At 56.4% G+C, this 60,948-nt stretch overlaps 2 protein-coding genes across 3 annotated transcripts; one reads left to right on the top strand and one right to left on the bottom strand.

Moving 5' to 3' along the window:
- Positions 1-1,690: 1,690 nt before the first annotated feature.
- Positions 1,691-11,723, bottom strand: SLC35B1 (solute carrier family 35 member B1). 2 transcript variants are annotated; one of them, XM_033079264.1, is made up of 10 exons: positions 11,562-11,702; positions 11,173-11,276; positions 10,615-10,667; positions 10,420-10,497; positions 9,092-9,122; positions 8,172-8,329; positions 7,196-7,322; positions 5,671-5,777; positions 4,468-4,621; positions 1,691-2,031 (listed from the first exon to the last, which is right to left on the bottom strand). In XM_033079264.1, the coding sequence occupies exons 1-10, from the start codon at positions 11,666-11,668 to the stop codon at positions 1,979-1,981; spliced, it is 972 nt and encodes a 323-aa protein (XP_032935155.1). In that variant the 5' UTR covers positions 11,669-11,702; the 3' UTR covers positions 1,691-1,978. The 2 variants fall into 2 exon arrangements, with proteins under 2 accessions (XP_032935155.1, XP_032935154.1); XM_033079263.1 differs by lacking the exon at positions 10,615-10,667 and having other exon boundaries at positions 10,420-10,550; positions 11,562-11,723.
- Positions 11,724-12,725: 1,002 nt separating this feature from the next.
- On the top strand, positions 12,726-32,336 carry KAT7 (lysine acetyltransferase 7). The gene is made up of 15 exons (XM_033079246.2): positions 12,726-12,908; positions 14,137-14,284; positions 16,475-16,651; positions 17,202-17,441; positions 18,771-18,853; positions 18,994-19,083; positions 19,865-19,963; positions 20,095-20,205; positions 22,660-22,851; positions 23,984-24,073; positions 24,850-24,990; positions 26,400-26,493; positions 27,138-27,284; positions 28,626-28,732; positions 32,155-32,336. Exons 1-15 carry the CDS (start codon positions 12,894-12,896, stop codon positions 32,254-32,256), a joined length of 1,836 nt encoding a protein of 611 aa, XP_032935137.1. The 5' UTR covers positions 12,726-12,893; the 3' UTR covers positions 32,257-32,336.
- The last annotated feature ends 28,612 nt before the right edge of the window (positions 32,337-60,948 follow it).

The raw sequence follows: 60,948 nt of genomic DNA, 5'->3' as shown, positions 1-60,948 counted from the left end.
GGAGGAAAAACGGGATGGGGCAGAGCTGCACTGAAAATAAAATATCCCAGGAATTCCCAGAACATTCCAGAGCCTCCCTCCTGCCCCAAAATTCCTGCTGGGAAAGATCTCCTTATCCCAAAGCTGCTCCCAGATCTTTGATTTACCTGGATTTGCATCCCATGAAGGGCAGAAGGTCTGGGGACAGAGCTGGGGACACCCTGGGCACTGGGATTTGTGCCTTGGGAATTCTGAGCTGCCTGCCACAGGAACCATGGAATGATCTGGAATCCCAGCCAGCAGGGAATAAACCCCAGCAGGAATTAAAAATCCCTTTTTTAAAATTCCCTGGATGTTCTGGCAGCTCTCTGTGCACCCCTGGCCCTTTTCTGGGGACTGGAGGAATTTCCTGATTTTTTCCCCCTCAATCCAAGCCTGGCTCAGGTTGGGAAAAAGGAGCAAAGCCCAAAAGCCACAGGACAGAATCTCCCAAAGGAGAGGAAAAAGCAGCAGAGGGTGGAAATTCCAGTGGGGTTTGGGGCTGGTTCTGCAGGAACATCCCAAAAGATTTTAGGGAAGGGCTTGGGAACCCCAGAGAGCTGCTCCAGTGCTGGGGAAAGCTCAGAGCTGCTCTGGGAATTCCTGCAGGGGGATGCCATGGGAGGGGAGAGGAGGGGATGGGAAATCAGGGGGGGTTCAGCCCCAAAACTGCCCCAAAATTTGGGAGATTTCTCATTTCCAGGGAGTCAGAACAGGGCTGGGACCCCAAACCTGCCCCAAATTTGGGAATTTCTCATTTCCAGGGAGTCAGAACAGGGCTGGGGCCCCAAAGCTGCCCCAAATTTGGGGATTTCTCATTTCCAGGGACAGGGCTGGGGCACATCCAGGGGGTTCAGCCCCAAAACTGCCCCAGATTTGGGGATTTCTCATTTCCAGGGCAGCCAGGATAGGGCTGGGACCCCAAATCTGCCCCAAATTTGGGGATTTCTCATTTCCAGGGAGCCAGGACAGGGCTGGGGCACATCCAGGGAATTCAACCCCAAATCTGCCCCAAATTTGGGAGATTTCTCATTTCCAGAGAGCCAGGATGGGGCTGGGGCTCCAGAGCTGCCCCAAATTTCGGGATTTCTCATTTTCCAGGGAGCCAGGACAGGGCTGGGACCCCAGAACTGCCTCAAATTTGGGAGATTTTTCATTTCCTGGGAGCCAGGATGGGGCTGGGGCCCCAGAGCTGCCCCAAATTTGGGGATTTCTCATTTTCCAGGGAGCCAGGACAGGCCTGGGGCACATCCAGGGGGTTCAGCCCCAGAACTACCCCAAATTTTGGGACTTCTCATTTCCTGGGAGCCAGGATAGGGATGGGACCCCAAAGCTGCTCCAAATTTGGGAGATTTCTCATTTCCTGGGACAGGGCTGGGGCACATCCAGGGGGTTCAACCCCAGAGCTGCCCCAAATTTTGGAATTTCTCAGTTCCAGGGAGCCAGGACAGGCCTGAGGCACATCCAGGATTTCCCAGCAGGAGAAAATCCAAGGGGCTGCTGCAGCCCTCAGGAAAACCCCACAGCTGGAAAAGGGGATCACAGCTGGAAAAGGGGATCACAGCTGGAAAAGGGGATCACAGCTGGAAAAGGGGATCACCCCAAATTTCTGGGATCATTCCTGTCCCCCCCAGCTCAGCCAGACCCCCAAAGCAAAGCCCAGAGAAGTGGCCACTGTCTGGTTTTCTTTAATAAAGATAGGAAGGATTTGTGTTCTCCTGTTAAGGCAAGGATCTGCTGCTGCTGCTCAGCCCTGGGGGCAGCTCTGATTACACAAAAAAAAGCTGAATTACACCTCAGACCAAAGGATTACATTGTAGAGACGATCTAGAATTAAAAAAACCAAACCAAAAATAAATCCCATGTGGTTTCCTTCTGATTCCCTGTCCTGAGTCCAGTTGCAGGCCAGATTCTGAGGTACAAGACAATAAATTAAAAGTTCATTCCAAGTGCAGGGATCTCAGTGTGTCGTTTTCTTCACCCCCTTCCCGAATTTGGCATCGAGTCCAAGGCCTGGGAGGAGACAAAACACAAAATTTGTGCTCTGAAAAGCAGCAGGGAGTTGGGAATTTTGGGGAAAATCAGCTATATTTATTATTTGTATTTTATTTTTATATTATTCCCTGTTATTGCCCTCCTGCTGAGAACACTGCCACCTGTGACTCTGCAGATGAAACCCCAGTGATGTGGGGGCTCATTTTTCACTTGGAGCTGCAACCTGTACAGAAACCCCAAGGATTCCCTCCAGACTCACCTGTACAAAAACTCCAGTGCTGGGAGTTCCACCCTGTACAAACCCCAGTGCTTGGAGTTCTATCCTGTACAAAAACCCCAAGGATTCCCTCCAGACTCCCCCTGCACAAAGCCCAGGACCCCCACACTCACCTGTACAAACCCCAGTGCTGGGTGAGTTCATTTTCCACCCTGTACAAACCCCAGGACTCTCCCCAGACTCACCTGTACAAACCCCAGAGATTTTGTGCCAGACTCACCTGTACAAACTCCAGAATTCCTTCCACACTCACCTGTACAAACCCCAGTGCTGTGAGTCCATTTTCCACCCTGTACAAACCCCAGAATTCCTTCCACACTCACCTGTACAAACCCCAGTGCTGAGTTCCACCCTGTACAAACCCCCAGGGATCCCCCAGACTCACTTGTACAAACCCAGACTCACCTGTACAAACCCCAGTGCTTTGAGTTCATTTTCCCCCTGCACAAACCCCAGGATCCCCCCAGACTCACCTGTACAAACCCCAGGGATTCTGTGCCAGACTCACCTGTACAAACCCCAGAATTCCTTCCAGACTCATCCTGTACAAACCCCAATGCTGTGAGTTCATTTTCCATTCTACACCCTGTACAAACCCCAGAGCTGTGAGTTCCATTTTCTACCCTGTACAAACCCCAGGATCCCCCACACTCACCTGTACAAACCCCAGAATTCCTTCCAGACTCACCTGTACAAACCCCAGGATTCTCTCCAGACTCTCCCTGTACAAACCCCAGTGCTGTGTGAGTTCATTTTCCATTCTACACCCTGTACAAACCCCAGAGCTGTGTGAGTTCTATCCTGTACAAACCCCAGGATCCTGTGCCAGACTCACCTGTACAAACCCCAGGACCCCCAGACTCACCTGTACAATCCCCAGAGATTCTGTGCCACACTCACCTGCACAAACCCCGGAATTCCTTCCACACTCACCTGCACAAAGCTCAGGATCCCCCAGACTCACCTGTACAATCCCCAGTGCTGTGAGTTCCATTTTCCCCCCGCACAAACCCCAGAATTCCCCCCAGATTCACCTGCACAAACCCCAGTGCTGTAAGTTCATTCTGCCCCCTGCACAAACCCCACAATTCCCCCCACACTCACCTGTACAAACCCCAGTACTTTGAGTTCCATTTTGCCCCCTGTACAAACCCCAGGATCCCCCCAGACTCACCTCTACAAACCCAGACTCACCTGTACAATCCCCAGTGCTCTGAGTCCATTTTCCACCCTGTACAAACCCCGAAATTCCTTCCAGACTCACCTGTACAAACCCCAGGATTCTCTCCAGACTCTCCCTGTACAAACCCCAATGCTGTGAGTTCATTTTCCATTCTACACCCTGTACAAACCCCAGTGCTGTGTGAGTTCTATCCTGTACAAACCCCCAGAATTCCCCCCAGACTCACCTGTACAAACCCCAGACTCACCTGTACAATCCCCAGTGCTGTGAGTTCATTTTCCCCCTGCACAAACCCCGGGATCCCCCAGACTCACCTGTACAAACCCCAGAGATTTTGTGCCAGACTCACCTGTACAAACCCCAGAATTCCTTCCACACTGACCTGTACAAACCCAGACTCACCTGTACAAACCCCAGGGATTTTGTGCCACACTCACCCTGTACAAACCCCAGTGCTGTGAGTCCATTTTCCACCCTGCACAAACCCCAGAATTCCTTCCACACTCACCTGTACAAACCCCAGTGCTGAGTTCCACCCTGTACAAACCCCCAGGGATCCCCCAGACTCACCTCTACAAACCCACACTCACCTGTACAATCTCCAGTGCTGTGAGTTCCATTTTCCACCCTGTACAAACCCCAGGACCCCCAGACTCACCTGTACAAACCCCAGGATCCCCAGACTCTCCCTGTACAAACCCCAGAGCTGTGAGTTTATTTTCCACTCTGCACCCTGTACAAACCCCAGGATTCTGTGCCACACTCACCTGTACAAACCCCAGAATTCCCCCCAGACTCACCTGTACAATCCCCAGTGCTGTGAGTTCCATTTTCCACCCTGTACAAACCCCAGAATTCTCCCCACACTCACCTGTACAATCCCCAGGGATTCTGTGCCAGACTCACCTGTACAATCCCCAGACTCACCTGTACAATCCCCAGTACTCTGAGTTCATTTCCCCCCTGCACAACCCCCAGGACCCCCCAGACTCACCCAGGAACACCAGCACCGTGCCCACCCACTGCAGGGGGCTGATGGGGTTGGCAAAGAGCACCACGGACGCCAGGATGGTGAAGAACTTGCGCGTGGTGGTGAGGATGGAGCAGGTCAGGGGCCCGAAGTACACCACGGTCATGAAGATGAAACTCTGCCCCAAAACCACGAGAGGCTGTCAGGGGCACTGCCAGGGAAATCCCAAATCCCCAAAACCCTAAAGCTCCAAACCCCTGAACCTCCAAAACCCCTAAATCTCAAAAATCCTAAATCCCCAAAACCCCTAAATCCTCAAACTCTTAAATCTCCAAACCCTTAAATCTCCAAACCCCCCTAAATCTCCAAAACCCCTAAATCCCCAAAATCCTAAATCCCCAAAACCCCCAAATCTCCAAAATCCTAAATCCCCAAAACCCTAAATCTCCCAGTCCCAAAATCTCCAAAACCCCTGAATGTCCAAAACTCCTGAATCTCCAAAACCCCCTAAATCTCCCAGTCCCTAAATGTCCAAAACCTCTAAATCTCCAAAATCCTAAATCCCCAAAACCCCTAAATGTCCAAACCCTCAAATCTCCCAACCCCCCTAAATCCTCAAACCCCTGAATCTCCCAAATCCCTGAATCTTCCCAGTCCCAAGATCTCCAAAACCCTTAAATCTCCCAGTCCCAAAATCTCCAAACCCCCTAAATCTCCAAAACCCCTAAATCTCCCCAGTCCCAAAAATCTCCAGACCCTGGGGTTTTAGAGTTAAAGTGGGTTTATGGAATACTGGGATGGGGCAGGCCCAGATCCCTTGGGAATTCCATCCCAGCCCCTCCCAGGGAAGGAAAATCCCAAATGGTATCACCTCAAATCCTGTTTTTGTGTGGGTTAAAGTGGGTTTGTGGAATCCTAGGATGGGCTGGAGGAGCCTTGGAGCTCATCCTGGAGTATCAGGGATGGGACAGGAACAGATTCTCTGGGAATTCCATCCCAGCCCCTCCCAGGGAAGGAAAATCCCAAAGAGCATCACTTGAAATCCTGTTTTTGTGTGGGTTAAAGTGGGTTTGTGAAATGCTGGGATGGGGCAGGGTCAGATCCCTTGGGAATTGCTTGCCAGCCCTTCCCAGGGAAGGAAACCCCAAATCCCAAACTCCAAATCCCAAACCCCTAAACCCCAAACTCCAAATCCCAAACCCCCAAATCCCAAATCCCTGCCCAGACCTGGCCCAGGGCGCTGGTGAGGCCGAACAGGAGGATGTTGGAGATGATGCTGGGGTAACGCTGCGTGAAACTCAGGAACTCCCAGAGCTCCCCTGTGAACAGGATCCCTGCAGAGCAGCCCTGGGTCAGCACCACAACCCCAAAACCCCAAAACCAGGGAGGGACCCACACACAAAGGGGGAAACAGCAGCACGAGCAGCAATCAACCTCGGGTTAATTAGTGAAAGGAGGATCATTAACCGGGATCAAATTCCAACAGAGCAGGCCCTGATTAATTAATCAGCAGAGCTATTGCCTAATCCTGCAATGGTTTGGGCTGGGAAGGACCTTGAAGTTCCTCCAGGGCCAGGGGCACCTCCCAGCCCTGGTTCTGATCCCTGGGGCTGCTCTGGCACCTCCCAGCCCTGGTTCTGATCCCCTGGGGCTGCTCTGAGAGCTCCCAGCCCTGGTTCTGATCCCCTGGGGCTGGCTCTGAGAGCTCCCAGCCCTCCCAGCCCTGGTTCTGCTCCCCTGGGAGCTCTCAGCCCTCCTGGGCTCTGGTTCTGCTCCCTTCTGGTTCTGCTCTGAGAGCTCCCAGCCCTGGTTCTGCTCTGGCTCTGATGCTCTGGAGCTGCTCTGGGAGCTCTCAGCCCTCCTGGGCTCTGTTCCTGATCCCCTGGGGATGCTTTAAGAGCTCCCAGCCCTGGTTCTGATCCCCTGGTTCTGCTCTGGGAGCTCCCAGCCCTGGTTCTGCTCTGGTTCTGCTCTGAGAGCTCCCAGCCCTGGTTCTGATCCCTGGGGCTGCTCTGGCACCTCCCAGCCCTGGTTCTGATCCCTGGGGCTGCTCTGGGAGCTCCCAGCCCTGGTTCTGATCTGGGTTCTGATCCTCTAGGGCTGCTCTGAGAGCTCCCAGCCCTCCTGGGCTCTGGTTCTGCTCCCACCTGGGACTGCTCTGTGAGCTCCCAGCCCTGGTTTTGCCCTGGTTCTGATCCCCTGGTTCTGCTCTGAGAGCTCCCAGCTCTGGTTCTGATCCCTGGGGCTGCTCTGAGAGCTCCCAGCCCTGGTCCTGATCCCCTGGAGCATCTCTGAGAGCTCCCAGCCCTGGTTCTGATCTGTTCCTGCTCTGAGAGCTCCCAGCCCTCCCAGCCCTGGTTTTGATCTGGCTCTGATGCTCTGGAGCTGCTCTGGGAGCTCTCAGCCCTCCTGGGCTCTGTTCCTGATCCTCTGGGGATGCTCTGGGAGCTCCCAGCCCTGGCTCTGCTCTGTTCCTGCTCCCTTCTGGTTCTGCTCTGGATTCTGATCCCCCAGTTCTGCTCTGTTCCTGCTCCAGGAGCTCCCAGCCCTGGTTCTGATCCAGGAGCTCCCAGCCCTCCTGGGCTCTGGTTTTTGCTCCCACCTGGAGCTGGAGCTGCTCTGGGAGCTCCAGGTGGGCCATGAACAAACAAACAAACAAACCAACCAAACCCCCAACAAAACTGAGCCCCAGGGTGTCCTAAAACACCCCAGGGTGCCCCAGAGAGCCCCAGGCCCAGCCCAGGCCCCTCACCTGCCCCCAGGAACAGCGTGGACCAGAGGTTGACGTTGAGCATCATGTGGTTGGAGCTGGTCTGGTAGTGAGCCCTCATGTGGTCCTGGGACACCCCTGTGAGCCCGTCCAGGGTCAGGGACAGCAGCTGGGGACAGGCAGGGGACACACAGGGGACACACAGGGGATGGACATACAGACACACAGACACTGTCAGGCCCAGGTTCTTCCCCCCAGGGAAAATGCCAATTCCCCCATTTTCATAGCAGGGGTTGTTAATTGGGGGGTTGTTAATTGGGGGTTGTTAATTGGGGTGTGCAGAGCACAGCAGGCTCCTCTCACCCCCACCTGTCCTGCCACAGCTCCAAGGCACACCTGAGTCCCAGGGTTAATCCCAGGTGTAAATCCCACCTGAATCCCAGGGTTAATCCCAGGTGTAAATCCCACCTGAGACCCAGGTTAATCCCAGGAGTAAATCCCACAGGAGTCCCAGGGTTAATCCCAGGAGTAAATCCCACCTGAATCCCAGGGTTAATCCCAGGTGTAAATCCCACCTGAAACCTGGCAATTTATCCCATCTGAGGAATAAATCCCACCTGAATCCCAGGGTTAATCCCAGGTGTAAATCCCACCTGAAACCCCAGAATTTATCCAGTTGAAGAATAAATCCCACCTGAGTCTCAGGTTAATCCCAGGACTAAATCCCACCTGAGTCCCAGGTTTATCCCAAGTGCAAATCCCACCTGAAACCCCAGAATTTATCCCATCTGAGGTGTAAATCCCACCTGAATCCCAGGGTTAATCCCAGCTGTAAATCCCACCTGAATCCCTGGAATTGATCCCAGGTGTGACCCCAAGCCCAGCCCTGTGGGGTCCCAGCATGTCCCAGTGTGTCCCCAGTGGATCCCAGCATGTCCCAGTGGATCCCAGCGTGTCCCAGCATGTCCCAGTGGATCCCTGGGGGTCCCAGTGGATCCCAGCGTGTCCCAGCCCTCACCAGCAGCAGCTCCCCGTAGCCAAAGACGTGCTCAGTGTCCCCTGTCCCCTTTTTGGGCTTGTAGAGGAACAGGGCCACACCAGCCACGATCAGCAGCACACACAGGTACTTGGCTGGGGGGTACTTCTTCTTCAGCAGGGTCACCCCCAGCAGCATCACTGGGGACAAAAAATACAGGGACAGCAGTTAAACCCTGACAGAATGTCCCTGGGGACAGCAGGGGACAAAAAATACAGGGACAGCAGTTAAACCCTGACAGAATAACCCTGGGGACAGCAGGGGACAAAAAATACAGGGACAGCAGTTAAACCCTTAGAGAGTGTCCCTGGGGACAGCAGGGGTCAGAAACTGCCCCCAAAATCCACCCACAGAAATTAAATCCCTGCAAAGTCACCCCCAGGAACATCACTGGGGACAAGGGACATTAAAAACTGCCCCCAAACCCACCCAGAGCAATGAAATCCCTACAAAATCATTCTAGGAATGTCCCTGGGCACAAGGGATATCAAAAACTGCCCCCAAAACCCACCCAGAGCAGTTAAACCCCTGCAGAGTCATCCCAGGAACAGCCCTGGGGACAAGGGACATCAGAAATTGTCCCCAGAATCCACCCACAGAAATTAAACCCCTACAAAATCATCTCCAGGAATATCACTGGGGACAAGGGACATCAAAAATTGTCCCCAGAATCCATCCACAACAATTAAACTCTTAAAAAAAATCACCCCAGGAACATCTCTGGGCAAAGGAGGGGTCCAAAACTGTCCCCAAAATCCAGGGCAATGAAATCCCTACAGAGTCACCCCAGGAACATCCCTGGGGACACTGAACCTCTCCCACCAACCCCAAATCCCCCCTGGGCCCAGCCCAGGCACAGAAATCCCCCAGACCCCAAAAACCCAAAACTGGGGATTCCTCACCTGGGATGGGCTTGCAGGACTTGCCCAGGACCTGGAAGGGAAGAGGGGAGTGAAGGAGGCACGGCCCAAAGGGGACCCCAAAAACGAGACCCCAAAATGAGACCCCAAAGTGGGACCCCAAAAACGAGACCCCAAAACGGGACCCCAAAATCTCCCCAGGGCAACAACAGTGAAAGTTCAGCACCTACCTGCAAGGGGATTCCCCAATTAATTAACAACCCCCCCAATCAATTAACAACCCCCAATTTATTAATTAACAATCCCCCAATTAATTACCAATCCCCCAATTAATTAAGAGCTGCCCCCTAATCCTGGGGGTCTCTCTCAGCCCCTCCCTGCGCCCCCGGTGACACCAAAGGGACCCCAAAAAAATGAGAGCTGGGGTTGGTGTCACAGCTGTGTCCCCTCAGTGTCCCCCAGCCATGTCCTGTGTCCCCTCAGTGTCACATCTGTGTTCCTTCAGTGTCACAGCCGTGTCCCTGCCCATGTCCCCTGTGTCCCCTCAGTGTCTCTCAGCTGTGTCCCTGAACTTTGTCCCTGTGCTCCCCAACTTTGTCCCCTCAGTGTCACACAGCCATGTCCCCTCAGTGTCCCTGCCACATCCCCATGTCTCAGCCCATGTCCCCAGCCGCGTCCCCTCACTGTCACGGCCGTGCCCCCGTGTCCCCTCAGTGTCCCCATGTCCCTAGCCCATGTCCCCTCAGTGTCCCAGCCCAAGTCTCCATGTTCCCAGCCCATGTCCCCTCAGTGTCCCCATGTACCCAGCTGTGTCCCCTGAGTTTCCCAGCCGTGTCCCCATGTCCCAGCCCACGTCCTCATGTCCCCAGCCCATGTCCCCATGTTCCCTCAGTGTCCCCTCAGTGTCCCAGCCATGTCCCCTTGGTTTCCCAGCCCATGTCCCCAGCCCATGTCCCCAGCCATGTCTCCTCAGTGTCCCACCCCATGTCCCCTGTGTCCCCTCAGTGTCCCTGCCCTGTCCCCATATCCCTTCAGTGTCCCAGCCCACATCTTCATGTCCCCGTGTCCCCTCAGTGTCCCCGTGTCCCCACCCCATGTCCCCTCAGTTTCCCAGCCATGTCCCCTCAGTGTCCCCATGTCCCCAACCATGTCCCCTCAGCGTCCCAGCCATGCCCCCGTGTCCCCTCAGTGTCCCCGTGTCCCCATGTTCCAAGCCCACGTCCCAGCCCATGTCCCCAGCCATGTCCCCTCAGTTTCCCAGCCCATGTCCCCATGTCCCCTCAGTGTCCCCGTGTCCCCAGCCCATGTCCCCTCAGTGTCCCCATGTCCCCGTGTCCCCAGCCCATGTCCCCTCAGTGTCCCCTCAGTACCTGTGTGGGGTAGCTGACGAACTGCAGCGCGGCGTTGCTGGACACCATGGCGCCCAGGTAGGACAGGGAGCAGGCGCCGTACAGCCAGCCCCGCGTGCGGTCTGGCCGAGCAGCGTCCAGGAACTGCAGCACTGAGGGACAGTGACAATGGGGACAGTGACAATGGGGACAGGACAGTGACAGGGAGCAGGCGCCGTACAGCCAGCCCCGCGTGCGGTCCGGCCGAGTGGGGTCCAGGAACTGCAGCACTGAGGGACAGGGACAGTGACAATGACAATGGGGACAGGGACTGTGACAGGGATAGTGACAGGGAGAGTGACAGGGAGAGTGACAGGGGGGATAGGGACAGCGACATGGATACTGACAGGGACAGTGGGAACAGGGCGGTGACAGCGGGGACAGGGACAGCGGGAACAGGGATATCAGGGGACAGGAGGGACAGGGGGACGGGGAGACAGGGCTCAGGAGGGACAGGGACAGCAGGGGACGGCGGGGGACAAGGACAGTGGGGACAGGGACAGCAGGGGACATCAGGGACAGGGACAGCAGGGGACAGGGACAGCAGGGGACAGGGACAGCAGGGGACAGGGACAGAGGGGACAGGGCTCAGGAGGGACGGGGACAGAGGGGACAGCAGAGGACAGCAGAGGACAGCAGGGACAAGGCTCAGGAGGGACAGGGACAGCAGGGGACAGGGACAGCAGGGGACATCAGGGACAGGGACAGCAGGGTTCCCGGGGGTCCCGCACTTACGGAGCTTGGCGAAGGCCGCGTTGATCACGCACTGGATGAACACCAAGCTCAGCGCGTACTTGAACTTCTCCTGCTTCGCTCCCTCCCCGTAACGGCCCCGGGTGCTGCGGGACGGACAGGGGACACAGCGGGACAGGCACCGGTGACACCGGGGACACAACGGGACGGGCACCGGTGACACAGCGGGACAGGCACCGGTGACACCGGGCACAGACCCCGGCCGGCTCCGGCTCTGCCCCGCTCCCTGCTCTGCAGGGCCCCCAGCCCCGCGTGTCCCCCAGCCCCGCGTGTCCCCCCGGCCCGTCCCGTGTCCCTCTGTCCCCGTCCCGGCTCCCCCCGTCCCGTGTGCCCCCAGCCCCGCCGCGGTGTCCCCGCGCGGTGTCCCTCACATGCTCTCCTGCAGGATGCCATAGTAGAAGTAGCAGGCGAACACGCCGAGGAAGCAGACGGGCAGGCGGAGGCGCTCGGGCAGCCCCGCGGCCGCGCTCGCTCCCATGGTGGCGGCGGGGCCGCTCAGCGCGGGCGGCAGCTCCAGCGCCACATCCCGCGGCGCCCCGGGCGGCCTCATCGGCCCCCGCCGCGCCCGCCCCCGCCCCGCGCCGCCCCGCGCGCTGCCGGATCCGCCGCGGAGGGAAAAACGGGAGAAGAGCGCTGGGGACAGCGCGGAGCCGGGCGCGGGCTCCGCGCTGCGATCTCCGAACTGTCCCCAGGGCTGCACTCGCCGCGGTTCGGCCGCGATGGGACCAGCGGGGCGCGGAGAGGGGCAGGCAGTGCTGGGACACCCCAGCTGCGGGGGCCTTCGCGGGTGCGCGGCGCGCGCAGAAGCGCGCCCCGATGTGGAGCGCGGTGATTGGGTGTCCTGAGGGGGCGGGGAGCAGAAACGGGCGCTGATTGGCGGAGAGGTTCCTCTTACTCCCGGCGACCCCGAGCGGGGCCTTCCGGGGTCCTTCTGCCGGCCGGGCCACGGCCCGAACTTGGCGGGCGGAGGGACCGCGTACCGGCCCGCCTGTCCTGAGGCCCCGTTCAGTCGCTCCCGCTGCTCCAAGCCGTGCCTCTGGGAGTTTCCCGGGCTCGGCGGGGCATTACAGCAGCGAGTCGTGAAAATTGTTTGGCTAGGGATGGACGAACCCCCTCCATAGTGCTTTGTCCTTCACAGTTCCTCTCATCCTTACGGGAACTCCATCACAATTTCCAATCCCTGGGCTGGCACATCCCATTTGCAGGGCACTGCTCCCCGCAGGCTCCGCGGAGGAGCTGCCGGTGCTGCAATTCGCGAGGCTTCACACCGCGAGGCAGCTCTGGAAGCTCCTCGGCCCTGCCCGCACCCACCACGGCGGCCTCGGGAACGGGCGCGCCGTTCCAACCCCATGCCCTTATCAAAGATGGCGGCCGCCACAGCCGCCCCTGCCCGGAGCGCGCGGCCCGAATCAATGATGGCGGCGCGCGGCTTCACTGCCGGCTCCGCCTGCCCGGCTCCAAGATGGCGGGCGATCACGTGACGGGGGGTGTGGGCCGCGTCCCGGCGGAAGCGTGAGGGACCGAGCAGGGACCAGCGGCTGGCGGCGGCGGGAGCGGGGCTGGCGCCGCCGGAGCAGACGTGCCGCAGGGCGGGGGACACGGCTGTCACCACGGAGTCCGCTAGCGCCAACACCGCGGCGGCCACCGCCGCTTCGCGGGCCGCGGGCACCGGAGACCAGGCAACCTCGCTGCCCCCGCCCAGGATGCAGCGCAGGAAGGTGAGCACGGCCGGGAACCGGGGAAGGTGGCCGGTGGGGGGATCGGCGGGCTCGGACCGCTGCTTTCTGCCCTTCGGTAGCCCCTCTGCTCCCTCTCCCGGGCCCAAAACTGGGGGGAAAATAGCGGCCTTGAGCCCCCAGCGCCCGCCCCCCACGCGCTCTGATTGGCTCGAGCACGAGCAAGCTGAGCGCTGATTGGCCACTCTCCCTGTCACTCATAACCCCCAACGGCTGCCGTTTACCCTCCCCCGCGCCAGCAGTGGGGCCCGCCCCTTGCCGTTTCTGATTGGACACGCGCGTGGAGAGCTGGCCGTCTATTGGACGGCTCTCCATGCCGGGCTGGCCGCTGATTGGCTCTTGCTGTTGTCCATCCCCGCCCCCAACGGTCACCTCCCCGCGCGAGTCTTGTTTTCCCCTTCCCCCATCGCTCCACGGGCCCCCCCGGTTGGCGTTGCCGTGGGAGCAAGCCTCGCGCTGATTGGCCGCCGCTCGCTGTCAATCACACGCGGCGGTGCCCGCCTTTTTGCTCCTCGAGCTGCGATTGGTGGGATTCCCCCTCGGCCCCGCCCACGCGCGCTGTGATTGGCTGGCGGCCGCGCGGCTCGGCTGGGTGCAAAACAAAGCGGCGCGGGGGCCGCGCTCCCGCCACCGGCGCGAGGCGGCCCCCCCCCCCCCCCCCCTCATGGCGGCCGCTCCTCCCCCGTTCCCCTCACGGCCGCCGCCATTGCCGCCCCCTCACGGCCCTGCCCGCCCCTCGGCCCCGACCGGCACCTGCTGCCACCCCCGCGGTCCCCTCAGCGTGTTACGGTTTAACCGCGCCTGCGGATTAAGCACAAGGAGGGAAATAAAAATAAATCTTGTAGGTGGAAGTGTGAACGGTTTAATAATGAGGAATGGAGTAAAGTGCTGTAATAGTGTTAAGTAGCTATGATAACGGAAAGGGAAAGGAGAAAAGGAGAAAAAGATCCCTTTCTGCCATTCAGATTGCTCGCCCTGCTTTGGGATAATTCCCAATAATTCCTCCAATTTCTGGGCTGGGAATGACTCCCCGGGAATGGGAATGTCCCTTTGACCAGGTGGGATCATCTGTCCTGGTTTCTTTCTGTAAAATCCTCACTGGCAGAGCAGGAGTCACAAAAAAAGGGGGGAAAAAAAAGCATTCCTGAGTTGGGATAACCCACATAAACCTGGTGAAAATGAACCATCCCCTGACGTTTTCGCGTTTCAGAGGAACGCGGGCAGCAGCTCGGATGGCACCGAGGACTCGGATTTCTCCACGGACCCCGAGCACACGGACAGCTCCGAGAGCGACGGCGCCTCGCGCAGATCCGCCCGCGTCACCCGCGCCTCGGCGCGCCTCAGCCAGAGCTCGCAGGGTGAGACGGGGTCTGGAACGGAGACAGGCTTCCAGAACCGGGGAGAGGCTCCTGGAACAGAGAGAGGCTTCCAGAACTGGGGAGAGGCTCCTGGAACGGAGACAGGCTTCCAGAACCGGGGAGAGGCTCCTGGAACCGGGGATGGGCTGCTGCAACGGAGAGAGGCTCCTCTTTAAACCAGGGAAAGGCTCCTGGAGCTGGGGAAAGGCTTCTGGAACCAGGGAGAGGCTCCTCTTTAAACCAGGGAAAGGCTCCTGGAGCTGGGGAGAGGCTCCTGGAGCCAGGAGAGGCTCTCCTGGAGCTGGGGAAAGGCTTCTGGAACCAGGGAGAGGCTCCTCTCTAAACCAGAGAAAGGCTTCCTTGAACCAGGGAAAGGCTCCTTGAATTGGGCAAGGTTCCTTCTTAAACCAGGGCAAAGGCTCCTCCTTAAACTGGACAAGGCTCCTGCTTAAACCAGGGCAAGGCTCCTATTTAAACCAGGAAAGGTTTCCTTAAACGAGGGAAAGGCTCCTGTTTAATCCAGAAAATACTTCCTTAAACCAGGGCAAAAGTTCCTATTTAAACTGGGGCAATGCTCCTGCTTAAACCAGGCAAAGGCTCCTCTTTAAACCAGGGAGAGACTCCTCCTTAAACTGGAGCAAGGCTCCTATTTAAACCCGGGTAAAGCTCCTCCTTAAACCAGGGAAAGGTTCTTAGTTAAACCCGGGTAAAACTCCCCCTTAAACCAAGGCAAGGCTCCTTAAACCAGGCTCTTCCCCCCAAAGCCCAGCTTTAGCTCCCCACCACAGCACTCCTGCTGTTCCCAGGGCTGTGAGTCCTTATCTAAACCCCGATGGTTCTTATCTAAACCAAGGGATCTTTACTGCCCTGATTGGAGCTGGGCCCTAATTAGGGTTTAATTAAGTTGTTAAAGCCGGTGTTAGTGCAGATTGCTGCAAGAGTCCTTGGGCTGTGCCGGGCAAGGCCACGGTGGGGTGGCACAGGTGACAGGGTGACACAGGTGACAGAGGTGGCACTGGCAGGGCAGAGCCTCAGGGTGCTGGGGGGTCCCTGGGGGTGTCCCCGTGTGTCCCTATGGTTCCTGGGGTGTCCCCACAATGTCCCCCTGGTGTCCCCATGGTGTAAATGTGGTGTCCTCTTGGTTCCTGGGTGTCCCCAAGGTCCCCCTGGTGTCCCTCCAGTGTAACTGTGGTGTCCCCACAATGTCCCCGTGTTGTCGCCATGGTGTAAATGTGGTGTCCCCATGGTGTAACCGTGGTGTCCCCCTGTGGCTCCTATGGTGTCCCTGTGGTTCCTGGGTGTCCCCATGGTCCCCCTGGTGTCCCTCCAGTGTAACTGTGGTGTCCCCATGGTGTCCCCTCGTGGCTTCTGTGGTGTCCCCGTGGTTCCTGGGTGTCCCCCCAGTGCAACTGTGATGTCCCCATGCTATATCCCCATGGTCCCTGGGTGTCCCTGTGGTGTCCCCGTGGTTCCTGTGGTGTCCCCATGCTGTCCCCACACTGTCCCCAACTCTAACCCTGTGTCCCCCCGATCAGACTCGAGCCCGGTGTGCACGGCTCCGTCCCTGGGCCCCGACGAGCCGGTGTAACTGTGTGTCCCCTGTGTGTCCCCATGGTCCCTGTGGTGTCCCCATGGTCCCTGTGGTGTCCCCATGGTCCCTGTGGTTCCTGGGTGTCCCTGTGGTGTCCCCATGGTTCCTGTGGTGTCCCCCACTCTAACCCTGTGTCCCTCCCGATCAGACTCGAGCCCGGTGCGCACGGCTCCGTCCCTGGGCCCGGACGAGCCCGTGTAACTGTGTGGCCCCTGTGTGTCCCCATGGTCCCTGTGGTGTCCCTGAGTGTCCCTGTGGTGTCCCCACACTGTCCCTCACTCTAACCCTGTGTCCCCCACCCCAATCAGACTCGAGCCCGGTGCGCACGGCACCGTCCCTGGGCCCTGACGAGCCGGTGTAACTGTGTGTCCCCTGTGTGTCCCCATGGTCCCTGTGGTGTCCCTGAGTGTCCCTGTGGTGTCCCCACACTGTCCCTCACTCTAACCCTGCGTCACTCCCGATCAGACTCGAGCCCGGTGCGCACGGCTCCGTCCCTGGGTCCCGACGAGCTGGTGTCCCTGTGTGTCCCCATGGTTCCTGTGTGTCCCTGTGGTGTCCCCACACTGTCCCTCACTCTAACCCTGTGTCCCCCCGATCAGACTCGAGCCCGGTGCGCACGGCGCCGTCCCTGGGTCCGGATGAACCGGTGTACTCCACGCGCAGGGTGACGCGCAGCCAGCAGCAGCCGGCTCCTGTCACCCCCAAGAAGTACCCGCTGCGCCAGACCCGCTCCTCGGGCTCCGAGACTGAGCAGGCCGTGGATTTCTCTGACAGAGGTGTGTGCAGGGGCTGGGAGCGGTCACTGAGGGGCTGGGAGCGGTCACTGAGGGGCTGGGAGGGATCAGTGAGGGGCTGGGAGCGGTCAGTGAGGGACAGGGATGGTCAGTGAGGGGCTGGGATGGTCACTGAGGGGCTGGGAGCGGTCACTGAGGGGCTGGGAGGGGTCAGTGAGGGGCTGGGATGGTCACTGAGGGGCTGGGAGCGGTCACTGAGGGGCTGGGAGGGGTCAGTGAGGGGCTGGGAGCGGTCGCTGAGGGGCTGGGAGCGGTCACTCAGGGGCTGGGAGCGGTCACTGAGGGTCAGGACTGGTCACTGAGGGGCTGGGAGCGGTCACTCAGGGGCAGTGAATGGCCACTCAGGGACAGGGAATGGTCACTCAGGACAGACAATTCCTGCTCCCAGGGGCTCCCCACCCCCCTGGGCTGCTCTCTCCCCTGAGCTGCTCTCTCCCCTGAGCTGCTCTCTCCCCTGAGCTGCTCTCTCCCCTGAGCTGCTCTCTCCCCTGAGCTGCTCTCTCCCCTGTTCTCTCCCCGTGCCCCTCCCCAGACACCAAGAACGCGGCGGACCAGGACGAGTCCCCCCCGCGCACCCCCACGGGCAACGCGCCCTCCTCCGAGTCCGACATCGACATCTCCAGCCCCAACGTGTCCCACGACGAGAGCCTGGCCAAGGACCTGTCCCTCAAGGACTCGGGCAGTGACCTGTCCCACCGGCCCAAGCGGCGCCGCTTCCACGAGAGCTACAACTTCAACATGAAGTGTCCCACCCCCGGCTGCAACTCGCTGGGTGAGGGCTGCTGTCACCCTGACCCCGGGACATTTCCCAGCTCTCTGGGATCATTTCTCAGGAGTTTTGTCCCCTGGGACACTCTCCCACCACTCTGGGATCATTTATCAGGAGTTCTGTTGTTTCCCTGACCCCTGGGACGCTTTCCCACCTCTCTGGGATCCTTTTCAGGGGTTTTGTCCCTTGGGACACTTTCCCACCTCCCTGGGATCCTTTCTCAGGGGTTTTGTCCCTTGGGACGCTTTCCCACCTTCCTGGGATCCTTTCTCAGGGGTTTTGTTTGTCACCCTGCCCCTCTGGGGACACTTTCCCACTTCTCTGGGAACCTTTCTGAGCAGTTTTGTTGTTGCTCTGATCCCTGGGACACTTTCCCACCTCTCTGGGATCATTTCTCAGGATTTTTTTTCCCTGGGACACCTTCCCACCTCTCTGGGATCCTTTCTCAGCACTTCTGCTTTCTCCCTGCCCCTCTGGGATGTTTTCCCACCTCTCTGAGATCCTTTCTCATCAGTTTTGTTGTTGCTCTGACCCTCTGTGACACTTTCCCACCTCTCTGGGATCTTTGTCACGAGTTTTTGTTGTCACCCTGACCCCTGGGACATTCCCAGCTCTCTGGGATCATTCCTCAGGGGTTTTGTCCCCTGGGACACTCTCCCACCTCTCTGGGATCATTTATCAGGAGTTCTGTTGTCACCCTGCCCCTCTGGGACACTTTCCCACCTCTCTGGGATCTTTGTCACAAGTTTTGTTGTCACCCTGACCCCTGGGACACTTTCCCACTTCTCTGGGAACCTTTCTGAGCAGTTTTGTTGTTGCTCTGATCTCTGGGACATTTCCCAGCTCTCTGGGATCATTCCTCAGGGGTTTTGTCCCCTGGGACACTCTCCCACCTCTCTGGGATCCTTTCTCAGCAGTTCTGTTGTCACCCTGCCCCTCTGGGACATTTTCCCACCTCTCTGGGATCATTTCTCAGGAGTTTTGTCCCCTGGGATGTTTTCCCAGCTCTCTGGGATCCTTTCTCAGGGTTTTTTTTCCCTGGGACACTTTCCCACATCTCTGGGATCATTTCTCAGCAGTTCTGTTGTTTCCCTACCCCGTGGGACATTTCCCATCTCTCTGGGATCATTTCTCAGGAGTTCTGTTGTCTCCCTGACCCCTGGGACACTTTCCCACCTCTCTGGGATCATTTCTCAGGGGTTTTGTCCCTTGGGACAATTTCCCAGCTCTCTGGGATCCTTTCTCATCTCTCCTGTTTCCCTGCCCCTCTGGGACGTTTTCCCCCTCTCTGGGGTCCCTTCTCATCTCTGCTGTCCCCCTGTCCCTCTGCAGGACACCTGACTGGCAAGCACGAGCGTCACTTCTCCATCTCGGGGTGTCCCCTGTACCACAACCTCTCAGCAGACGAGTGCAAGGTGAGCATCGATGCTTTCCCCTCCTGATTCCTCCTCCCAAGAGGCAGAGCCTTGTGAGGAGTGAGCAGAGTCACAGCTGGGAGGGGAGGGGAGGGGACAGGAGCTGCCTGCAGCCCTCACTGGGGAATTTTGGCCTCCAGGTGCGAGCTCAGAGCCGGGACAAGCAGATTGAGGAGAGGATGCTGGCCCACAGGCAGGATGACAACAACAGGCATGCCACCAGGCACCAGGTGAGGGGACAGCCCCAGCCCCTGCTGCCAGCACAGCCCCTGCTGCCAGCACAGCCTGGGCTCCCTTCCACACCCCTGAGGGGCTGCAGCTGCAATTCCAGCTGGGAAAGTCCTTGTGAACCCCCAGGGAGGGTGGGGCAGGCAGGGGGAGCAGAGCTGTGATCCTGGGGGATCCTGGAATTCCTGCAGAGCTGTGTTCTCAGGGTAATCCCTGAGTCTGGAGTTCCTGCAGAGCTGTGATCCTGGGGGATCCTGGAATTCCTGCAGAGCTGTGATCCTGGGTGATCCTGGAATTCCATGGGCTGGGGAGTGCAGGGGATGTTTTGAGGGGCTGGAGCCCCCCAAGGTCCCACCCTGGGCAGTGCAGGGGGTTTTTTGGAGGGGCTGGAGCCCCCCAAGGTCCCACTCTGTGAGTGCAGGGTTTTTTTTGGAGGGGCTGGAGCCCCTCAGGATCCAATTTTGGGAGTGCAGGGGATGTTTGGAGGGGCTGGAATCCCTCAAGGTGTCACTCTGGGAGTGCAGGGGATGTTTAGAGGGGCTGGAGCCCCTCAGGATCCAGTTTTGGGAGTGCAGGGGATGTTTGGAGGGGCTGGAGTCCCTCAGGGTCCAATTTTGGGAGTGCAGGGTTTTTTTGGAGGGGCTGGAGTCCCTCAGGATGTCACTCTGGGAGTGCAGGGTTTTTTTTGGAGGGGCTGGAATCCCTCAGGATGTCACTCTGGGAGTGCAGGGTTTTTTTTGGAGGGGATGGAATCCCTCAGGATCCCACCCTGGCTTTTTCCAGGCCCCCACAGAGAGGCAGCTGCGCTACAAGGAGAAGGTGGCCGAGCTCAGGAAGAAAAGGAACTCTGGGCTGAGCAAGGAGCAGAAGGAGAAGTACATGGTAAGAGCAGGGATTTTATCCTTCCATCCCCCCTGGGATGCAGTTTGCCTCCCCCCTGTCACCCTGCAGCCTTCCCAGCTGTTACAGCTGCAGGATCCAGCAGCACAGAGTGCTGTGCTCTGCTGTTCCAGGAGCACAGGCAGACCTATGGCAACACCAGGGAGCCTCTGCTGGAGAACCTGACCAGCGAGTACGACCTGGAGCTCTTCAGGAGGGCACAGGCACGAGCCTCTGAGGACCTGGTGAGGGCATCCCTGGGGCTGGGGGGGCAGGATGAGGGGCTGGGGGGGCAGGAACAGGAGCTGGGGGGGCAGGAACAGGAGCTGGGGGGGCAGGAACAGGAGCTGGGGGGACAGGAATAGGAGCTGGGGGGGCAGGAATAGGAGTTCAGGGGCAGGAACAGGAGCTGGGGGGCAGGAACAGGAGTTCAGGGCCAGGATGAGGAGCTGGGGGGCAGGAACAGGAGCTGGGGGGCAGGAACAGGAGCTGGGGGGGCAGGAACAGGAGCTGGGGGGCAGGAACAGGAGCTGGGGGGGCAGGAACAGGAGCTCAGGGGCAGGATGAGGAGCTGAGGGGCAGGAACAGGAGCTGGGGGGCAGGTACAGGAGCTGGGGGGCAGGAACAGGAGCTGGGGGGCAGGAACAGGAGCTGGGGGGCAGGATGAGGAGCTGGGGGCAGGAACAGGAGCTGGGGGGGCAGGATGAGAATCTGGGAGGGCAGGAACAGGAGCTGGGGGGCAGCTCCAGGCCAGCACTGTCTCCCAGGCTGGGGGATGAGTGCCAGCCATCCCCAGGCAGTGCTGCAGGAGCAGCTGGAGCTGTGTCCCCAGGAATGTGCAGTGACATTCCAGGAGTGCCACCAGGGGACAGTGACAGCCTCAGCTGAGGGCTGGTGACAACAACAGCCAGCTCAGCCTTAGCTAACCCTGAGCTCACAGCTGCTCTGGGGCTTCCCAAAGCCACATCCCATTGCAGGGAGGGATCAAAGGATCCTTTGTGGCTCCCCTGGCACAGCTGGGGTACCTGGGGCAGGGCCTGGGCTGTGTCACAGAGCCACAGGGTGAGCTGGAGTGCAGGAGCCTCTGAGGTCATCGAGTGCCACCGTCACCTGGCACCACCCTGGCACCCAGTGCCACCTCCAGGGGTGGGGACACCTCCCTGGGCAGCCCCTTCCAGTTCCCAATCCCTCTCTGTGGGCAGAAATTCCTGTTCCAGTGCAGCCTGAACCTGCCCTGGCACAGCTTGGGCTGTGCCCTGCTGGTCCCTGGGGACAGAGCCTGAGCCCCCCATGGCTGCACCCTCCTGTGGGGGCCAGGAGATCCCCCTGAGCCTTTTATCCAGGATAAACCCCCCTGTACAGCACTCCTGTCTTTGTGGGGAGCACTGAGATCCCCCTGAGCCTTTTATCCAGGATAAACCCCCCTGTACAGCACTCCTGGGTTCTGGGGGGAGCACTGAGATCCCCCTGAGCCTTTTTATCCAGGATAAACCCCCCTGTACAGCACTCCTGTCTTTGTGGGGAGCACTGAGATCCCCCTGAGCCTTTTATCCAGGATAAACCCCCCTGTACAGCACTCCTGGGTTCTGGGGGGAGCACTGAGATCCCCCTGAGCCTTTTATCCAGGATAAACACCGCTGTACAGAACTCCTGTCCTGTGTCAGGGTTCTGGGGGGGCCATGAGATCCCCCTGACCCTTTTATCCAGGATAAACACCCCTGTACAACACTCCTGTCTTTGTGGGGAGCACTGAGATCCCCCTGACCGTTTTTATCCAGAATAAACACCCTCAGCTGTTCCTCACATCACTCCTGGGTTCTGGGGAGCACTGAGACCCCCCTGACCCTTCTCCCCAGAACAAACCCCCCCTGTCCAGCACTCCTGGGTTCTGGGGATCATTGAGATCCCCCTGACCCTTTTTATCCAGAACAACCCCCCCTGCCCACCACTCCTGTCTTTGTGGGGAGCAGTGAGATCCCCCTGACCCTTTTTATCCAGAACAAACCCCCCTGTACAGCACTCTTGACTTTGTGGGGAGCACTGAGATCCCCCTGACCCTTCTCCCCAGGATAAACCCCCCTGTACAACACTCCTGGGCTGTGTCAGGGGTTCTGGGGAGCACTGAGATCCCCCTGACCCTTTTTATCCAGGATAAACACCCCTGTACAGCACTCCTGTCTTTGTGGGGAGCACTGAGATCCCCCTGACCCTTTTCTGGGGAGCACTGAGATCCCCCTGACCCTTCTCCCCAGACCAAACCCCCTCCCCACCCCTCCTGTCCTGTCTCAGGGGTTCTGGGGAGCACTGAGATCCCCCTGACTCTTTTCCCCAGACCGAACCCCCCTGTACAGCACTCCTGTCCTGTGTCAGGGGTTCTGGGGAGCACTGAGATCCCCCTGCTCCTTTTCTGGGGAGCACTGAGATCCCCCTGACCCTTTTTCTGGGGAGCACTGAGATCCCCCTGACCCTTCTCCCCAGACCAACCCCCCTCCCCACCCCTCCTGTCTTTGTGGGGAGCACTGAGATCCCCCTGACCCTTCTCCCAGACCAAACCCCCCTCCCCACCCCTCCCATCCAGAACAAGAACCACCCACAACACCAACTCCCCCAAAACCCCAATCCAGAACCCCCCAACCAGCAGGAAAGCACCCCCCCTTCCCCTGCAGCTGCCCTGAGCCTGTTTTCTGGGGCTGGGGCAGGAGAAGCTGAGGCTGCAGGGGCAGATCACCGAGGGCAGCAACATGATCAAGACGATCGCGTTCGGGCGCTACGAGCTGGACACGTGGTACCACTCGCCCTACCCCGAGGAGTACGCGCGCCTCGGCCGCCTCTACATGTGCGAGTTCTGCCTCAAGTACATGAAGAGCCAGACCATCCTGCGCAGGCACATGGTCAGGGAGGGATGGGCTGGGGGGCTGGAGGGGTGGGAACCTGCTGGGGGTGCTGCTGTGGGGCTGCTGAAGGGTTAATTCCTGCTAGGAGTGCTGCTGTGGGGCTGCTGAAGGGTTCAGTGTGCTGGGGGTGCTGCTGTGGGGATGGAGAGGGGTGGGATCCTGCTGGGGATTTGGCTCTGGGACTGCTGAGGGGTTAATTCCTGCTGGGGGTGCTGCTGTGGGGATGGAGAGGGGTGAATTCCTGCTGGGGGTTCAGCTCTGGGGCTGCTGAGGGGTGAATTCCTGCTGGGAGTGCTGCTGTGGGATTGCTGAGGGGTTAATTCCTGCTGGGGGTGCTGCTGTGGGGTTAATTCCTGCTGCTCTGGGGATGGAGGGGTGGGTTCCTGCTGGGGGTGCTGCTGTGGGACTGCTGAAGGGTTAATTCCTGCTGGGATGGGGATGGAGAGGGATTAATTCCAGCTGAGGGTTCAGCTCTGGGACTGCTGAGGGGGTTAATTCCTGCTGCTCTGGGACTGCTGAGGGGTGAATTCCTGCTGCTGTGGGGATGGAGAGGGGTTAATTCCTGCTAGGAGTGCTGCTGTGGGATTGCTGAAGGGTTAATTCCTACTGGGGTGATTTTCTGGGGCTGCTGAGGGGTTAATTCCTGCTGCTGTGGGGCTGCTCAGGGGTTCAGTGTGCTTGGGGTTCAGCTCTGGGAATGGGGAGGGGTTAATTCCTGCTGAGGGTTCAGCTCTGGGACTGCTGAAGGGTTAATTCCTGCTGCTGTGGGGCTGCTGAAGGGTTAATTCCTGCTGCTGTGGGGCTGCTGAAGGGTTAATTCCTGCTGCTCTGGGGATGGGACTGGGCTCATTCCCACTGGCAATCGTGCTCTGGGAACACTGAAGGGTTGATTCCTGCTGGGAACTCTGCTGTAGGACTGGCCCTGGGTGGCCCTGGGTGGCTCAGGGTGGCCCTGGGTGGCTGTGTGAGGCTCTAGGTGGCCCTTGGTAGCCCTGGGTGTCCCTGAGTGGCTCTAGATGTCCCTGGGTGTCCCTGGCTGGCCAGGTTGCCCTGTGCTGTCCCCCTTTAGCCCTGGCTGTCCCCAGCCCCGTGGTGCCAGCCCCTCTGTGTCCCCCTGTCCCTGTCACAGGCCAAGTGTGTGTGGAAACACCCCCCAGGTGACGAGATTTACCGCAAGGGCTCCATCTCTGTCTTCGAGGTGGACGGCAAGAAAAACAAGGTGAGGGGGACAGGGGGGACAGGGGGGACAGCAGGGGGACAGGGGGGACAGCAGGGGGGACAGCAGGGGGACAGCAGGGGGACAGGGGGGACAGCAGGGACAGGGGGGACAGCAGGGGGACAGGGGGGCCCTGCTGAGACAATTCTGGATTTTTTGTTGTCCTTTCCCACCTGGTTTTGAGGTATCCTACCAGAATAAACACCTGCATCTCTATTTTAATTTTTTTAAATTTTTATTTTATTTTTTATTTTTCTATTTTTAATTTTTATTTTTTATTTTTGTTTACTTTTATTTTAATTTTATTTTTATTTTTTTATTTTATTTTTATATTTTATTTTTATTTTCTATTTTTATTTTTTATTTTTGTTTATTTTAATTTAAATTTAAATTTTTATTGCTTATTATTATTTTTATTTTTTAATTTTAGTTTTTATTTTAAGTTTATTTTTATTTTTATTATTTTTATATTTTATTTTTGTATTTTATTTTTGTATTTTATTTTTGTATTTTATTTTTGTATTTTATTTTTATTTTTGTTTTAAATTTCTTTTTATTTTTGTTTTTGTTTACTTTTAATTTTAATTTTTATTATTTATTATTATTTTATTTTCATTATTTCTTTTTATTCTATTTTTATTTTATTTTTAATTTTTATTTTAAATTTATTCTTATTTTATCTTTATTTTTATATTTTATTTTTGTATTTGATTTTTATATTTTATTTTATTTGAATTTTTATTTTTATATTTTATTTTTAACTTTTTTTTTGTGCCCAGATTTACTGCCAGAACCTGTGCCTGCTGGCCAAGCTGTTCCTGGACCACAAAACTCTTTATTACGACGTGGAGCCGTTCCTGTTCTACGTGATGACAGAGGCCGACAACACCGGCTGCCACCTGATCGGGTACTTCTCCAAGGTCTGCAAAAACTGACAGGGATGGGCACAAAAATGCATTAAAATAAATATTCACCACCAGATTGGATTGGGTTTAACATTCAAATAAATATTCAGCACCAGGTTTGGTTGGTTTTTAAATAAAACAGTTTAAAAAATTAAAATTTTCTGAATTCTGCCCCTCCTCTCTGCTCTTGTTGCCAGGAGAATTCCTTCCTGAGCTACTTTAGTGAGGAAAAAAACTGGGAAGGACTGGGCAGAAAAATGCATTAAAATAAATATTCAGCACCAGATTTGATTGGTTTTTAAGTAAAACAGTTTTTAAAAAATTCTGATTTCTGCCCCTACTCTCTGCTCTTGTTGCCAGAATTCCTTCCTGAATTACAGCGTGTCCTCATTAGTGAGAAAAAAACTGGGAAGGACTGGGCAGAAAAATGCATTAAAATAAATATTCAGCACCAGATTTGATTGGTTTTTAAATAAAATAATTTTTAAAAATTCTGATTTCTGCCCCTCGTCTCAGCTCTTGTTGCCAGGAGAATTCCTTCCTAAACTGCATTAGGGAGAAAAAAACTGGGAAGGACTGGGCAGAAAAATGCATTAAAATAAATATTCAGCACCAGATTTGATTGGGTTTAACATTCAAATAAATATTCAGCACTAGATTTGATTGGTTTTTAAGTAAAACTTTTTAAAAAATTCTGATTTCTGCCCCTCCTCTCAGCTCTTGTTGCCAGGAGAATTCCCTCCTAAACTGCATTAAGGAGAAAAAAACTGGGAAGGACTGGGCAGAAAAATACATTAAAATAAATATTCAGCACCAGATTTGATTGGTTTTTAAATAAAACAGTTTTTTAAAAATTCTGATTTCTGCCCCTACTCTCTGCTCTTGTTGCCAGAATTCCTTCCTGAATTACAACGTGTCCTCATTAGTGAGAAAAAAACTGGGAAAGACTGGGCAGAAAAACACATTCAGATAAATATTCAGCACCAGATCTGATTGGTTTTTAAATAAAATAATTTTTAAAAATTCTGATTTCTGCCCCTCCTCTCAGCTCTTGTTGCCAGGAGAATTCCTTTCTAAACTGCATTAGGGAGAAAAAAAACTGGGAAGGACTGGGCAGAAAAATGCATTAAAATAAATATTCAGCACCAGATTTGATTTGGTTTAACATTCAAATAAATATTCAGCACCAGATTTGATTGGTTTTTAAGTAAAACTTTTTAAAAAATTCTGATTTCTGCCACTCCTCTCTGCTCTTGTTGCCAGGAGAATTCCTTCCTAAACTAAATTAGTGAGAAAAAAACTGGGAAGGAATGTGCAGAAAAATGCATCCAGATAAATATTAATCACCATAATTTATTTTTTAAAAAATAAAGCAGTTAAAGGAATGAAAATTCTGATTTCTGCCCCTATGTTCTTGTTGCCAGGAGAAGAATTCCTTCCTGAACTACAACGTGTCCTGCATCCTGACCATGCCCCAGTACATGAGACAAGGCTATGGCAAAATGCTCATTGACTTCAGTGAGTGTGGAGGGGGAATTCCAGGGGAAAATTCCAGTGAAAAATTCCAGGGAATCCCCTGGAAATTCCTGGGGAAAATTCCAGATAATCCCCTGGAAATTCCGGGGAAAAATTCCAGGGAATCCCCTGGAAACTGCAGGGGAAAATTCCAGGGAAAAATTCCTGGGAATCCCTTGGAAATTCAGGGAAAAATTCCTGGGAAAAATTCCAGGGGAAAATTCCTGAGAATCCCCTGGAAATGCCAGGGAAAAATTCCTGGGAATGCCCTGGAAATTCCAGGTGAAAATTCCAGAGAATCCCTTGGAAATTCAGGGGAAAATTCCTGGGAATCTCCTGGAAATTCCTGGGGAAAATTCTAGGGAATGCCCTGAAAACTGCAGGGAAAAATTCCTAAGAATCCCCTGGAAATTCCAGGTGAAAATTCCAGAGAATCCCCTGGAAATTCCAGGGAAAAATTCCAGGGGAAAATTCCTGGGAACTCTCGAGCCCCCTGGAAATTCAGGGGAAAATTCCAGGGAAAAATTCCTGGGAATCCCGTGGAAATTCCAGGGTGAATCCCTCCATCTGCAGCAGGAAATCCCACCTGGATCAGCTCTCCCTGCCTCATTCCCGAGCAGTTCCAATGGTTTATTTGGATTTTGCAGGCTACCTGCTGTCCAAGGTGGAGGAGAAGGTGGGCTCCCCCGAGCGGCCCCTGTCCGACCTGGGGCTCATCAGCTACAGGAGCTACTGGAAGGAGGTGCTGCTGCGCTACCTGCACAACTTCCAGGGCAAGGAGATCTCCATCAAAGGTCAGGGGGCTCTGGGGGGCCTTTCCTGGGGGGTTCCTGGGGGGTTCCTGGGGGGTTCCTGGGGCTGGGGGCGCCTCCTTCCTTTGGGAAGGGTGGGCTGGCTGCTCTGGGGGGAAATAAAAGGAATTTTAGAAAGATTCAGCAAAAAAAAAAAAAGCCTTGTACAACTGTGTTAGGATTAATTTTGTTGTTAGGATTAGCTTGGTCCAGCTGTGTTAGACTTAACTTGTTCCAACTGTGTTAGACTTAACTTGGCCCAGCTCTCTTAGACTTAACTTTATCCAGCTGTGTTAGACTTAACTTGGTCCAGCTCAGTTAGAATTAACCTGTCCAGCTGTGTTAGAATTGACTTTGTCCAGATATGTTAGTATTAACCTGTCCAGCTCTGTCAGGCTTAACTTGGTCCAGCTCTGTTAGACTTAACTTGGTCCAACTGTGTTAGGATTAATTTGGTCCAGCTGTGTTAGAATTAATTTTGTTGTTAGGATTAACTTGGTCCAGCTGTGTTAGATTTGACTTGGTCCAGCTGTGTTAGGATTAACTTTATCCAGCTGTGTTAGGATTAACCTGGTCCAGCTGTGTTAGACTCAACTTGGCCCAGCTGTGTTACACTTAACTTGTCCAGCTGTGTTAGCATTAATTTTGTTGTTAGGATTAACTTGGGCCAGCTCTGTTAGACTCAACTTGGTCCAGCTGTGTTAGAATTAATTTTGTCCAGCTGTGTGTTAAAATTAACCTGTCCAGCTGTGTTAGGATTAACTTTATCCAGCTGTGTTAGACTTAACTTGGCCCAGTTTAACTTTGTCCAGCTGTGTTAGGGTTAATTTGATCCAGCTGTGTTAGACTTAACTTGGCCCAGTTTAACTTTGTCCAGCTGTGTTAGAATTAATTTGGTCCAGCTGTGTTAGACTTAACCTGGTCGAGCTGTTAGGATTAACTTGGTGGATCCCAGGGGGTTTAGGCCTGTCCTAGGCTCTCTGGGGTTCTGAGCCAGGCTCTGTTGCAGAGATCAGCCAGGAGACCTCTGTGACCCCAGTGCTGAGGGGTTTAGGCCTGTCCCAGGGGGTTTAGGCCTGTCCCAAACTCTCTGGATGAATTCTAAGCCAGGTTGTGTTGCAGAGATCAGCCAGGAGACCTCTGTGACCCCAGTGCTGAGGGGTTTGGGGCTGTCCCAGGGGGTTTAGGCCTGTCCCAGGGGTTTGGGGTTCTGAGCCAGGTTGTGTTGCAGAGATCAGCCAGGAGACCGCCGTGACCCCATTCCTGAGGGGATTTGGGGTTGTCCCAGGGGTTTAGGCCTGTCCCAAACTCTCTGGATGGGTTCTGAGCCAGGCTGTGTTGCAGAGATCAGCCAGGAGACCGCCGTGAACCCCGTGGACATTGTGAGCACCCTGCAGGCCCTGCAGATGCTCAAGTACTGGAAGGGCAAACACCTGGTGCTCAAGAGACAGGTGAGCCTGGGGAGCCTCCTCCTCCTCCTCCTCCTCCTCCTGCTGCCTTCTGGAATCCAGACATTCCCAGGCTCCTCCTGCTCCTCTCCAGGTAGAACAGGAGCTGGGATCCCCCTCCCTGTGCAGGGCTGACCCCAAATCCCCTCCCTGTGCAGGGCTGACCCCAAATCCCCCCTCCCTGTGCAGGGCTGAGCTCTCCTGACCCCAAATCCCCCTCCCTGTGCAGGGCTGAGCTCTCCTGACCCCAAATCCCCCTCCCTGTGCAGGGCTGAGCTCTCCTAACCCCAAATCCCCCCTCCCTGTGCAGGGCTGACCCCAAATCCCCTCCCTGTGCAGGGCTGACCCCAAATCCCCCTCCCTGTGCAGGGCTGAGCTCTCCTCACCCCAAATCCCCTCCCTGTGCAGGGCTGACCCCAAATCCCCCTCCCTGTGCAGGGCTGAGCTCCCCTGACCCCAAATCCCCCCTCCCTGTGCAGGGCTGAGCTCTCCTGACCCCAAATCCCCCCCTGGGCACCCCTGGCAGTGCAGCCCTGGGGCTGTGCCCATTCCCTGCAGGAGAATTCCCTGAAATCCAGCCCAGAGCTCCCTGAGTGCTGGGAATGGCGCTGATGGGGCTCCTACTTGTCCCTGATTGATCCCTGATTGGTCTGTGATCAATCCCTGATCAATCTGTGATCAATCCGTGATCAGTCCTTGAGCAATCCCTGATTGGTCCCTGATCAATCTGTGATAAATCCGTGATCAATCTCTGATCAATCCCTGAGCAATCTGTGATCAGTCCCTGATCAATGTGTGATCAATATGTGATCAGTATGTGATCAATCCCTGAGCAACCTGTGATCAATCCTTGAGCAATCCCTGATCAATGTGTGATCAGTCCCTGAGCAATCTGTGATCAATCCATGATCAATCTCTGATCAATCTGTGATCAGTCCCTGATCAATCCCTGAGCAACCTGTGATCAGTTCCTGATCAGACCATGATCAATCTGTGATCAGTCCTTGATCAGTCTTGAGCAATCTGTGATCAATCTCTGATCAATCTGTGATCAGTCCCTGATCAATCCCTGAGCAACCTGTGATCAGTTCCTGATCAGACCATGATCAATCTGTGATCAGTCCTTGATCAGTCTTGAGCAATCTGTGATCAATCCCTGATCAATCCCAGATCAGTCCCTGATCAATCCCTGATCAATCCCTGTTGTTTTGGTTCTGGTTTGGTTTTCTTTTGCCTTTCTCTGGGAAATTTTGGGGCCATTTTTGGGGAATTTGGGGGAGAATTTGGGGGAGAATTTGGGGGCTTTTCTGGGGAGTTTTGGGGGAGATGTGGGCAGGGTTTGGGTCCATTTTTGAGGCTGATTTGGGGGATTTTGGGTCCATTTTTGAGGCCGTTTTGGGGGATTTTGGGGCCGTTTTGGAACTGACATCACAGCGACTTTTTTGGGGTGTGGGAGGGGCTTGTTTGGGGGTGGGGGAGAGACCCCAAAAAATCCAAAAATCCACCCAAAAAATTCCCTCCTTAAATCTCTTTAAAATTAAAAAAAAAATCCCAAAAATCCACAAAAAAATCCCCCATAAATCTCCTTTAAATTGTCCAAATTCCACCCAAAAATCCCTCGAGTTCTTCCTGAAATCCCTCAAAAATCCCTCCTGAATCCTCCTTAAAATCCTCAGGAAATTCCCCAAATTCCACGAAAATCCCTCCTGCGTCCTCCCTGAAATCCCAAAAAATCCCTCAAAAATCCCCCCAAAATCCTCCCTCAAATCCCAGAGAAACCCTCTAAAATCCTCCCCGAATCCTCCCTTAAATCCCAAAAAAATTCCCAAAATCCACCCCAAAAAATCCCCCTTAAACCTCCTTTAAATCCCCCCAAAATCCAAAATTCCCCCCAAAATCTTCCTTAAATTCTCAAAAAATCCCCCTAAAATCTCTCAAAAATTCCCCAAAAAACCCAAAAATCGCCCCAAAATTCCCAAAAAAGTCACCCCAAAAATCCCCCAAATCTCCCAAAATCACCAAAAAGGAAAAAAATCATCAAAAATTGCCCCAAAATCGCCCTAAAAATCCCCCGAGCCCGCCCGGTGACGTCACGTGGCCCCGCCTCCAGGTACACGTGACCTGGGGTGACGTCACGTGGCCCCGCCTCCCGGTACACGTGACCTGGCCGGTGACGTCACGTGGCCCCGCCTCCCAGTACACGTGACCCGGGCTGGTGACGTCACGTGGCCCCGCCTCCCAGTACACGTGACCTGGGGTGACGTCACGTGGCCCCGCCTCCCGGTACACGTGACCAGGCAGGTGACGTCACGTGGCCCCGCCCCCAAGTACACGTGACCTGCGGTGACGTCACGTGGCCCCGCCTCCCGGTACACGTGACCTGGCCGGTGACGTCACGTGGCCCCGCCTCCCGGTACACGTGACCTGGGTGGGGTCACGTGGCCCCGCCTCCCGGTACACGTGACCTGGGGTGACGTCACGTGGCCCCGCCTCCCGGTACACGTGACCCGGGTTGGGGGTCACGTGGCCCCGCCTCCCGGTACACGTGACCTGGGTGACGTCACGTGGCCCCGCCTCCCGGTACACGTGACCCGGGTTGGGGGTCACGTGGCCCCGCCTCCCGGTACACGTGACATGGGGTGACGTCACGTGGCCCCGCCTCCCGGTACACGTGACCCCCCGGTGACGTCACGTGGCCCCGCCTCCCGGTACACGTGACCCCAGTGACGTCACGTGGCCCCGCCCCCATGCCACGTGACCCCGGGGGCGGTTTTTTTTTACTCTTTTGAGGATTTTGGGGCCGTTTTGGGAGATTTTTGGATTAAATTTTGGGGTTTTTTTGAGGATTTTTTGGGGCAATTTTGGGCCGTTTTGGGGCTTTTTTGGGGCTTTTTTGAGGCAATTTTAGGCGGATTTTGGGGCTGTTTTGGGGTTCAATGGGGGCATTTAGGGACAGTTTTAATGGAATTTTGGGACTTTTTTCGGGGAATTTTGGAGATTTTTGAGGACATTTTTGGGGATATTTTGGGGACATTTAAGGGGAATTTGGGACCATTTTTGCAGGATTTTGGGGCCATTTTGGGGGGAATTTTAGGGCGATTTGTGGCCATTTTTGGGGAATAGGGGGAGAATTTTGGGGCTTTCTTGGAGAAATTTTGGGGGGATTTTGGGTCTGTTGTGGCAAATTTTTGGGGTTTTTTGGGGGAAATTTTGGGGGATTTTGGGGCTTTCTTGGAGGAATTTTCGGGGGATTTGTGGCCATTTTGGGGGGATTTTGGGTCCATTTTTAGGGGATTTGAGGGAAGATTTTGGGCCTTTTTTGGGGGAATTTTAGGGCAATTTGGGAAGGATTTTGGGACCTCGATGGGGACATTTGGGGACATTCCTGAGGGGATTTTGGAGCTTTTCTCCCTCCCCTGTGCCAGGACCTGATTGACGAGTGGATCGCCAAGGAGGCCAAGAGATCCAACAGCAACAAGACCATGGACCCCAGCTGCCTCAAGTGGACCCCGCCCAAGGGCACCTAGGTGTGCCCAGAGTGTCCCCACGGTGTCCCCAGGGCAGCCCCCTGTCCCCACAGTGTCCCCACGGTGTCCCCAGCACAGGAGCACCATGGGAACACGTGTCACACTGCAGTGTCCCCAGGGCAGGGCAACCCTGTTGTCCCCACAGTGTCCCCACAGTGTCCCCAAGGCAGGGCAGCCCCATGTCCCCATGGTGTCCCCACAGTGTCCCCAGCACAGGAGCACTGTGTCACGCTGCAGTGTCCCCAGGGCAGGGCAACCCTGTGTCCCCACAGTGTCCCCACAGTGTCCCCAGACTGTCCCCACGGCAGCCCTGTGTCCCCAGGGCAACCTCCTGTCCCCACAGTGTCCTCAGAGTGTCCCCAGTACAGGAGCACCATGGGGACACATGTCACACTGCAGTGTCCCCAGGGCAGGGCAACCCTGTTGTCCCCACAGTGTCCCCAGGGCAGCCCTGTGTCCCCAGGGTGTCCCCACAGTGTCCCTACAGTGTCCCTAGGGCAGGCTGTGTCCCCACAGTGTCCCCAAGGCAGGACAGCCCTGTGTCCCCACAGTGTCCCCAGGACAACCCCCTGTCCCCACGGTGTCCCCACAGTGTCCCCAAAATATCCCCAAGGACAGGTCAGCCCCCTGTCCCCACGGTGTCCCTACAGTGTCTCCAGGGCAGGCTGTGTCCCCACATTGTCCCCACAGTGTCCCCAAGAACAGGGCAGCCCTGTGTCCCCATGGTGTCCCCACGGTGTCCCTACAGTGTCTCCAGGGCAGGCTGTGTCCCCCACATTGTCCCCAGACTGTCCCCAAGGCAGAGCAGCCCAGTGTCCCCACATTGTCCCCACAGTGTCCCCTGCTGTCCCCTGTGTCCCCTCGGTTCTGAGGAACTCGGATGTCTCGGCCTCAGTGAGGCCGCCAGGACTGGAAGTGTTGGAGCCCCCAGAGCTGGGGGGCTCTGATTGCTGGGCCTGTCCCCTGTCCCTGCAGTGTCCCCTGTCCCCTCAGTGTCCCTGCAGTGTCCCTGTGTCCCCTCTGTGTCCCTCAGCTCTGTGGGGCACTGGGGCTGCTCCTGTCCCCTCCTGTCACAGCTTCAGTGGGGTCACCCCCTGCAGATCTTCACTCCATCCCCATGGCACAGCCCCAGTGTCCCCTGGGTGTCCCCTGGGTGTCCCCTGGGTGTCCCCTGGGTGTCCCTGGGTGTCCCCTGGGTGTCCCTGCCCCTCTGGGTGACAATTCCCATTTTTCCTGCTGTGGATCTCGTGGAATTGCTGATTCCTGTACATAAACAACCTGCTGAGTGTGTTCCCCTGCAGATTTTTTTTTTTCCCAGAGCAGCCTTCCTGCAATTGCAACTCCCTTTTTATTTTTATTTTTGGGTTTTTTTGTGGAGTTTGTTTTGTTTTCCAGGCTGAAGGAATCCAAACTTTGGCCCCAGGAGCTCCCAGCACCAATCCCAGGAGTTTGGGGATGCTGGGGGCTCCAGGAAGGGGGAGATTCCATGAAAGATTTAAAAAAAAAAAAGTAAAATAAAAGCTTTGATTCCTCCCTTCCATCAGCAGAAATATCCTGGAATGGCCTCCAGTAAAAGCAGTAAAAGCAGTAAAAGGGCTGTGCTCGTGTCACTGGCAGAGGGGACAGCGCTGGGAGGGGGCTGGGGGCAGCCCAGGGCTGATTTCAGGGATTGCAGAGATCCCAGGGCTGATTTCAGGGATCCCTGTGATGGTTTCAGTGATCCCTGTGATGGTTTCAGGGATTTCAGTGATCCCAGCCCTGATTCCCTGATCCCAGGGCTGATTTCAGGGATTTCAGAGATCCCTGTGATGGTTTCAGAGATCCCAGGGCTGATTTCAGGGATCCCAGTGATGGTTTCAGTGATCCCTGTGATGGTTTCAGTGATCCCACAGCTGATTTCAGGGATTTCAGTGATCCCAGCCCTGATTCCCTGATCCCAGTGCTGATTTCAGGGATCCCAGGGCTGATTTCAGGGATTTCAGTGATCCCAGAGCTGATTTCCTCAATCCCAGCTCTGATTCCCTGATCCCAGAGCTGATTTCAGGGATTTCAGGAATTTCATTGATGGTTTCAATGATCCCTGTGATGGTGTCAGTGATCCCAGAGCTGATTTCAGAGATCCCAGTGATGGTTTCAGTGATTTCCTCAATCCCAGGGCTGATTTCAGTGATTTCAGAGATCCCAAAGCTGATTTCAGTGATCCCAGGGCTGATTTCAGGGATTTCAGGGATCCCAGGGCTGATTCCCTGATCCCAGGGCTGATTTCAGGGATTTCAGTGATCCCAGGGCTGATTTCCTCAATCTTAGTGGTGGTTTTCCTGATCCCAGAGTTGATTTCCCTGATCCCAGCTCTGATTCCCTGATCCCAGAGCTGATTTCAGAGATCCCAGAGCTGGTTTCCCTGATCCCAGAGTTGATTTCCCTGGTCCCAGAGATCCCAGATCTGATTTCAATGATCCCAGAGCTGATTTCAGAGATCTCAGAGCTGATTTCAGAGATCCCAGCCCTGATTTCCTCAATCCCAGAGCTGGTTTCCCTGATACCAGAATTGATTTCCTTCATCCATCCCTGATTCCCTGATCCCAGAGCTGATTTCAGTAATCCTGGCACTGATTTCAGAGATCCCAAATCTGATTTCCTCAATCCCAGTGCTGGTTTCCCTGATCCCAGAGTTGATTTCCCTGATTCCCTGATCCTAGAGCTGATTCCAGAGATCCTAGCATTGATTTCAGAGATCCCAGGGCTGATTTCAGGGATTTCAGTGATCCCAGAGCTGATCTCAGTGATCCTAGCACTGATTTCAGAGATCCCAGCTCTGATTACCTCAATCCCAGCTGTGATTCCCTGATCCCAGGGCTGATTTCAGGGATTTCAGTGATGGTTTCAGTGATCCCAGAGCTGATTTCAGTGATCCCAGATCTGATTTCCTCAATCCCAGTGCTGGTTTCCCTGATCCCAGAGTTGATTTCCCTGACCCCAGCCCTGATTCCCTGATCCCAGAGCTGATTTCAGAGATCCCAGGGCTGATTTCCTCAATCCCAGCCCTGATCCTGGATGTCCCAAAATGTCCCAGAGATGTCCCAGGATGTCCCAGGGATCTCCATCCTCTGGCACAAGCTGTTATAGGAATTAAAAAAAAAGAGTTTTCCCTTTTCCATGAATGACTTTCCCCCTGATATCCATCCCAAACTTCTTCTGGCACAACCAGGAATTGTTATAGGAATAAAAAAGCATTTTCCCTCTTTTTCCATGGGGGGTTTTCTCCCTGACATCCATCCCAAACTCCCCTGGCACAACCTGGAATTGTCATAGGAATAAAAAAGATTTTCCCTTTTTCATGAAGGAATTTCCCCGATATCCATCCCAAACTTCCCCTGGCATAACCAGGAATTGTTATAGGAATAAAAAAGAATTTTCCCTCTTTTCCATGGGGGGATTTCTCACTGACATCCATCCCAAACCTCCCTTGGCACAACCTGGAGTTGTTATAGGAACATAAAAGAGTTTTCCCCCCTTTCCATGAATGATTTTCCCTCTGATATCCATCCCAAACTCCCTTGACACAACCAGGAATTGTTATAGGAATTTAAAAAAAAAAAGAATTTTCCCTCTTTTCCATGGGGGGATTTCTCACTGATATCCATCCCAAACCTCCCTTGACACAACCTGGAATTGTTACAGGAATAAAAAAGAGTTTTCCCTTTTCCATGAATTATTTTCCCACTGATATCCATCCCAAACCTCCCTTGACACAACCTGGAATTGTTACAGAAATAAAAATTTTTTTCCCCAGGCTGAGGGGAAGCTGCTGAAGGAAGGAAAATTCCCCGAATTTCCAGGAGCTGCTCTGTGCCTGCTGCTCCTTCTCCCCCTGGAATTCCTGCTCCTTTTTGCCTCTGTGCTGCCCAGGGAAGCTCAGCTCTATTCCTGGGCTCTTCCCTGTCATTATCCCGGCCCTTCCTGCCCTCCCCAGCCCGGCCCACGCGGCCCCAAAACCACCGGAGGTGCAGGGAAAAAATAAAATAAAAATAAAATAAAAAACTCGGGAGCCAGGAGAGGGAAAAGAAAACATCCCCAGGAAACCACGGGAGCCAAAGCTGCTGCGGCTTCCCTGCCCCCAGAGCTGGAGCTGGAGCACTCCTGAATTTGGGAATCCCAGATCCCAAATCCTCCTGGGATGGTTTGGGATCTGAAATCCCAGCTCCTGGAACCTTCCTGAATTTGGGAATCCCAAATCCTTCTGGGATGGTTTGGGATCTGAAATCCCAGTCCCTGGAACATTCCTGAATTTGGGAATCCCAAATCCTTATGGGATGGTTTGGGATCTGAAATCCCAGCTCCTGGCACCTTCCTGAATTTGGGAATCCCAAATCCTTATGGGATGGTTTGGGATCTGAAATCCCAGCTCCTGGCACCTTCCTGAATTTGGCAATCCCAAATCCTTATGGGATGCTTTGGGGTGGAGGGGTCTGAAATCCTAGCCATTCCCAGGGCAGGGATCCCAATCCCACAAACCATTCCATGGCTCTGTGATCTCTGGGATCCCAATCCCACAAACCATTCCATGGATCTGTGATCTCTGGGATCCCAATCCCACAAACCGTTCCAGGCTCCTCTGCACAGACCCCAAATCCAGGATTATTTTGGCACACCAGGGCTGGGTTGGACTCTCACAGATCCCAAACCCGGGATTATTTTGGCACACCAGGGCTGGGCTGGGCTCTCACAGATCCCAAATCCAGGATTGTTTTGGCACACCAGGGCTGGGCTGGGCTCTGGGGCTCTCCAGGTCAGTTCTCCCCGCGGATCCGGCTGGAGCTGGAAGTTCAGGAAGTTTTCCCGGTGATTCAGCGGGAGCTGCTGCTCCCTGTGAGTCACTGGGGAGGGAGGGAGGGAGCAGGGAGGGATCCATGGAGCAGGGAGAGAGCAGGGATGGATCCTGGATGGATCCTGGATAGATCATGGATGGATCCATGGAGCAGGAAGAGAGCAGGGATGGATCCTGGATGGATCCATGAATGGATCATGGAGCAGGGATGGATCCATGGATCATGGAGAGAAGGGTGGATCCATGGATGGATCATGGATGGATCATGGATGGATCCTTGATGGATCATGGATCATGGATGGATCATGGATGGATCATGGATGGATCATGGATCATGGATGAATGATGGATGGATCCATGGAGCAGGGAGGGAGCAGGGAGGGATCCATGGAGCAGGGAGGGAAGGATGGATCCTGGATGGATCATGGATCATGGATGGATCCTGGATGGATCATGGATGGATCCTGGATGGATCATGGATCATGGATGGATCATGGATGGATCATGGATGGATCCTGGATGGATCATGGATCATGGATGGATCATGGATGGATCATGGATGGATCATGGATGGATCATGGATCATGGATGAATGATGGATGGATCCATGGAGCAGGGAGGGAAGGATGGATCCTGGACGGATCATGGATCATGGATGGAACATGAATGGAGGGAGGGATCATGGATGGATCCATGGATCATGAAAGGAGGGAGGGATCAGGGATTGATCCTGGATGGATCATGGATGGATCCTGGAGCATGGATGGATCCTGGAAGGATCCTGGATGGAGGGATCCATGGATCATGGATGGAGGGATGGATGTATGGATGGAGGGATGGATCCTGGATGGATTCATGGATGGATCATGGATGGAGGGAGGGATCCTCATCCCAAACTGACAACTGCAATCTCTGCTGTGGCTCCTGGGCTCCATCCCAAGCAGGAGAAGGAAGGAATGGGAATTTGCAGAAAGAAAAACCTCGGGATGAGTTTTTTCCACCAAAAAAGAACATCCCAGGACAGGCTGGGACACCCCAGGACACCTCAGGACAGACTGGGACATCCCAGGACAGACTGGAACACCCCAGGGACACCCCAGGACACCTCAGGACACCCCAGGACAGGCCAGGACACCCCAGGACACCTCAGGACACCCCAGGACACCCCAGGAATTTTGGCTCTCCGGGGCTCTCCCCCTTTTCCTGACCCCCCCAGAGCTCCTGCCGGGATTCCGGGGCTCAGGGCATAGCGGATCTTTCCCGAACGTTCCTCCCCGGCCGTTCCCGAGCGGCAGAGCCCGGAGCTGTCCCAGCCCCTCTGTAATTACGGGATATTTTTGGTGTCCCTTCCTGTCCCTGTTCCGGCCCCGCGGCCCCCGCAGGACGAGCCGGGGAAGGTGCCGGGCTCGGGAAGGGACAAATCCCGGCTTGGCACGGCCCGGGAGGGGCGGGAGCGGCCGGGCTGGGCTGGGCTGGGCTGGCAGCGAGCCCCGGGCCAGCCGCGACCGCAGCGCTCCCAGTGCTCCCAGTGCCATTCCCAGTGCTCCCAGTGCTCCCAGTGCCATTCCCAGTGCTCCCAGTGCTCCCAGTGCCATTCCCAGTGATCCCAGTGCCATTCCCAGTGCTCCCAGTGCTCCCAGTGCCATTCCCAGTGCTCCCAGTGCCCCCAGTGCTCCCAGTGCTCCCAGTGCTCCCAGAGCCCCCAGTGCTCCCAGTGCTCCCAGTGCTCCCAGTGCTCCCAGTGCTCCCAGTGCTCCCAGTGCCATTCCCAGTGCTCCCAGTGCTCCCAGTGCTCCCAGTGCTCCCAGTGCTCCCAGTGCCATTCCCAGTGCTCCCAGTGCCATTCCCAGTGCTCCCAGTGCCATTCCCAGTGTCCCAGTGCTCCCAGTGCCATTCCCAGTGCTCCCAGTGCCATTCCCAGTGCTCCCAGTGCTCCCAGTGCCATTCCCAGTGCTCCCAGTGCTCCCAGTGCCATTCCCAGTGCTCCCAGTGTCCCAGTGTTCCCAGTGATCCCAATGCTCCCAGTGCTCCCAGTATTCCCAGTGCTCCCAGTGTTCCCAGCGCTCCCAGCGCCGCCGGGCTGGGCAGGGGTTTGGGGAGAGGGACACGGGGACACAGGGACACGGGGACAGAGGGACAGGGGGACAGAGGGACAGAGGGACAGAGGGACAGTGGGACAGAGGGACAGAGGGACACGGGAACAGAGGGACACGGGGACAGAGGGACACAGGGACACGGGGACACGGGGACAGCGGGACACGGGGACACGGGGACAGGGGGACACGGGGACAGGGGGACACGGGGACACAGCGACACAGGATCAATCCCAATCCCGCAGGATCCATCCCAGTCCCGGTCGGGCCGTGCAGAGCTGGACTCGATGATCCCAAATCCCAAATTTGGGGCGGGGGGGCACCAGTGACCCCTCCTGTCCCTCGGGGGGGGTTCGGGGGCTGCGCCACCCGCGGCGAGCGGCGTCACCCGGGATCCCAGGGCACAATTCCAAGGAATCCGGGGCTGGCCGCGCTCCCGGTGCCCGCTCCCCTCTGCAGGCAGGAGCAGGCTCGGACTGGAACGAGCCCAGGATCCCAGATCCCAAATCCCAAACCCCGGCGTGGCTCATCCGCTTCCCCCCAGCCCCCAAGGGTCGGAGCTGGAGCTCTCCGCCCCGCCAGCGGCAGGAATTGGGAATTCTGCGGGAATCCGAGCTGAGAAGGGGAACGGGGCCGGGATGGAGCCTGGGGTGCGGGATCTGAGTGAACAAAGCACAAAAGGGGCGAAGGGGCTGGCCCGGGGCCGGAGAGGGAGCCAGGAAATCCCAGGCAGCCCCATCCAGCTGTTCCCGACATCTGGAGCGGAGGGAGCAGCCCCGGGGGCGCAGCCCTGACCCGGATTCGCCCCTTTTGGTTCCTGCCCGGAGCCACCCCCGGCTCCCAATTCCCCTCGGAGCCCGTCGGGACGATCCCCAGCCGTTCCCAAGCTGTTTCCCAGCCGTCCTGGCCGCCGTTCAAAGCCGGGCAGCGCAGAAACATCTCCAGGCTCATTCCCATCCCCTGGGCGCTCCCGGAGCCCGAGAGGAGCCCGGCACCGGCTCCTGCGGGATCGCGGCCCGTGCCAGGCTCGGGCTCCGCTTTCATCCCTGCCCTGCTCTCCTTTGATTGCGCCGGGAGGAGGCTGGAGCGGGGAGCGGGGAGCGGGGAGCGCGGCCCCTCCCGAGCGGCGCAGACGGAGCGGGACATCAAAGCCCGGCGCCTTTCCGGGGCTGGAATGCGGCGGGCCGGGAGCTGCGGCCAATTCCAGCGGCGGTTCCTGTCCCTGAGCCCAGCCCAGAGCCCCCGGGGCGTCCCCGGCGCTGACAGGTGACACTGGAGCCGCTCCGGGCGGGACAAGTCTGACTCTGCAGAGCGCGGAGCTTTTCCGGCACGATTTGGAGGCTGCGGTCGGGACGGGGATGAGCTCGGCTTGGAAAGGACTCGCCTGGATGGGATTAACCCTTTCCAGAGCGCCGCGAATCTTCCCTGCTCAATTCCTCTCGGTGCCATTTGGGAGCAGCTTTTTGATTTTTTAAAATTTAATTTTATTTTATTTTATTTTTTTGTGCCGTTCCCACCGCCCGGATCTCCGCTTTCCGCGCTCCTCAGGTCGCTGCGGTGGCACCACCACGAGGAAGAAGCTCCAGCCGGGATTTTCCTCCATGGAAAATCGCTCCAACCTTTCCCACAGCAGCGGGAGGCTCCAGGATTCACCTTGGAAAAGTTCCTGACCTCGGGTGGGGGGCGATAAATCCCGATAAATCCCGATAAATCCCTGGGAGAAGCGCCCGGGATCCCCTCTGGAATCACTCCCAGGCTCTGGGATTTCTCCCAGCCCAGCTCCAGGGATCCTTCAGGAGTGAGGATGGGATTCCCAAAACCCCGGGGCTGAGTCGGGGTCTCCGTTCCCGGCGGGGAATCCCGGGAAGTGCCAGGAAAACTCCGGGAAGGATTTTGCTCCGAGGGATTTCATGGAAAAGAGCTCGGGGTGGGGAGGACGGGAATTCTCAGGGGAGCAATCCTGGAATTTGGGATGTTGGGGGTGTTTTTCTTGGATTGCTGGGATCAACCTGGGATGTTCCCTCTCCCCCCGGGATCCCCGGGGCGTGTTTGGGTCCGGGAGCTCCTGAGACAGGAAAAAAATCGCTCTGGTGGGATCATCCCAGAATTTGCTCCAAGACCGGAGCTGTGGGCACATCCCGAGCCCGGCAGGGGGACACGGGAATAAAATGATGGAATGTGAGTGCGGGAATGAGCTCTGGTCCCAAAGAAACCTCCGGGATGCTCCAGCCCCGCAGATTTTCCTGCAGAGGGGAACCTGAGATCCGGAGCAGAATTCCAGGGAATTCTCCCAAGGGCTGGAGCCAAACCCCGACCCCAGCCCGGGGGTTCAAAGGGCTCCACAAACCAAGGAGGGATTTGAATTCCTCCTCATCCCGGGGAGGGCAGGAAACCCCTCCCCAAATTCAGCCCCAAGCCAGGGAATGCCCCGGGATCCCGCGGGATCGGGATTGGGGAGCAGGAATTCGGGACGAGCTTTGGGAAAATCCTTTTTTCCCCTCTGGGGACAGGATTAAACCCGGCTGCTCCAAAGCCGGGCCTGGATCCTGCCCAGTCCCAGCTCCAACATTTCCCTCTCCATCCCGGGGATTCCTCCCTGCAAGGGCAGCGCGGGGCGGAAATGGGAAATTCCCACGGAATTTTGGGAATTTTGTCCCAGAGGAGAGGATGGAGCCCGCCAGGAATTCCAGCCCCGTCAGGGTTTTCCCAGCCCGGCATCCACAGAATTCCAAGGGACTCCGGCCAGCCCCAAAGTGCCACCAGGGCGAGGTGACAGAGGCGGGGACAGCACGGGTGGCAGTGCCAGGGCCGGGAAATGCTCTCCCGGAGTTTATTCCAGGCTTTTCCCAGCCTGGCAGCCGGGAAAGGGGATCTGGGGGGGCAGCAGAGCCCGCTGTGAGCTCCGGGAAATTTCCAGGATCCCGTGGTGCCAATTCCCGAGCCAGGAATTGGAGGGAGATCCCTGGGGATCCCAGACTGGGGGTGGGGTGAGATAAGGATCGGGGGTGAGATAAGGATCGGGGGTGAGATAAAGGGTCGGGGGTGAGATAAAGGATCGGGGGTGAGATAAAGGCTCGGGGGTGAGAAAAGGATCGGGGGTGAGATAAGGATCGGGGGTGAGATAAAGGGTCGGGGGTGAGATAAAGGATCGGGGGTGAGATAAAGGATCGGGGGTGAGATAAGGATCGGGGGTGAGATAAAGGGTCGGGGGTGAGATAAAGGATCGGGGGTGAGATAAAGGATCGGGGGTGAGATAAAGGATCGGGGGTGAGATAAGGATCGAGGGTGAGATAAAGGGTCGGGGGTGAGATAAAGGGTCAGGGATGTGATAAAGGGTCGGGGATGTGATAAAGGGTCGGGGATGTGATAAAGGGTCGGGGATGCAATGAAGGCTCGGGGGTGAGATAAAGGATCGGGGGTGAGATAAGCGCTCGGGGATGTGATAAAGGTTTGGGGATGTGATAAACTCTTGGGGATGTGATAGAAGGTCGGAGATGAAGGCTCGGGGATGAGATAAAGGCTCGGGGATGTGATAAAGGCTCCGGGGGTGAGACAAAGGCTCTGGGATCCATCCCAGGCCCGCAGGATCCTTCCCAATCCCGGTCCCGCAGGGATGAGATGAAGGCTCGGGGATGAAGGCTCAGGGATGCGATCAGGGCTCGGGGATGAAGGCTCGGGGATGAAGGCTCGGGGATGCCATCAGGACCCAGAGATGCCATCAGGGCTCAGGGATGCCCTCAGGACTCAGAGATGCCATCAGGGCCCGGCGATGCCCTCAGGGCTCCGGGAGCTGCCGGCGCACTCTGGAGCTCTGTTTTCCCTCCCCTCTGGAGAACGGGAGCGCTCCAAGGGTGGCCTGGCTGGGAGCGCGGTGGTGCCTGAGCGAACAATTCCATGGGGAGAGGAGCCGGGGCCAATTCCCTGGCGGCTGCGGGTTGAACCCTCATTAACAGGCGGCGCTAATTGCGCTCCCTGCTCGGGCCGGGCCGTGCCCGCCTCCCCAGCGCCGAGCTGGCAGGAAAAGCTGCGGGCTCGGATCCCTGCGCAGATCCACATCCCCGATAAGGATCCACAGTCCCGATAAGGAACTGATTTACCCCCTGCACAGATCCACAGTCCCGATAAGGATCCACATCCCCGATAAGGAGCTGATTTATCCCCTGCACAGATCCACAGTCCCGATAAGGAGCTGATTTACCCCCTGCACAGATCCACAGTCCCGATAAGGAGCTGATTTACCCCCTGCACAGATCCACAGTCCCGATAAGGAGCTGATTTACCCCCTGCACAGATCCACAGTCCCGATAAGGAGCTGATTTATCCCCTGCACAGATCCACAGTCCCGATAAGGATCCACAGTCCCGATAAGGAGCTGATTTATCCCCTGCGCTTCCTTCCTCGTGGGCACGGACACATCCCGGGGAGGCCTCGGCTCCTGGCTGAGCTCCTGGGGCTCGGGACTGACCTGGGATGGGTTCGGGGCTGGCCCGGGATGGGGTTCGGGGCTGGCCCGGGATGGGTTCGGGGCTGTCCCGGGATGGGTTCGGGGTTGGCCCGGGATGGGGCTCGGGGCTGACCCGGGATGGGTTCGGGGCTGGCCCGGGATGGGTTCGGGGCTCGGGGCTGGCCCGGGATGGGGTTCGGGGCTGGCCCGGGATGGGTTCGGGGCTGGCCCGGGATGGGTTCGGGGTTCGGAACTGGCCCGGGATGGGGTTCGGGGTTCGGGGCTGGCCCGGGATGGGTTCGGGGTTCGGAACTGGCCCGGGATGGGGTTCGGGGTTCGGGGCTGGCCCGGGATGGGTTCGGGGTTCAGGACTGGCCCGGGATGGGTTCGGGGCTGGCCCGGGATGGGGTTCGGGGTTCGGGGCTGGCCCGGGATGGGTTCGGGGTTCGGAACTGGCCCGGGATGGGGTTCGGGGTTCGGGGCTGGCCCGGGATGGGTTCGGGGTTCAGGACTGGCCCGGGATGGGTTCGGGGCTGGCCCGGGATGGGTTCGGGGCTGGCCCGGGATGGGTTCGGGCTCCGATCCGAGCTGCGGTTCCGGGATTTGAGGCGTTGGAGCCACGGGGATGAGCTCACCCTGCTCTGATCCCGGCTGAGCTCATGGAAAAGCTCCCGGGACTTTATCCGGCTCTGCGTGTGCTTCCCGGGCAGAGGGGAACCCGGGAATCAGGGAATTCGGGATCGGGAATTCGGGAATCCGGGAATTCGAGAATTCGGGAATTCGGGAATTCGGGAATCTGGGAATCTGGGAATTCGGGAATTCGGGAATCCAACAATATGGGAATATGGAAATTCAGAAAGTTGGAAAGCCGGAAATTCGGAAATTCGGGGATCTGGGAATCCGAGAAACTGGGAAATTGGTAATTTGGGAATCTAGGAATTCGGGAATCCGGGAATCTGGGAATCCAAGAATCCGGAAATTCGGGAATTCAGGAATCCAACAATATGGAAATTCGGAAAGTCGGAAAGTAGGAAAGTCGGAAACTCGGAAATTCGGGAATCTGGGAATCCGGGAATTTGGGAATCCGAGAATTTGGGAATTTGGGAATCTGGGAATCCTGCTGCTCTTCCCAAGCCACGGAGCTGGGACAGAGGAGCTCCTGGAGCTCCGCTCAGGAAGTCGCGGCAGGTTCGGATCTTTGGGAATTCTGCTCCACTTGGAAAACCTCCCGTGACCTTCCCGGAGCCTCTCCGGGCCGGGAATAACAAAATTCCCGGAGTGGGGAAGGGAGCCCCGCCCCGAGGGACTCCGGGAGGAGCCGAGGTGACACCGAGGTGACACCCCCGGGTCCCCCCCGCTCCCCTCCCCTCTTTCCCAACCCCGTCCGGGTTCTTCCCCGACCTGTTCTTCCAAAGTTCTCCCAACCCACAGCTCCGGGATTGAGGAGCGGCCTGGCCCGGGGCATTCCCACTTCACAGGGCACCTCTGGAATGCGGCGGGTCCGGAACGTTCCGAGCCGGGCCGGGCCGTGCCGGGGGCAGGAGAGACCCCAAAACAGGGACTGGGGGGGGACCGGACCCTGTCCGGGTCATTTCCAGTTTTGGGGGTCCTGGCCTGGTGCTCAGCAGAGCAATTCCAGCCAAAATTCCAGAACCCGCATTCCCGTCACTGCTCCCAAACTGACACGGGGCTGTCTCGGGTTCAGGTGACACCGGGCTCAGGGGACACCGGGCTCAGGGGACACCCGGCTCAGGGGACACCCGGCTCAGGGGACACCTGGCTCAGGGGACACTGGGATGGATTCGCTGCTCCCCGCAGGAATTCCCGGCTGCTGATGCAAGGCCAGGCCATGGAAAGCCGCGGGATTCATCCCGCTGGAATGAGGAGCAGCAGGACGGGTCCCCCCGGGCAGGGCGGGCACGGCTCGGGAGGGATGGACACGGGAGGGATGGACACGGGAGGGATGGACACGGGAGGGATGGACACGGGAGGGATGGACACGGGGGTGATGGACAGGGGAGGGATGGACACGGGAGGGATGGACACGATGGACACGGGGGTGATGGACACGGGGGGGATGGACACGGGGGGGATGGACACGGGGGGGATGGACACGGGAGGGATGGACACGGGAGGGATGGACACGATGGACACGGGAGGGATGGACACGGGAGGGATGGACACGGGGTGATGGACACGATGGACACGGGGGGGATGGACACGGGGGTGATGGACACGATGGACACGGGGGGTGATGGACACTGGAGTGATGGACACGGGGAGGATGGACACGGGAGGGATGGACACGATGGACACGGGGTGATGGACACGGGGGTGATGGACACGGGAGGTTTCTCGGGACTTTCAAAGAGCTCCTGCCCTGACCCAGACTCGGGGCTCCCGGGATGTTCCCGGTCCCGAATTCCCGGGATGTTTCTGATCCCGAATTCCCGGGATGTTCCCCGCCCCGCACTCCCGGGATGTTCCCGGCCCCGCTGCTGAGCGGCGTTATCCCTGTAGATGGCATCCCAGGATCTCCGCTGGGATGCTCCCGGATCCCCGTGCTGCCGATCCCGGCTGATCCCGGCTGATCCCGGCTGATCCCGGCCGATCCCGACATCCCGAGGGATCCCCAGTCCCGGATCCTGGATCCCGGTCCAGCCCGGATTTACCCTGCAGAGGGAGTTAAGCCCGGGCTCGGTCCCAGGCCGGATTTACCCTGCAGAGGGAGTTAAGCCCGGGCTCGGTCCCAGCCCGGATTTACCCTGCAGAGGGGGTTAAGCCCGGACTCGGTCCCAGCCCGGCTCCCGGATCCCGGTGGGATTTGGGGGGGGTTTCAGTCCCGCCCGGGGCTGGGTTCGTGTCCCCGGGCACATCCAGGGAAGTTGATCCCGTTCCCTTGGAAACGGGGGAATTAAACCACATTAAAGGCGTTTATTGGGAACGAGCCCCGCTTTGATGTGGTCGGGTTTAACTCACCCCGGAGTGCCGAACTCGATGGAATTAAACCCGGTTTAAACCCGGACTGAACCGGGAACCCAACGGGCTCTGACCAAAACCCCAAACTCGGACTTTGAATTAAACTGCGGGATCTGCTGGGTCTGTGGGGTCTGTGGGGTCTGTGGAATCTCTGGGATCTGTGGGATCTGCGGGGTCTGTGGGATCTGTGGAATCTGTGGGATCTGCAGGATCTCTGTTATCTCTGGGATCTGTGTGATTTGTGGGATCTCTGTTATCTCTGGGGTCTGTGGGATCGCTTTCCCTGTCCCTGTAGGGTCTGTGGGATCTCTGGGATCTACAGGATCGGTGGGGTTTGCGGGGTCTGTGGGATCTCTGAGATCTCTGGGATCGTTTTCCCTGTCCCTGTAGGGTTTGTGGGATCTCTGGTATCTCTGGGATCGTTTTCCCTGTCCCTGTAGGGTCTGTGGGATCTCTGGGATCTCTGGGATCGCTTTCCCTGTCCCAGAACCAGCCAGGATGCTCCAGGGATGGGTCAGGGGGATTTGGAGGGTTCTGGATCGGGAGCAGCAGCTGCAGCCCCGGGCCGGCCCTGGGGCAGCAAACCCCAAAGCCCTGGGGCAGCAAACCCCAAAGCCCTGGGGCAGCAAACCCCAAAGTCCTGGGGCAGCAAACCCCAAAGCCCTGGAGCAGCAAACCCCAAAGCCCTCGAGCAGCAAACCCCAAAGCCCTGGGGCAGCAAACCCCAAAGCCCTGGGGCAGCAAACCCCAAAGTCCTGGGGCAGCAAACCCCAAAGCCCTGGAGCAGCAAACCCCAAAGCCCTGGGGCAGCAAACCCCAAAGCCCTGGGGCAGCAAACCCCAAAGCCCTGGGGCAGCAAACCCCAAAGCCCTGGGGCAGCAAACCCCAAAGCCCTGGAGCATCTCCCGGCCGCAGCTTTGGGGTTTTTGGATCTCCCCCAGGAAATATTTCAGGCAGCGCCGCCCTCTGCTCCCGGCGTGGGCAGGAGCGCGGCCGGAGCCGCTGGCAGCGCGTTTTGGGAACTCTCCGGGGCTGTTTTTAACTCGCTGGCCCTAAATGCGGAGCGCCCGTCCCACTCTGCGGCCTCGGCTCGAGGCTCGGCCACCGCCGCGTGTCCCCTGTGCCACATCCCAGGGTGGCACCGCGTAAACAGCGAAATGTCCCCGGATTGCGACATCGCAGTCCCGGAATCCAGGTCAGGGACGTGGGCAGGGACAGGACAGGGATGGGGACAGGGACAGGAGGGGACAGGGATGGGGACAGGGATGGGGACAGGGACGGGGACAGGGACAGGAGGGGACAGGGATGGGGACAGGGACAGGGACAGGGACATGGACATGGACGGGGATGGGACAGGGACAGGGACAGCAGGGACAGGGACAGGGACAGGGATGGGGACAGGGACAGGGACAGGGATGGGGATGGGGATGGGGATGGGGATGGGGATGGGACAGGGACAGGGACAGGGAGGGACAGGGACAGCAGAGACAGGGATGGGACAAGGACAAGGACAATGACAAGGACAAGGTCAGGGACAGGAAGGGACAAGGACAAGGACAATGACAAGGACAAGGACAAGGTCAGGGACAGCAGGGACAGGGACGGGGACGGGACAGGGACAGGGACAGGGATGGGACAGGGACAGGGACAGGGATGGGGACAGGGACAGGGACAGGGAAAAGGACAATGACAAGGACAAGGTCAGGGACAGGAAGGGACAAGGACAAGGACAAGGACACAAGCCCTGGCCCCGCTCCCTCCCTGGGCACTGCGGGGTTCCCAATCCCCAGAGGGAAACAAGGCCGGGTGCCCATTACAGGAATTAATTAACGAACATTTAATTAATATCTGATCAGTCCTGGGGGTTTGCACAGCCCCGATAAACCCGCGGGGATCCTCCCACCCCACATCCAGCACCGGGGGAATCCTGCCGGGGTTTAGTCTGGGTTTATTTTGGGTTTGATCGGGGTTTGGTCTGGGCTTGATCGAGGTTTGGTCTGGGTTTATTTTGGGTTTGTCCCGGATTTGATCTGGGATTGATCTGGGTTTGATCTGGACTTAATCTGGGTTTGATCTGGGTTTGATCTGGGTTTGATTTGGGTTTGATCTGGGTTTGATTTGGGTTTGTTCTGGGTTTGTTCTGGGTTTGATCTGGGTTTGGTCTGGGTTTGATCTGGGTTTGGTCTGGGTTTATTTTGGGTTTGTCCCGGATTTGATCTGGATTTGATCTGGGTTTGATCTGGGTTTTATCTGAGTTTGATCGGGGTTTGATCGGGGTTTGATCTGGGTTTGTTCTGGGTTTGTCCCAGATTTTATCAAACAAATCCCAAAAATCTCAATTTATTCATTGTCCAAATTCCTCCCGGGAGGACAAAACCTTTCCAGACAGGAAATGTTCCTAAATCTGTCCTAAACCCCGGGAAATGTTCCTAAATCTCTCCCAAACCCCGGGAAATGTTCCTAAATCCCTCCTAAACCCCGGGAAATGTTCCCAAATCCCTCCCAAACCCCAGGAAATGTTCCCAAATCCCTCCCAAACCCCAGGAAATGTTCCTAAATCCTTCCCAAACCCCAGGAAATGTTCCTAAATCCTTCCCAAACCCCGGGAAATGTTCCTAAATCCCTCCCAGACCCCGGGAAATGTTCCTAAATCCCTCCCAAACCCCAAACCCTGCCGGCAATCCCAGATAAACATTTAATGGCAATAATTGAACAATGTCAGATAAACATTTAATGGCAATAATTAATTGAACAACCCCAGATAAACATTTAATGACAATAACGGAACAATCCCAGATAAACATTTAATGTCAATAATTAATTGAATAATGTCAGATAAACGTTTAATGGCAATAATTGAACAATCCCAGATAAACATTTAATTGAACGATCCTCGGCCTCACTGGCGATTTCTCAGCCCTCTCAGACGCGGGTTAATTAATTAAAGGCAAATTTCCCCGCGGGATAATGAGAGGATGAGAGGGAAAAGGCGCTGGAAGCGGAGCCGGGGTTTGGGATTTGGGGTTTGGGATTTGGGATTTTTGGGATTTGGGATTTGGGATTTTTGGGATTGGGAACCCAGACCGGATCCGGGGGGATCTCCCGCCCCTCTCCCTTCCGTTAAATCCTCCTCTGGCTTTGATTTATTTTTATTTCCAGTTCTTTGAGTTGTGGGACGCAGCCCGGGCTGGTTCCGTCCCTGATTCGGGATCTGTCCTGGGATCCCTGCGGGTCCATCCATCCAAACCAAGCAGAAATTCCCTTTTATTTTGGTTTATCCATCCAAACCAAGCAGAAATTCCCATTTTTTGTGGGTTTATCCACCCAAACCCAGCAGAAATTCCCATTTTTTTCGTGTTTATCCATCCAAACCAAGCAGAAATTCCCTTTTTTTTTGTTTTATCCATCCAAACCAAGCAGGAATTCCCTTTTTTTTTGTTTATCCATCCAAACCAAGCAGAAATTCCCATTTTTTGTGTGTTTATCCACCCAAACTGAGCAGAAATTCCCTTTTTTTTTTTGTTTATCCATCCAAACCAAGCAGAAAATCCCTTTTTTTTTTTTGTTTTATCCATCCAAACCAAGCAGGAATTCCCTTTATTTTCATGTTTATCCATCCAAACCAAGCAGAAATTCCAATTTTTTGGGGTTTATCCATGCCAACCAAGCAGAAATTCCCATTTTTTGGGGTTTATCCACCCAAACCAAGCAGAAATTCCCATTTTTTGTGTGTTTATCCATCCCAACCAAGCAGAAATTCCCATTTTTTGGGGTTTATCCACCCAAACCAAGCAGCAATTCCCATTTCTCCTGTGTTTATCCCCCCCGCGGCTCTCCCTCCCGTTCCCATCCCTGGGAATTCTCCTGGTGGTGGAGCTGAGGCTCCATCCTGCCCCACCTGGGTGGCGCTTCCCGGGACGTGCAGGTTCCTGCCGCATCCCGGGAGGGGGCAGGGAGGGAGGCAGAACCTCCCTGCGGGAATCCCGGAGCCTCCTGGCTGGAGGATCGGGCTGGAGCCAAGGATTCTGCAAGCTGGGCACAGCTCCCGGCCCCGCCGAGCCTTCCTTGAAACTCGCGGAGCGGGCGGCGCCTCCCTGGGCTGTGCCGGGGCCAGAATGTCCGGGGGCTGTTCCAGGGCAGAGCGGAGCCTCCCGAGCCTCTGATGAAATCCCGACCTGCCCAGGGGATCCGAGAGCCCGGCCCAGGCTGCGAGCGCCGAGCTCCTGCTGCTGCTGCTGCTGTGGGGTTAAAGGCACGGCACGGCTTGGCCCGGTTCTGTGTCCTATTGGCTCGGTTCGGCCCGGCTCAGCGCGGTTCTGTCTCCCCCCCGACCCGTCCCAGCTCGGCCCGGCTCAGCTCCCCCCGGTTCTATCTCCCCCCAGCCCGACTCGGATCACCCCGGTCCAGCACGGCTCGGCTCGGCCCGATTCTGTCTCCCCCCGTCCCAGCTCGGCCCGGCTCAGCACCCCCCGGCTCGGCCACGTTCTGTCTCCCCTCGGCTCAGCCCGGCTCGGCTCGGCCCGGTTTTGTGTCCCCCCAGCCCAACTCAATCCGGTTCTGTCTCCCCTCGGCCCAGCACGGCTCGGCTCGGCTCGGCCCGGTTCTGTCTCTCCCCCAGCCCGGCCCGGCGCTGTTCCTCAGTCCCAGTCCCAGTCCCGGTTCCATCCCAGTCCCAGTCCCAGTCCCAGTCCTGGTCCCGGTCCCAGTCCCAGTTCCAGTTCCCAGTCCCATCCCAGTCCCAATCCCAGTCCCAGTTCCCAATCCCAATCCCAGCCCCAATCCCAGTCCCAGTTCCCAATCCCAGTTCCCAGTCCCAGTTCCAGTCCCGGTCCCGGTCCCGGTCCCGGTCCCAGTCCCAGTTCCAGTTCCCAGTCCCAGTTCCAGTTCCAGTTCGCACTGGGAGCGATTCCCAGATCCGGGATTCTCTCACCTCTCTCGGGATTTGGGATTGGGGCTGGATTTGGGATTTGGGATTTTTTGGGATTTAGGGCTGGTTTTGGGATTTTGGGCTGGTTTGGGATTTGGGCTGGTTTGGGATTTGGGACTGGGATTTTTTGGGATTGGGGCTGGATTTGGGATTTGGGGCTGGGATTTTTGGGGATTTGGCGATTTTTGGCTTCTCCCTGAGAACTTCCCTAATTCCCCGCCCGGAATTTCCTCCCGTGCTGATCCCGGGATTTTTTCCAGCTCCCGACTTTTCCTCCCGTGCTGATCCCGGGATTTTCCTCGGACAATTCCCGTTTTAGGATTCCCAAATTCCCTTCCCTGACAATCCCAAAACATCCCGAGCTTGGGAGGAGACCCCCCCAAAACCCCATCCAGTGCCCGTCAGGGTTTAAAGGTTATAAATCCATGGAAAACTTGGAATTCTGCTCCAAGGGGACACCGGGGGTGTCACCTCTGTGTGACAAAGGATCCCACAATTGAAAAATTAACAAAGAAAGGTGAAAAATAATGAAAGGGAGAAAAGCTCCCGGGAGAGCCGGGCTGGAATTCCAGCGCTCGGCATCAAAGGCTGCCCCAAACCTCACCTGGCCCGGCCGGGTGACCCGGGTGACCTCGGGAGTGTCCCGGGATAATTGGGATGGGGCCCCGGTGGGGGTTTGGGGGGGAAGGGGCAGAATTCCCAGAAATCCGGGAATTCTCCAAGGGAAACGAGCCCAGAGAGACCCCCGGGGGGATTTGGGGAATTTCCTGGGGGTCCCCCGGAGCAAAGCCGGGATTTGGGGACGGCCCCAGGAGTCAATCCCGGGTTTGTGTCGGGCTCCAGGATCAAATCCCGGGTTTTGTTCCGAGCTCCAGGACCAAATCCTGGATTTTTCCCGTGCTCCAGGACCGAATCCGGGTTTTAAGAAGGGTTCCAGGAACAAATCCCGGTTTTCCCTGCTCCAGGAACAAATCCCGGTTTTTGGGGAGGGCTCCAGGAGCGAATCCCAGGTTTTGGGGATGACTCCAGGATCAAATCCCGGTTTCTTTCCCCTGCTCCAGGACCCAATCCTGGTTTTTATCCCCTGCTCCAGGACCGAATTCCGGTTTTTCCCGTGCTCCAGGACCCAATCCCGGATTTTTCCCGGGACCCAATCCCGGTTTTTGGCTCTATCCCCGCGGTGCCAGCCCCGTGTCCGGGCGTGGCCGCTGTCGCAATGCGGGGACACGTGGCAGGACCGGCCTGGCGCTGATGTCACCGGCACCGCCGCTGTCCCCGCCCGGTGTCCCCAGGGCCCCGCGGCGCCCCCGGAACCGCGGCTGGGGAACCACTGGGGTCACCCCGAGCTGTCCCCGGGTCCTCGGGAACTGTCCCCAGGTCCCCCCGAGCTGTCCCCAGGTCACCCTGAGCTGTCCCCGGGTCCCCCCGAGCTGTCCCCAGGTCACCCTGAGCTGTCCCCAGGTCCCTCAGTTGGGATTCAATTATTCAGTTTATTCTCCTGGGGTGGGACAATGTCCCAAATGTCCCCAAATGTCCCCAATGTCCCAAATATCCCAAATGTCCCAAATGTTTCCAGTGTCCCAAATGTCCCCAATGTCCCCAGATGTCCCAGATTTTTCCGATTTTTTTCCCCGAGGTTTGGAAGGAATTTGGCAATTCCCATAAACCCATGCATTTATCAATAAATCCATAAATCCATTCCCAGAAATCCATAAATCCATTCCCTTAAATCCATGCGTTTATCCAGTAATCTATTCCCAGAAATTCATAAATCCATTCCCCTAAATCCATGGATTTATCCAATAATCCATTCTCATAAATCCATTCCGATAGATCCATAAATCCATTCCCCTAAATCCATGGATTTATCCAAACCTCCTCCTGCCCCGGTGCTCGGGCTGGGCCTCTCCTCACCCCCAGCAGGACTCGGGAATTCCAACCCCGACAATTCCCATTTATATATTCGGGAATTCCAGCCCCGACAATTCCATTTTATTTATTTATTTGGGAATTCCAGTCCCGACAATTCCCTTTGATTTATTTGGGAATTCCAGACCCGTCAATTCCATTTTATTTATTTATTTGAGAATTCCAGGCCCGACAATTCCCATTTATTTATTTGGGAATTCCAGTCCCGACAATTCCCTTTGATTTATTTATTTGGGAATTCCATCCCCGACAATTCCATTTTATTTATTTATTTGGGAATTCCAGCCCAGACAATTCCCTTTGATTTATTTGGGAATTCCATCCCCCACAATTCCCTTTGATTTATTTGGGAATTCCAGCCCCGACAATTCACTTTGATTTATTTATTTGGGAATTCCAGCCCAGACAATTCCCTTTGATTTATTTGGGAATTCCAGTCCCGACAATTCACTTTGATTTATTTGGGAATTTCGTCCCCCACAATTCCCTTTGATTTGTCTGGGAATTCCAGTCCCGACAATTCCCTTTGATTTATTTGGGAATTCCAGTCCCGACAATTCCCTTTGATTTATTTATTCGGAATTCCATCCCCGACAATTCACTTTGATTTATTTATTTGGGAATTCCATCCCCGACAATTCCCTTTTATTTATTTATTTGGGAATTCCAGCCCCGTCCTCGTCCCTGCAGGTCCCTCCCAGGTGTTAAAAATTTTATTTTATTTTATTTTTATGGATTTTTTTGGCATCCCCGTGGAGATCCCTCAGCTGAGGGAATTCTGCTCCATTTCTGCCCGAAATGTTGATCCCAGGATTTCATCCCACCCCGGATCTGCTGGAAAACGCACCCAGAGTTTTTCCCACTGCTGAGGCCATTCCTGGAATTCCCAAAATTCATCTCCAGGTGGGAAAAAAATTCCTCAGGAATTGCCCAAAACCTGTGGAAAGGTAACAGGATCGGGGCGGTTCTGGATCTGCCCTTGGGAACCTCCCGGTGCCAAAAATAAAATTAAAAAAAAAAATAAAATAAAATAAGAATGGCTGAGAAGAAGCTGAAAAGAAAATATTTTCCAAACCCGTCTGATTTTTGGGGATAAAAAAAATCATTCCAGAAAGGAAAATTTATCGGACCATCCCACGCGAGTTTTTTCCACCCGAGTTTTTCCACGAGAGATTTTTCCACCCCCGACTGTGACATCTCCGAGTGTGACATCGTCGGGTGTGACATCCCCGGTTCGGGTGTGACATCCCCGACCAGGTGTGACATCCCCAGATGTGACACCCCCACGTGTGACATCGCCGGTTCGGGTGTGACATCCCGGCTGTGACATCCCGGCTGTGACATCCCGGGTGTGACCCGGGACGCTGGAATTGTCCCTGCCCGCTTTGGCACCGCCTCATCCCAACCCCTTCCCTGTTTTCCGGAGCCCAGGGAATCCCTGCCCAGCTCCTCTCCAGCACAACAAACCGGGCCGAACCGGGCAGAACCCAGCCGGGCCAAACCGAGCCGGGTCAAACCGAGCCGAACCGGGCCGAACCCGAGCCGAGCCAAACCGGGCCGAACCGGGCGGAACCCGAATCGGGCCGAACCGGGTGGAACCCGAGCCGAACCGGGCCGGGCCGAACCCGAGCCGAGCCAAACCGGGCCGAACCCGAGCCTGGCCGGGCCGAACCCGAGCCGAGCCAAACCGGGCCGAACCGGGCCGAACCGAGCCAAACCGGGCCGAATCGGGCCGAACCCGAGCCTGGCCGGGCCGAACTCGAGTCGAGCCAAACCGGGCCGAACCGGGCCTGGCCGGGCCGAATCCGAGCCGAGCCAAACCGGGCCGAACCCGAGCCTGGCCGGACCGAACCCGAGCCGAGCCGTGCCCCCCCGCAATCCCCGCGGCCCCCCGCCATCCCAGCGCAGATTTCCCGGGGCCGGCCCGGGGAGCTCCGGGGCCGCTCTGGGCAAACAGGAACTCGGGGCCGGAGCCGCCCTGGCCCCGGGCCCCGGGCACGGCCCGAGCGCCTCTCCCGGCGCTGCTCCCGCTCCCGTCACGCGTTGTTGTTTGGGATGAGAAATTCCAGGAGCGTGGATGGCTCCCGGCTCCGGGGGCGGCGTCACCGCCTGAGGTTTTTGGGGTTAAGCGCTCGCAGGTGCCGAGCGGAGGCACCGAGGGATTTGGGGTCAGGGCTGGTCCTGCAGGGGGTGGGGAAGGGATGGGGATGGACGGCAGGGGTGAGGGAGGGAGCAGGAATCACAAACCACGGAAGAGGAAAAATCCCAAACCATGGGAGAGGAAAAATCCCAAATCAGGGGAGAGGAATAATCCTAAATTATTGGAGAGGAACTATCCCAAACCATGGGAGAGCAGCAATCCCAAACCAGGGAAGGGGAACGATCCCAAACCAGGGAAATGGAACAATCCCGAACCAGGGGAGAGGAACAATCCCAAACCAGAGAAGAGGAACAATCCCAAACCATGGAACAGGAACAATCCCGCAGGGAGAGCAGCAATCCCAAAGCAGGGAAATAGAACAATCCCAAAGCAGGGAGAGCAGCGATCCCAAAGCAGGGAAAAGGAACAATCCCAAACCATGGAACAGGAACAATCCCAAAGCAGGGAGAGCAGCAATCCCAAACCATGGAACAGGAACAATCCCAAAGCAGGGAGAGCAGCAATCCCAAACCATGGAACAGGAACAATCCCAAAGCAGGGAAGAGCAGCGATCCCAAAGCAGGGAGAGCAGCAATCCCAAACCATGGGAGAGGAACAATCCCAAAGCAGGGGGAGCAGAAATCCCAAACCAGAGAAGAGCAGCGATCCCAAAGCAGGGAGAGCAGCAATCCCAAACCATGGGAGAGGAACAATCCCAAAGCAGGGGGAGCAGTAATCCCAAACCAGAGAAGAGGAACAATCCCAAACCATGGAACAGGAACAATCCCAAAGCAGGGAGAGCAGCAATCCCAAAGCAGGGGGAGCAGCAATCCCAAAGCAGGGAGAGCAGCGATCCCAAAGCAGGGAGAGCAGCAATCCCAAACCAGGGAAGAGCAGCAATCCCAAAGCAGGGAGAGCAGCAATCCCAAAGCAGGGAAATGGAACAATCCCAAACCAGGGAAGAGCAGCAATCCCAAAGCAGGGAGAGCAGCAATCCCAAAGCAGGGAAATGGAACAATCCCAAAGCAGGGAGAGCAGCAATCCCAAAACAGGGAAGAGGAACAATCCCGAACCATGGGAGAGGAACGATCCCAAAGCAGGGAGAGCAGCAATCCCAAAGCAGGGAAATGGAACAATCCCAAAGCAGGGAGAGCAGCAATCCCGACCCAGGGAAATGGAACAATCCCAAAACAGGGAAAAGGAACAATCCCAAAGCAGGGAGAGCAGCGATCCCAAAGCAGGGAACAGGAACAATCCCAAAGCAGGGAGAGCAGCGATCCCAAAGCAGGGAGAGCAGCAATCCCAAACCATGGAAGAGCAGCGATCCCAAAGCAGGGAGAGCAGCAATCCCAAAGCAGGGAGATAGAACAATCCCAAAGCAGGGAGAGCAGCAATCCCAAAGCAGGGAGAGCAGCAATCCCGACCCAGGGAAATGGAACAATCCCAAAACAGGGAGAGCAGCGATCCCAAAGCAGGGAAATGGAACAATCCCAAACCAGAGAAGAGGAACAATCCCAAACCATGGAAGAGCAGCAATCCCAAAGCAGGGAGAGCAGCAATCCCAAACCAGGGAACAAGAACAATCCCAAAGCAGGGAGAGCAGCAATCCCAAAGCAGGGAGAGCAGCAATCCCAAACCATGGAACAGGAACAATCCCAAAGCAGGGAGAGCAGCAATCCCCAAGCCTGAGTCACTCCCGCGCTCCCCGCCCATAGAGGGAGCTGCCGGAGCTCGGAACGGCCGGGCCGAGCTCAATCCACAAACCCGGCCCTGGTGTTACATAAGAGCGGGATTTGGGGTTCCCGCACGCAATTCCCGCATGGAATGAGCTCGGGAGCTCCCGGGGTGACCGGAGCTGTGGGACAGGCGACACCGCGGTCCCTCGGACCATCCCGGGGCTCCCTCTGGGTTCCCTGCCCAAGGCGGGGATGGATCCCGGACCCAACCCCAGACCCGGGAATGGGGGACGAGCCGCGATCCCCGAGCCCTGGGGAAATGTTCAGGTCCAGACTCGATCCAGAAATCCCGGGAGATTTCCCGGCAGATCCCGAGGGCAGGGAATGGGGACGGGGAGCGGGAGAGGGAATGGGAGAGGGAATGGGAAAGGGAATGGGAGAGGGAATGGGATGGACTGGGAGCTGTGGGGTGGCAGCAGCTGAGCCAAACCAGCCCTGGGATCTCTGACCCCAAATCCCTTGGGATCCTGCTCTCCAATCCTTGGGAATCTCTGAATCCAATCCTTGGGGATCTTTGAAACCCAACTAAATCCCTTGGAATCCTGCTCTCCAAATCCCTTGGGACCTCTGAAACCCAAATAGATTCCTTGGGATCCTACTCCCTAAATCCTTTGGGATCTCTGACCCCAAATCCCTTGGGATCCTGATCCTTGGGAATCTCTGAATCCAATCCTTGGGGATCTTTGAAACCCAAACAAATCCCTTGGGATCTCTGAAACCCGAATCCTTGGGGATCTCTGACCCCAAATCCCTTGGGATCCTGATCCTCCAATGTTTGGGAATCTCTGAAACCCAAATCCTTGGGGATCTCTGAAACCCAAATCCTTGGGGATCTCTGAAACTCAAATAAATCCCTTGGAATCTCTGAATCCAATCCTTGGGGATCTCTGAAACCCAAACAAATCCCTTGGGATCTCTGAAATCCTAATCCTTGGGGATCTTTGAAACCCAAATAAGCCCCTTGGGATCTCTGACCCCAAATCCCTTGGGATCCTGATCCTTGGGAATCTCTGAATCCAATCCTTGGGGATCTTTAAAACCCGAATAAATCCCTTGGGATCCTGCTCCTCCAATCCTTGGGGATCTCTGAAACCCAAATCCTTGGGGATCTCTGAAACCCAGTTTGTGCCCCCTCCCCCGCATCAGAGGAGCTGATCCCACCCTCTGGAGAAGTCCTGGGATGCCTCAGGAGTCCTGGATGGATTTTTTTCCCCAGCACGAGCTGAAATTTTTGTTTTCCCGGGATTTTTCCTGTTCGGACAAACATTTGTAACCAAATTAAATCCGACCGCAGCAAAAGGAGCCAACAGGAAACCTCCAAACCACCCCAAACCCTCCGAGGATCCGGGCACGGGAGCCTGGGAAAGTAGCTGGGGGCTGGGAAAAGGGACAGCAGGGCCTGGCTGTCACCACAGGGGTGGCCCGGGTCCCTGCGGGCTTCAGGCACATCCCTGAGCCCGTGGGGTCATCCCGTGCTGTGGATTTATCCCGTGGATTTATCCTATCCCATTAATTTATCTCATGGATTTATCCCACTCCACGGATTTATCCCATGGATTTATCCCATGGATTTATCCCATGGATTTATCCCACTCCACGGATTTATCCCATGGATTTATCCCATGGATTTATCCCATGGATTTATCCTATGGATTTATCCCACTCCATGGATTTATCCCATGGATTTATCCCATGGATTTATCCCATGGATTTATCCCACTCCACGGATTTATCCCATGGATTTATCCCATGGATTTATCCCATGGATTTATCCTATGGATTTATCCCACTCCATGGATTTATCCCATGGATTTATCCCATGGATTTATCCCATGGATTTATCCCACTCCATGGATTTATCCCATGGATTTATCCCACCCCATGGATTCAGTCTGGAACACCCGATCTCCTCCTGCCATCCCCATCCCGCGGTTCTTTCCCTCGGCCCCGGGATCTGCTCCCAGATCCCCGGGGGTGAATCCCGGCGTGTCCCCGTGTCCCCCTCCCCAGGAGCCTCCCCCAAATCCCCGGGGGTGAATCCCGGCGTGTCCCCGTGTCCCCCTCCCCAGGACCCTCCCCCAAATCCCCGGGGGTGAATCCCGGCGTGTCCCCGTGTCCCCCTCCCCAGGAGCCTCTCCCCAAATCCCCGGGGGTGAATCCCGGCGTGTCCCCGTGTCCCCCTCCCCAGGAGCCTCTCCCCAGATCCCCGGGGGTGAATCCCGGCGTGTCCCCGTGTCCCCCTCCCCAGGAACCTCCCCCAGCCCCGGGCCGAGCTGAGGGAACCCGGCCCAGCCCACCCAGCCCTGCCTGGAGCAATCCCAAATCCCGGGGGAATTTTCCCGGGACGATCCTTCCCCGATCCTTTCTTCTCGCCGCCTTTTTCTTTTTTCATTTTTTTTTTTTTTAATTTTTAATTAAGCGAAATTAAATTTCTGCAGCATCCCTGGTTTCATTATCCCAGCTCCGCACCGCGGGCATCGCTCCGAGTCCCTCGGGACGAGTCGGACAGCGCCGGGAATGCTCACTTTGGGATTTTTCCCTTTTTTCCTCCCTCCCTTGGCTCTCCCCGCTCCGCTCCGGGAGCTTCCCTGGCATTCCTGGTTTTAATCACCCGGATTATCCCGGGGGTTCAATCCCAGATCCAGGAATGGGGTCGGGTCACCGGGAATGGGCGTTTCCATTTTTTGGGGGGTTTGGGCACGGCTAGAGGTGACAAATGGGGACAGAGGGATGGGGAGAGCCGGGAATGTTCCCCTGGAGAGGGGAAGGGTCCAGGAGAGCTCAGAGAGAGCTGGGGAGGGGCTGGGGACAAGGGACAGGACACGGGGACTGCCGGAGGGCAGCGCTGGATGGGATTTGGGGATGGAATTCCCGGCTGGGATGGAATTCCCAGGTTTGCTGCGGCTGTCCTGGATCCCTGCAGGGTCCCAGGCCAGGCTGGGACATCGGGGGGTGTCGCTGTCACTCGGGGGGAGCTGGGGGGGATTTGAGGTCCTTCCACCCCAAAACAATCCCATATTTTGTGATTCCAGGGGGCCCCAAACCATTCCCGGATTTTCTGATCCAAGGGGATTTGAGGTCCTTGCACCGCAAACCATTCCCGGATTTTGGGATCCCAGGGGGGATTTGAGGTCCTTCCACCCCAAACCATTCCCGGATTTTGTGATCCCAGGGGGGATCCCAGGGGGGATTTGAGGTCCTTCCACCCCAAAACATTCCCGAATTTTCTGATCCAAGGGGATTTGAGGTCCTTGCACCCCAAACCATTCCCGGATTTTGGGATCCCAGGGGGGATTTGAGGTCCTTCCACCCCAAACCATTCCCGGATTTTGGGATCCCAGGGGGGATTTGACGTCCTTGCATCCCAAACCATTCCCGGATTTTGTGATCCAAGGGGATTTTTGGTCCTTCCACCCCAAACCATTCCCGGATTTTGGGACTCCTGGCACCTCCTGAGCTCCTGCAGGACTCAGGGAGGATCCCGGCAGGTGAGGCCGGGCTGGGACGATCCCGATTTCCAGCTCCAGATTCCAATCTGCTTCACTTCCTCTCTCCCTGCGGGAGATAACGATCCTGGGCAGGCCGGGCCGGACTCCCGGGTGTTGATTCCGCTGCC

This window comes from Catharus ustulatus, chromosome 23 (assembly GCF_009819885.2).
Source record: "Catharus ustulatus isolate bCatUst1 chromosome 23, bCatUst1.pri.v2, whole genome shotgun sequence".
NCBI lineage: Eukaryota > Metazoa > Chordata > Aves > Passeriformes > Turdidae > Catharus > Catharus ustulatus.
Note: the sequence above shows the minus strand (reverse complement) of the source record. Positions and strands in the feature narration are given on the sequence as shown.

Excerpts from the sequence above, each read along its gene's own strand:
- SLC35B1 (XM_033079263.1), bottom strand. The coding sequence starts at position 11,668 with ATGGGAGCGAGCGCGGCCGCGGGGCTGCCCGAGCGCCTCCGCCTGCCC. Across the intron at positions 7,323-8,171 it reads GCTACGGGGAGCTGCTGCTG|CTGCTGTCCCTGACCCTGGA; the intron begins GTGAGGGCTGGG and ends GCCTGTCCCCAG. Across the intron at positions 2,032-4,467 it reads CACGGTGCTGGTGTTCCTGG|GCCTTGGACTCGATGCCAAA; the intron begins GTGAGTCTGGGG and ends GTCTCCTCCCAG.
- KAT7 (XM_033079246.2), top strand. Across the intron at positions 24,074-24,849 it reads TGGACGGCAAGAAAAACAAG|ATTTACTGCCAGAACCTGTG; the intron begins GTGAGGGGGACA and ends TTTTGTGCCCAG. Across the intron at positions 26,494-27,137 it reads CAAAATGCTCATTGACTTCA|GCTACCTGCTGTCCAAGGTG; the intron begins GTGAGTGTGGAG and ends TGGATTTTGCAG.